Source organism: Triticum dicoccoides, chromosome 5A (assembly GCF_002162155.2).
Source record: "Triticum dicoccoides isolate Atlit2015 ecotype Zavitan chromosome 5A, WEW_v2.0, whole genome shotgun sequence".
Taxonomy (NCBI): Eukaryota; Viridiplantae; Streptophyta; class Magnoliopsida; order Poales; family Poaceae; genus Triticum; species Triticum dicoccoides.
The window spans coordinates 6,538,828-6,609,532 of NC_041388.1; the positions used below are offsets into that span (position 1 = coordinate 6,538,828).

Sequence of the window (70,705 nt, forward strand, 5' to 3'; positions counted from 1 at the left end):
AGGCGGTTCGAAAGTAAAATCAACGTATGAACAAAATATCGGACTAAATGTGAAAGGTCACCTTACATTTTATGACTGAAAGGGGAGAAAAGTATCAGCAAATGATTTTGCAATTCAAAAGAAATCAACACAAAGATTACATAAAAGCTGAAATTGAACCTACTGGTCCACGCCAAGAGTTAACGGCTGGATCGACCTCTCCCAGCCAACAACATTGTGACCGCGCACTTGAACAAGACATGGCATAGCCACCTTACCGACTCGATTGCGTATATCGGCACCATCAGAACGACGCCGACGAGGAACTTCTGCTCCTGGAAAAGAAGAAACGCAGCAGTGGTGAGTCCAAACACGAACACAGCTCCAGCAACAATTTACCCTGCTGTATAGAAAATAAGAAATTCAACACCGACTGATGATAACAAGCAACCGACCTCTGGGTTCTTGTAGGCCGATGGTGGTTGAAGAGCAAGTAGATGGACAGCGAGAGTGATACGGCGACGAAGAGCCCCGAGATTATCATGGCCCAAACTGGCAGCGAGTAGCTCTGGAGCACCAGTAGCAATTTGTTGGCCAATTCCATTGCCATTGCCATCGCGCCTGTCTGTCCCGCCACTTGGCTATACTCAAGCTGATGCCCCCTCCTCTCTTGCGCCGCGGGCACATTCGCGATCAGGATTCACTGTTCCAGGTTGCGGTTCATATAGCATCATGGTCAGGAATTGGACCTTCCAAATGGAAAATTCCCAGTGATGCACAGCCCCCTGGCTGATACTGAAGTCATTTCGGCGAGACCAAAAATGCAGAGTGGCGTGCCCTGTTTCTGTCCCTTCCTCCGCCTAATAATACTCGGCGGGATTCAGTCACCTGCAAGCACAAATTTAAATGGCGTTTACACGAGGCAGCAAGTGCTCCGTCGGATCGGAAGGGAAGGGCCAGCAATGGCGCAATTTCGACTGGAGGGAAATAAATAAATAAACATGCTAGTAAGCGTGCACGTGCAACACACGTTTTGATTAATATCCATAAGTTATAAATGATACAATTGGATATATACAACAAAAGTATCCAAATCAAATCATGTCCATACACACAATCAACACTATTCACCAATACATTTTGCTCTTTTCCTCGTATGTATAATTGTTGTGCAAAGAACATTTGTTATGGATCCGATACATTTTTCTGCCGACTCAACCTTCCAACCTTGGCTCAAAAATTGGAAGAGAATAAACAAAACTACAAAATCAAGAACCGGGGCTTAAAGACCTAAGTGGCCAGAGGATTCGTTCGATTCAACTCACTAACCTGACACGTACGGCAAAGAATCGTCTTGCAAGAACCAGAGATAAAAAAGCACATGATCTTGGTAAGATTACACTGTCAACAAGAAAATCTTGATGAGATTAGTAAAATTCAGAAGGATTCGAACATAACTGTGATGCTATGAAAAATTCCACCCCATAAAAAGCAGGGAAAATATTCTTTCTAAATATGTAACATTCTCCAAAATAACTCATGAGCCTCACCAGAACAAATCTTATAGAATGGATATCACATCTTTGTAGTGAACCGATATAGCAGTTACATTCAGATTCATAACTTAAAAATAAAATATACAATAGAATGTATGAATGGCACATGAACTCCATACGTATTTCTCTTTAATAGAGAATTTGGATGCTATGAAACAGATGTGTGGAAACTTAAATGAAAATAGACAAACTTTACTGATGGATCATAAACCAAAATAAGGATATCTACTGAAATTAATGAGAAACTGCTATTCAGATAGAATAAATTAGTTACGACATTGGTACTGTCCATTGCCAATACTTGTGAAAAAACATTATCACCTGATCGTCTTCAGTCGCATGCTTGCCGCCCCACTGTACAGGCTATAGAAGTGGTACGCAGCAAAGCAGGGGTGTGGGCAGCAATGCCGGATCGTTTACGACAGCGGGAGGGTGATGCTGGGATGGCTGCAGGCGTGGCCAACAGAGTGGTGTGGGACGGAAGCCCCGACTGACATCCATGTGTGAGGCTCTTAGCTACCAAGAGTTCTGGGGCAAGCGTAGGTGTTCAATTGATTTAGAGTCTCCATAGCAAACTCTGTTAATAAGTAAGGGAAAGCATTGAAATGAAAATATAAGGTAATTATGTAAAGAGAACGGAAACGACTAATTGGTTGCTTCCCAATCTTCCGTCATAACACCAAATTGAAAGAAAGAAATACTACTATATTGAGGAAAATTTTATACCTGCATTATCCACACTGCATCCGTTACCTCTTGACATTGCTTCATTGATAGAAGGACCAAGTGATAAAATATATGCCGGTTTCACTGTCAATGCTTTCTTTAGGGCTGAATTCCTCTCTCATTTTGTCGGTGTAGAATTCTCATTGGACTTGTGTCAACTCAAAGAAACAAGCAAGTGTCCATATATTGTTTCCAACAGCATCAACTGCAGTGAATGAAGACATCTAGTGAGCAACCACATAATCCACGCATCTAGTCTAAATGCCTTAGCCTTATGAGGTTCCATAGGTGGGACTTACTCAACATTCAGTAACACCATCATAAGCACTTGGAGATCATTTCTGAAAACTGAATAACATACCAAAGATGAAACAAAATATTTTCAAACTACAAGTATCACAATTATGAAGTAAGCAAGCTATACCAAAGAAATCAAATTAATCTAGTCCAATGTAGGTGCTTCCAATCTAATATTCCTAGTAGCAGCAAGCCATGTTGTAAGAAGGGAATTTTGATACAACTACGTATATCCAAGTGCTGCAAACAGCAGTTTATATGTCAGGAGCAGGAAGTTAGTAGCAAGAAAAATCACGTCAGATAGAACACATGAACAAAACAAAGATTTTGCCACATTATTACATAGAACTTCATTCTCTTTTTGGCTCTGGAATCAAGACTATCAAGTATATCTATGAATGAGGGCATTTCTTTCGTGAGACATATTTCTAGATAAGAGTTACTATAAATACATCTGACAGCCTGATCATAAGGAGTTCAAAGTAAGCTTTTATTGTAAGATGTAAGATGAGTGAATGGCATGGAGAATTGGCAAAGAAGCGAATCTTCCTTCGATCTAGACTGTAGATGTCAAGAAAACAAGATCTGGAGGAAGACAGAGGACAAAGTGTGTGATGCGGAGAGCGACGTCTGTGTCATGGAGGCGACCGTCTTCCTAGCCGCCTCTCCTGACCTCATAGCCAGCTGCACCCCCACGGCACTCCATAGGCTGCCCTCCGTCTCGCACTCCAAGCCTTCCATGCCGCGGCACGCCGGAAGCCGGAGGAACGCGCAGCCTTCACGCACACGCCCTCCGCCGCGCAGCTGCCACGGCACCATCGCGCCCGCGCCACAAGGGCCGCCACGCACAGCTCCTCTGCCGTGGCCTGCATCCACCGCCGCGTCTGTGGCCGCCCGCTGCATCCTGGTCCGCCGCCGCTGGTCGAGGGAGGAGAGGGACCTTGCCGCCACTGACGCAGACCGACCACTCTGGTTCCGCGCCGCCGCTTCTCGAGGGAGGAGATGCAGGCCGAGCGGCGGGCGGCACGAGGCTGGGGGCGCGGCGGCTCCTGTTCCCGTGGTGGCGATGGGAAGGGAGCGTGGGGATCGTGCGTTAGTTTTGTGCGTGATTACAGGAGATGCGTGATTACAGGGGATCGTGCGTTAATTTCTCCTCTCCCTGGCTCCTCGACCAGGTACCTGCACACCCGTGGCCTTCCCTTCCCGGCAGCGAAGTGCAGCGCCACGAGACCTTGATCCTTGGCCGCCTCCACGACCTCCCTGGGACGGCCCCTGCCCTGATCCAGATCTCTCACCAGCCCTGCGACGCGACAAACGGGAGAGTCAGTGCCTCCCAGATCCAAACAAAACCCGCCCGGAATCGCCCACGTACTCTTGAAGAGGCGGAGGTCGCCGCGGCTCGCTGCGTGGAGGAGCGGAAGCGATCCGTCGGCGGGCGGAGGGGGCGGGCTAGGGTTTGGAGGGGCGGCGCGGCGCTTGGCTGAGGTGGCGGCGGGGTGACACCGCGCCATGGCGACCAGTGGTGGCGAGGTGGCGCCGTGGGATCCGCGGCGGCGGCGGCGTCCCTGGCGATCCCAGATCGAGGCCGCTGGTGGGAGGAGAGAGAACTTTTTTCCTTTGCGATTCTGAAAACCGGTGGATGAAGGTGTGGGAGTGGGATGTGACGAAACAAAACCGACGAAAAAAAGCCGACGAAAAAAAACCAATGGAGGTGGGACAAAAAAAATCCGGAACTACCTGGGAGGTGGGAGGGAGTACGAAAATAAACCGTCTCGGTTGAGCGGGGGGTGGGAGCAAGTACCAAAAAAGACCGGGTGAGGTGGGACGAAAATAAAACCCGAAACGCGGCCTATCAACTGAGACATTAGGAGTTTAGAAAATTCAGAAATAACTGCATAAAAATAAAGTATATGACCCCGGCCGGGCCGCTTCGATCAAAACATGCATGACTCGACGCCACCACAATATCAGATCCTCAAAAAAAAAAAAAAATCTTCCTCGCGGCTCTCCCGCACATCCCCGTGTCGACTAACACATCACCAACCACATTCCGCACATGCAACGCTACCGTCGAGGAACAAGGCCGCCTCCGCCCGCCAACTCGTCCCCTATCGAATGGATGGTGCGTCGTCGAGGAACAAGGCCGCATCCCCGCCAGCTTCCGATTCCGCTCTGGTGACCCTTCAAAAGAAATCGATCGGAACGCACATGCGGTACTAGCCGACCCCGGCCGCAATGCATCGGGCTAGGAGGGTGACGACAGGAGGCATGGGAGAGTTATTCCCCAAGGAGGGAGGGAGGCGCCGACCAACCAATGAGTGAGCATCGATCCACTTCCACGATGATGCACACTCAACCATATTTTTTTAAATGTTACGATTTGTGAGTATGAAAATTCTTCCGACTCGCAACTTGTGAGTATAGTAAATTGCATTTTATCTTTACAACAAAAGATTTTCCATCTTTACCCCCTATCACCCCCCCCATACGCAGGTCTCCCAAACGAGCACGCATGCATGCGTCGGGAACACCCGCATTAATGCCCGCGTGCACTCTAATCTAATCTAGGAGTAATTCACATTCATTATTAGCTATGCTAGTAGACGTTCCACCTCCACAAAATTAACATCCTTCTTTGACTTGTTCTCAAATCAAAAGTCCTTCCTCGGGCCGAACTATCAAAATCTTTCCCGCCAGCTGGCCACTTAATTAGACGACCGACCGATAGACTAACTACGAAAATGTTAACACCCACACATGTGGGCGTTTGCACATCGCCCACATGTCTTCATCACCACTCATTTTGCCATATATGAATAGATGACATTAGCATAATTTTTTTTTGTTTTCGGCTTAAAAATGTTGTATCTCCTAAATAATAAAGCGAACTAAAAATCCGTTTTCACCATTAAATCCGTCTCGACGAGATCTTCAAAACTAGACCCCATGTTGATATGTTTCGACGAATTTTTTTTTGCCCAGAAGTTGCCATGATGTTTACACTGCAGTTGCCATAGGGCTTAAATTAAAGTTGCCATGTGGCAATTTTAGTTTGTAGATCATGGCAATTTTAGTATTTTGATGATGGCAACTCCAGTACTTTGATCATGAAAATTATTTTTTGTATGAACCATGGCAATTTTACGTGCATGTTCATGGCAATTTTAGTTTATGGTTCATGGCAAATCTAGTTTCTTAATTCCCCGTTTTATAAATGTCAAAATTTACTTTTAAATGTAGAAGAAAATAGCTGAAATATATCATGGCAACTTCAGTGTAAACATCATGGCAATTCATATACAATAGACATGGCAACTTTTAATCCAAAAAAAAATCATCAAAATATATCAACATGAGATCTAGTTTCGAAGATCTCATCGCGAGGAATTTAATGGTGAAAATGGATCTTCAATCGAATTTTTCATTTAAGAGATAAAACATTTTAAAAACTGAAAATCCAAAAAGATACCTACATGCATGCATGCGATGACGTGGCAATCTGTTTGCATTAGAGACGTGTGGTGCGTCTCCCTTCCTGCCACACGTGTGACAGTTAGCGGCGTCCATTAACTAATAAATCCATAAATAACTGCATAAAAATAAAGAATATGACCCCGGCCGAGCCGCTTCAACCAAAACATGCATGACTCGACGCCACCAAAATATCACATCCTCAAAATAAAAAAATAATATCTTCCTCACGACTCTCCTGCACATCCCCATGTTAACTAACACGTCACCAACCACGTTCCGCGCATGCAACGCTACCGTCGAAGCAGCGCCGCCAACTAGTCCCCTATCGAATGGATGACGCGTCGTCGAGGAACAAGGCCGCCTCCGCCCGCAAACTCGTCCCCTATCGAGTGGATGACGCGTCCAATGAGGAGATCCGTCCGTGGACGGCCGAAAATGGACCAATGAGGAGAAAGGGTTGTACGACCGTGATTCACGAGAGAGATTAATTAGTCCGGCCGACGGATACGTGTAGTGGTCGGAGGAGCAGCACCCCAAAAGAAAAAGAAAAAGAAAACCCAAGCACGGCAACGAGAGTCAAAACCAAACCGTCACATCACATCCACCGCGCCCGCTCTCGCCACGCCGCTGTCTCCTTCTCCCGCCGCGGCCGTCTCCTTTGAGATCGGCCGAAAGCTCCTCGCCGGCGACTACTGAGATGCATGCACACAAACATACTATCAAAGCCCCCTACTTCACCCTCTGTCTCATTGGTATGCACACAAACAACGATCGAACCTGGCGCTCGAGATGTGGCCTTCCTCAGCATGCGCCCACTCTCTTTGGTCGATCGGATGTGGACAAACGGCTAGGATCAACTCCAAACAAGGATTGATCCGTGGGACGTGACGAACAACCAATCAACAAGCAAGCGTTGTTGCATCCACTTGTGGGCCTGTGGTTGAGAGATGAGGCAGCCAACCAAAACGAACGAATCTGTTCCATAGGGCCAGTCTGCATGCACGCCGTTACATGTTTCTTCCAACCACCACATCCAATGTATCACGTTCCGCGCATGCAATGCAACGCTACCGTCGAAGCCGCGCCGCCTCCGCCCGCCAACTCGTCCCCTATCAAATGGATGACGTGTCGTCGAGGAACAAGGCCACATCCCCGCCAACTTCCAATTCCGCTCTGGTGACCCTTCAAAAGAAATCGATTGGAACGCACATGCGGTACTAGCCGACCCCGGTCGCGACGCATCGGGCTAGGATCGGAGGGCGACGACGGGAGGTCCACCAGGCACGGGGCCTGGGAGAGCTATTCCCCAAGGAGGGGGGGAGGCGCCGACCAACCAATGAGTGAGCATCGATTCCACTCCCACGATGATGCACACTCAACCTTTATAAAAAAAATGTTACGACTTGTGAGTATGAAAATAGTTTCTTCCAACTCGCGATTACATTATTGTCTGAGGAGAGAGAGAGAAAAAAAAAAGAACAGGTACCAGTGTTCCTCAACCCTAACCCATCCCTCTTGGGTATTGCTCTCACACCTTGGGGACGGGACGACACCCGCACATGTCCCTTCGCCTCATTGATATGCACACCCAGACGACCGGACGTGGCGCTTGAGATGTTGCCTTCGCTCAGCATGCGCCCTAGCTCTTTCGTCGGTTGAGGGCGAACGGCCAGGATCAACTCGGGAGAAAGGATCGATCCATAGGACGTGGCAACAAGCAAGCGTGAGACCACCGCTTGTGCTTGTTTTGATTTGGCCTCTCCCCTCCCCTCACTCACTCACTCCCTGATGCACGCACGCGACGCAGGTCAGGGGCACCACCTACAAGCAGCAAGGAAGGGAAGACCACCGCTTCTCTCCGGACCGGGTCGCCGCTGCTCCAACACAACACCATGCAAGGTCTCCACGCCCATCCAATTTGCAAGATCATCACTGCAACTTATTCAGATAGGATAGGATAGGATATGATAGCAAAACTGAAACCTTTGTTCCTTCTTCAGACAAGAGAGGACAACTGAAGCCGTCAAGGATAAAAATCCTTCTTCAGAAAACTCAAACTTTTGTCCTGCAAATTACTCTAGCCATGCCAATGCCATGCACGTTTAGCTTTTCTTCATTCTTCTAATAAAAATCAAAAATATTAGGGGCAAAGCTAGCCACTTTGTATGTGTGTGCTTATGCCGCATACAGTATATCAACAAGTTCTCACTCCTTAATTAGTTAGTGGATTTTGCACTCAATTTCTTTTGTTTTTTCGCTTTTGCCGCTCTGCTCTACTTGGGTGCTGTATATATAATGCGTGCCCTTGAGTGTTTCGCTTGTCCATGTTTGTGCTTGTGCTCGGTGCTTCAGCCTCAATCTTTTTCTTCCGTGTCTAAAACACGAATGACTCGGATGACTGTTCTTACAACAACATTAGAGGCTACATAGCCCGTAATACTCACCACTTCCCAATATTCATCTGCGTGATGAGCCCATGAAGAATGAAAACTGCAGAAAACTGAACTTTCCTTCTTCAGAAAACTCAAGGTGTTCACATGCACGCACTGGAAGTTTAGCTTTTCTTCATTCTTCTAAAAATCAAAAATATTAACCACTGTGTGTGCGTGTAACGCCCCAAGACCGGAGATTCATATGCCATCCATGGATTCCGGGTTTCGTCATGTGTTTTGTTTTGCTTGTTGCTTTCCCCTTTGCATCATGTGCCTTGCATCATGTCATCATGCAACCCGTTTTAAAACCCACTAAATAATTTGTGTGGATCTTCGATCCATTTAAATCGAGGGAAGAGTGACTTCTCTTTATAACATTATCCTCCTAATATTTATGGAGCTATTATAAATATTTCATTTATTTGGAATTCACCTTAACACACGTGCATGATAAATCCCTTGGTCTTTTCGTCTTCAATTTTTGACTCTCTAACCTTGCCAATAATTCCTTTTCCTTTTATCGAGGCTCTTCCTAAATTCTTAACATTTTTCGACACACCTAAAGTTTAGACTCCATTCAAACTCCTTCGGGGCAAGTTAAATAATTTTGGATTTAACTTCCCCTATTTTGTTGGAACCATTTTTGTTGGGTTGGAAATATTCCATAAAGCCTTACAAATATGTTCCATCATTTTATTCTTGATCATGGCCTCTTCTCCTAATTCTTTTGAACTCTCTCTATTTTTTTTTCTGCTTAAGAGGGTGAGAGAAGAGAGAGCCCAGCCGCAACCTGCAGCCAGGCCGGCCCATTTCCGTCAAGCCCAGCCCAGCGCTTATCTAACCCTAGCCGCACTGCCCCGATCCCCTCCTCATCTCACGTTCCCTGCTAGCGCCGTCAGGGAGGAGCCCGATCCCATCCCGTGCGCTCGAACCCCCCTCCTTCCCTCGATCCCTCTCCCTTCCCTCGTTCCCTCACGCCGCCACACTGGTCGAGGAGCCCGGATCCCATCCTCGTCATCCCTGCCTTCTCCCTCCTCGTCGCCGGAGTCCAGCCACTGGGCGAGCCGTAGGCCGCCGTCGCCATGAACGCCCGCGCTCATCTCCTCCACCTCGCGCCACCCACCTCCCTCCGCGGTCAAGCACCAGCCCCAGGAGCCGACAGATGCGTCGCCGCCGCCCTGGAGCTCCACCGCCGCCAAGCGCCGCCTCCAGCAGCCTCCTCCCCTCGCGTTCCTGCCTTGCCCCGCCATGGACGCCGCAAGATATCGCCGCTGCCTCCCCGTCTCCGGCCATGGCGCCCGCGCCGGCGACCCGACCTGCCAGGGCCGCTGCCCTCCTTCACCGCGCCCGCGCCACCGCTTCTCCGCCTCGCCCGGAGCTCCAAGTTCGCCAGCCACCGCTGCCGCTGCCGACCTCCGCAGCACCAAGTCCTTCCAGCCGCGAGGCAGTGCCCCCTCGCGCGCCCATGGTCCTCCCTTCTTCGTCGTGAGCGGCAACAGGAGTGTCGCCGAGCCCTCCACGCGACCCTGCGACTGCGTTGACCATCAGCTCCGACCTGCTGTCAGCCATGCCAAGACCCGAGTACCACGATGTCGAGACCCCTCAAGTTCGGCTACGCGAAAACGCCAAGTACCCCTACGAACCGTGTACGACTACCGGCGCCGAAGTCCGCGAGTACCACTACGTTTGCGATGTACATCTACACCAAGATTGGACCGACAAGACCAAACGGATGCTTAAACAAGTACCGAACGAAACGCCAAGTCCTACGAGAATGACTCCGTGGACCGACGAGTACCACGACGACCATTGTTCGCCAAGTACACCTTCAGATGGCCAAGTTCCTCTTCAAATGTACGACTACACGGTGTTGCGCCAAGTACCACGATGCCCGAAGCCCTCGGATTCGTCAAGTCCGAAGGTGCAAGTACCACTCCGAACCATGTACGACGATCGTCGCCGAAGACCCGTGTAACGTGAACGTGAACGACTACCGCCGCGAGTACCTCTACGTCGTCATGTACCCCTACTTCCACTACCGCCACGAGAACAACTACTTCCTCTATGACTCGAACCGCTCGAGAATGCTCCCTTGGAAGTATAACCATCGAGACGACGCCCGTGTGTGGTGTATGAGATGAACCGCGTGTTTGCACCGTGTCCGATTTGTCTCTCGTTTCCATGCCACTAACCCGTGGAACCCGGTATTCGGGAGCACCCCACCATCCTTGCATGACACGCCCCATCACTTTTCCTTTTGCACCGGCATCTCAATCGAGTACCAGAATCGGAACGTTGCCATGGCACCGTTACCGTTATTGTTGCCGTGGCACCCCTTTCCTTCCACCACGGTGACAAATGCTCCATAATGCTCTTATCAACATTTTCATAAAATTGCTTAAAACTTGCATATGCCATCCGCATCATGATAATAACATTTAAAATGTTTAAAATTATTGTTGGCTTTAAATTGCTAAATGCATATGGGGATTTACCGGAATTGTTGTTGGTTATTTCCGGCCTCATTTAAAACTTGCCTAAATGTTTAGTTTACTTATGCTCCACCTCTTGCCATGTTTAAACAACATTTAATATTGTTGGGTACATAAACGAGAGAGAACTAAATAATTATTGTGGTGTCCGTCAGTATGCAACTCGTTGCATATTGAGCTCCACTTAATTTGTAGAATTTGCTTGCATTTTGCCATGCCATGCTTCTTAAACCGGACATGCATCATACTTGATTGTGCATCATGCCATGTTTATTGTGGTGGATGTTTTACTTTGTTGTTTCCTCCTTTCCAGTGTTGCTTCTTCGGGTTGGTTCCGTTAACGTCGCGTTTGTGCGGACCCGTTCGACTACGTTCGTTTGTCTTTTTCATGGACTCGTTCTTCTTCTTTACGGGATTTCAGGCAAGATGATCATACCCTCGAAATCACTACTATCTTTGCTTGCTAGTTGCTAGCTCTTTTGCTATGCCTATCCTGCGATACCTACCACTTGCTTATCGTGCCTCCCATGTTGTTGAACCAAACCTCTAACCCACCTTGTCCTAGCAAACCGTTGATTGGCTATGTTACCGCTTTGTTCAGCCTCTCTTATAGCGTTGTTAGTTGCAGGTGAAGATTGAAGTTTGTTCCTTGTTGGAACATGGAGATGTCGTTCCTTGTTGAAACATTTGTTTACTTGTTAGGATATCACCATATATCTTATTTAATTAATGCATCTATATACTTGGTAAAGGGTGGAAGGCTCGGCCTTATGCCTGGTATTTTGTTCCACTCTTGCCGCCCTAGTTTCCGTCATATCGGTGTTATGTTCCCGGATTTTGCGTCCCTTACGCGGTTGGGCTATAATGGGAACCCCTTGACAGTTCGCCTTAAGTAAAGCTCTTCCAGCAATGCCCAACATTGGTTTTACCATTCGCCACCTAGCCTTTTTCTTCCCTTGAGTCGGCCGGCTCAAGGGTCATCATTATTTTAACCCCCCCGGGCCAGTGCTCCTCTGAGTGTTGGTCCACCTGTCAGCTGCCGGTGGTCACCAGGTGCAACTCTGGGCTGGCCTACCCGTACCTAAGACAATCTGAGTGTGCCCTGAGAAAGAGATATGCAGCTCCTATCGGGATTTGTCAGCACATTCGGGCGGTGTTGCTGTTTAGTTTTACCCTGTTGAAATGTCTTGTTGTACCGGGATACCGAGTCTGATCGGAACGTCTCGGGTGGAGGTCTGTTCCTTCGTTGACCGTGAGAGCTTGTTATGGGCTAAGTTGGGACACCCTGCAGGGATTTGAACTTTCGAAAGCCGTGCCCGCGGTTATGGGCAGATGGGAATTTGTTAACGTCCGGTTGTAGAAAACCTGAAGTTGACCTTAATTAAAATGAATCAACCGCGTGTGTAACCGTGATGGTCTCTTTCTGGTGGGGTCCGGGAAGTGAACACGGTTGTTGGAGTTATGCTTGGCGTAGGTTGTTTTATGATCACTTCTTGATCATACTTTTATCGACCGTGCTTTGCCTTCTCTTATCGCTCTCTTTTGCGAATAGGTTAGACACCATATATGCTAGTCGCTTGCTGCAGCTCCACCTCATACCTTTTACCTTACCCATAAGCTTAAATAGTCTTGATCGCGAGGGTGCGAGATTGCTGAGTCCCCGTGGCTCACAGATACTTCCAAAACCAGCTTGCAGGTGCCGATGAGTCCGTGCAGATGACGCAACCAAGCTCAGGAGGAGCTCGATGAAGATCTTGTCCTTTGTCTTGCTTCGTTCTAGTTGATCAGTAGTGGAGCCCAGTTGGCGTCGATCGGAGACCTTTGTCGCATTTGGGGTTCTTTTTTTATTTTGGTTCCGTAGTCGGACCTTGATTGTATCTGGTTGATGTAATGCTTTATTCATGTAATTGTGTGAAGTGGCGATTGTAAGCCGACTATGTATTTTTTTTCTTATTATATTACATGGGTTGTGTGAAGATTACCTCACTTGCGACATATGCCTTAAATGCGATTATGCCTCTAAGTCGTGCCTCGACACGTGGGAGATATAGTCGCATCGAGGGCGTTACAAGTTGGTAATCAGAGCCTTCCCCGACCTTAGGAGCCCCACTGATTGATCGTTTTTAGCGGCCGAGTTGTGTCTAGAAAAATGTTTTGAGTCATTTAGGAATTATATATCGGAGAGTTTAGGAATTCTTTTTACTTCCCAGTCTCCTCATCGCTCTGGTAAGGCATCCTGACGTAGATTTTTGACTCTTCTCTTCTCAAATTTCACTAATTTTTTTAGGATCACGCGGGTATCTTGGAATCGTTCCGATGGTTTTATGATGAGAACATTGTCTTGGTGCCTCCTGTCAGGGGTTTTGTGGAAGTGTCTCGGGGAGTTGAGCTCTGAGGTGTTGTCGTCATAATTTTATCGTTGCAGTTCTGAAATACCTGAGTTTAGTTCGCCGACATCAAAAATCTCTTTTATGCAGTTCGTTGGTGAGATAACATCGACGCCACCCAGTACCGGGGCGGGAGTTCGGGAGTATCGCCATAACTTGTATAACGGATGCTTTTCGAAGGTTGAGGTAGATGGTTTCCGAAGGTTTCTTGGTTATGTGTTGAAGGATGGATACAACTGGATGTAGGTATTGCTAGTTTGGGTGAGATATTATGCTTCCCCTGTATCCCCAACACCTGATTGCATAACCGGAAAGTTTCGGGAGTTTCATAGGTGGGAATTCAAGTAGCTCTTAGGATATCCTTTCCGACAGATGTATGATATGAAATTGGGGTTCGACGTCTAGTGGTCCGCCTATTCACGGTCGATTTTACAGTGGTCTCGTTGTGTCTTAAAGAGTCCTTGGCTATGCCGACTCGGGGACGCTTCGTATGTCATGTGCACTGCCTTGTACATGATGGTGCTGTACGATCGAGCCCGTGTAGGCCCCACCACAAAAACTTCGGACGAAATCTCTACCATATGTTTGTTCCGGCTTATTCTGCAAGCCAATCCTTTGTTTTGTTTTCAGTTGTGGTATTCGAGTTGCTTCGAAGTCAAATGTTGATTCCATACCTTTTCCTAAGCGGTATTCTCATACTCCTATGCGAATACTTATCCCTCATGATAATCGAGATTGTCATGTCAATCCTTTTCATCCGGTGTGTTTCTCTTCAAGTGGATCCGAACATTTCAACATCCGCAAGATCCAATCTCAGCTTTCTCAACGGTGTTCGTTCATCCATCCCAAGTTGTCTTTGTTTTCCCACCCTCCCACCCTTGTTTTTCGTCAAGGACTCAGATTTCTTACTCAAGTATCCATCTTATTAATGGGAAGCTTCTCCATTCCTTTTCTGTCAATATTCGTATCCGCTGATTTTCAAGAAGATGCTAACGAAGTTTCAAGTTCGTCTCTCATCACTCATTTTCTTCGCCGGTGGATTCAATCAAGCTTTTGGTGTTTGATCATGTCCTTTCCTTGTTTCAATGCTTTCTCAAGCAGGTGCAATTCTTAATCTTTCACTTCTCACTATTCATTTGTTCAGGCGTGCTCAAGCTATGTCAAAAGGCCCGTCTTGTCATTCAAGATCCGTTCAACCTATTTCGAGGTTGTTTATCTCATTCAAGCCATTTAATTCAACCGGTGCTTTCTCTCTTTTAAATCATTCAACGGTGTATCTTTTGAGTGGGCCCTAACCCACAGGTCTTTTCCCAGGATCTTACCTGAATCTTCTTATTTTTCCGAAGTTATAATCAAATACTTTTGAAAGTTTGACGTAAGAATGATTCATCATCTGTCATATGTTTTTTCTCCAAGATCTGTTAAAACCTTTTCATCGTTGGCTCAACCTTCCCATTCTTCATTCCGGAGTGTCTAAATAATTCATGGTGGTGTTTCTCGTCGTCATTCTCTGCTTTTGAAGACCGAAAAAGAGTTTCTCTTTAATCTTTCTCCATTCTCTTCAAGATTCGTGATTCTAGCTTGTTGCCATCCTTTCGTAATTGTTTTGATCGTGAGAATTCTTTTCACCCTTCCGGAGCAATTTAAGAGTCTTTTCAGTTTGATTATCCGGAGTCCATCAATTCAGATGTATTCATTCTCAGCTTTCAGTTGTCATTCTCCAATCTTACTGGTGCTTTGTTCAAGTGATATCTAATCAGTTCGTGATCCCTTCGTTCTCATGTATCTAGTTTCTTTCAAGTATCCTCGTTCATTTCATAATTCTTCCCGGTGTCTTCCTTAGCTTTTCTTTGTTCATTTTTAATTCTTACGGTGGTTCGCTCAAGTGTTCTCTTCTTTCTTCATCATATCAATTCATTCGTTGTTTCAATCCTACCGGTGGTCCATTAAGTTTATGTTATATCTCTCTTAATCCTTGATACGAGAATGATTAGTATGCCAAATCCATTATTTGTCATCAATTTAATTGGTGAAGGATAAGCATAACGTAATTCTTAGTCGTGTTTCATCCAAGCGATTAATTCCTTATTCCGGAGGCTTATCAAATTCTCAGTTTCATTTGTTTCATCTTTTCTTTCCCGGAGTTCCAAGTTCTCTCAATTATATCATCACGGAGATTCATCTAAATCATTGCAAGGCTTCGCTTGTGTTTTCAACTTCTCTTTCCGTTTTGATCATTCTTTTATTACCGGAGTTCTTCATGAAGGTTCTACATGATGGTTCTTCAAGGATTTAATTCCTTCTCGAAGTGTTCATCAAGATTCTTTTCTAAGAAACTCAAGCTTTCTTCATATTGTAATCCGGAGTGCATTCTTTCTATCATATTATTGGAGGTGGTATTATGCCATTCTTGATAATTTGAGTTCATGTTTCATGATTCACTTGTTATTAAGAATGAGGTATTTTAAATCCATCAAACTCGTCATTGGATTTATCTTGGGTTATATTTCACCTAAAGCTTTCCTTTAAGGATTGTTGCTTTATGGTGCTTATAAAGGACCCAAGTCCTTCTTTTATCCTCTCGGTGAAATAAGCTTCTCCTATCCTTGTTCTTATCAATCCATTTCTTTTCCCATGAGTGGCAGGCTGTCACCTCATAATTTGAGATGTATTCCATAAGACCATACCAAACTTATTCTTTTCGTTGTTGATTTTTCAACAACTCCGTTCCAACATTTGTTGTAACCGTGCTCTCTCAAGATCTTGTTTCCCTTCGTTCCGGAGGCATCGTGATGTTGCTCTTCTCTCTCATCATCTTGGATCGTGCTCTTCTCTGGCTTATCCATTTAACCGGAGTGTTGCGCCCTTTTGCTCAAGTTCTTTTTATTTTATCAAGTTTTTGACTTCCGTTTCAACCGGAGTGCTGGCCGGATTTGTTCTTCCTTGTTCCTCTTTCCTAATGGGGTGTTTTCAACTTCGTTCATCTCCGTTGTATTCTTTTCTCGAAATGGCTTAACCTTTGCAAGGTTCTTTGGTTTCACTTGTTTGTCAAAAGAAGCAACTTAGTTTACCTCTTCTCTTTCTCCTCCGTTTTTCCCTCCGGTGCCATTCTAGATCTCGGGACGAGATCCTCTCGTAGTGGTGGAGTGTTGTAACGCCCCAAGACCGGAGATTCATATGCCATCCATGGATTCCGGGTTTCGTCATGTGTTTTGTTTTGCTTGTTGCTTTCCCCTTTGCATCATGTGCCTTGCATCATGTCATCATGTCATCATGCAACCCATTTTAAAACCCACTAAATAATTTGTGTGGATCTTCGATCCATTTAAATCGAGGGAAGAGTGACTTCTCTTTATAACATTATCCTCCTAATATTTATGGAGCTATTATAAATATTTCATTTATTTGGAATTCACCTTAACACACGTGCCTGATAAATCCCTTGGTCTTTTCGTCTTCAATTTTTGACTCTCTAACCTTGCCAATAATTCCTTTTCCTTTTATCGAGGCTCTTCCTAAATTCTTAACATTTTTCGACACACCTAAAGTTTAGACTCCATTCAAACTCCTTCGGGGCAAGTTAAATAATTTTGTATTTAACTTCCCCTATTTTTTGGAACCATTTTTGTTGGGTTGGAAATATTCCATAAAGCCTTACAAATATGTTCCATCATTTTATTCTTGATCATGGCCTCTTCTCCTAATTCTTTTGAACTCTCTCTATTTTTTTCCTGCTTAAGAGGGTGAGAGAAGAGAGAACCCAGCCGCAACCTGCAGCCAGGCCGGCCCATTTGCGTCAAGCCCAGCCCAACGCTTATCTAACCCTAGCCGCCCTGCCCCGATCCCCTCCTCATCTCATGTTCCCTGCTAGCGCCGTCAGGGAGGAGCCCGATCCCATCCCGTGCGCTCGAACCCCCCTCCTTCCCTCGATCCCTCTCCCTTCCCTCGTTCCCTCACGCCGCCACACTAGTTGAGGAGCCCGGATCCCATCCTCGTCATCCCTGCCTTCTCCCTCCTCGTCGCCGGAGTCCAGCCACTGGGCGAGCCGCAGGCCGCCGTCGCCATGAACGCCCGCGCTCATCTCCTCCACCTCGCGCCACCCACCTCCCTCCGCAGTCAAGCACCAGCCCCAGGAGCCGACAGATGCGTCGCCGCCGCCCTGGAGCTCCACCGCCGCCAAGCGCCACCTCCAGCAGCCTCCTCCTCTCGCGTTCCTGCCTTGCCCCGCCATGGACGCCGCAAGACATCGCCGCTGCCTCCCCGTCTCCGGCCATGGCGCTCGCGCCGGCGACCCGACCTGCCAGGGCCGCTGCCCTCCTTCACCGCGCCCGCGCCACCGCTTCTCCGCCTCGCCCGGAGCTCCAAGTTCGCCAGCCACCGCTGCCGCTGCCGACCTCCGCAGCACCAAGTCCTTCCAGCCGCGAGCAGTGCCCCCTCGCGCGCCCATGGTCCTCCCTTCTTCGTCGTGAGCGGCAACAGGAGCGTCGCCGAGCCCTCCCCGCGACCCTGCGACTGCGTTGACCATCAGCTCCGACCTGCTGTCAACCATGCTAAGACCCGAGTACCACGATGTCGAGACCCCTCAAGTTCGGCTACACGAAAACGCCAAGTACCCCTACGAACCGTGTACGACTACCGGCGCCGAAGTCCGCGAGTACCACTACGTTTGCGATGTACATCTACACCAAGATTGGACCGACAAGACCAAACGGATGCTTAAACAAGTACCGAACGAAACGCCAAGTCCTACGAGAATGACTCCGTGGACCGACGAGTACCGCGACGACCATTGTTTGCCAAGTACACCTTCGGATGGCCAAGTTCCTCTTCAAATGTACGACTACACGGTGTTGCGCCAAGTACCACGATGCCCGAAGCCCTCGGATTCGTCAAGTCCGAAGGTGCAAGTACCACTCCGAACCATGTACGACGATCGTCGCCGAAGACCCGTGTAACGTGAACGTGAACGACTACCGCCGCGAGTACCTCTACGTCGTCATGTACCCCTACTTCCACTACCGCCACGAGAACAACTACTTCCTCTCTGACTCGAACCGCTCGAGAATGCTCCCTTGGAAGTATAACCACCGAGACGACGCCCGTGTGTGGTGTATGAGATGAACCGCGTGTTTGCACCGTGTCCGATTTGTCTCTCGTTTCCATGCCACTAACCCGTGGGAACCCGGTATCCGGGAGCACCCCACCATCCTTGCATGACACGCCCCGTCACTTTTCCTTTTGCACCGGCATCTCAATCGAGTACCGGAATCGGAACGTTGCCATGGCACCGTTACCGTTATTGTTGCCGTGGCACCCCTTTCCTTCCACCACGGTGACAAATGCTTCATAATGCTCTTATCAACATTTTCATAAAATTGCTTAAAACTTGCATATGCCATCCGCATCATGATAATAACATTTAAAATGTTTAAAATTATTGTTGGCTTTAAATTGCTAAATGCATATGGGGATTTACCGGAATTGTTGTTGGTTATTTCCGGCCTCATTTAAAACTTGCCTAAATGTTTAATTTACTTATGCTCCACCTCTTGCCATGTTTAAACAACATTTAATATTGTTGGGTACATAAACGAGAGAGAACTAAATAATTATTGTGGTGTCCGTCAATATGCAACTCGTTGCATATTGAGCTCCACTTAATTTGTAGAATTTGCTTGTGCATTTTGCCACGCCATGCTTCTTAAACCAGACATGCATCATACTTGATTGTGCATCATGCCATGTTTATTGTGGTGGATGGTTTACTTTGTTGTTTGCTCCTTTCCGGTGTTGCTTCTTCGGGTTGGTTCCGTTAACGTCGCGTTTGTGCGGACCCGTTCGACTACGTCCGTTTGTCTTCTTCATGGACTCGTTCTTCTTCCTTACGGGATTTCAGGCAAGATGATCATACCCTCGAAATCACTACTATCTTTGCTTGCTAGTTGCTAGCTCTTTTGCTATGCCTATCCTGCGATACCTACCACTTGCTTATCGTGCCTCCCATGTTGTTGAACCAAGCCTCTAACCCACCTTGTCATAGCAAACCGTTGATTGGCTATGTTACCGCTTTGCTCAGCCCCTCTTATAGCGTTGTTAGTTGCAGGTGAAGATTGAAGTTTGTTCCTTGTTGGAACATGGAGATGTCGTTCCTTGTTGAAACATTTGTTTACTTGTTGGGATATCACCATATATCTTATTTAATTAATGCATCTATATACTTGGTAAAGGGTGGAAGGCTCGGCCTTATGCCTGGTGTTTTGTTCCACTCTTGCCGCCCTAGTTTCCGTCATATCGGTGTTATGTTCCCGGATTTTGCGTCCCTTACGCGGTTGGGCTATAATGGGAACCCTTTGACAGTTCGCCTTAAGTAAAGCTCTTCCAGCAATGCCCAATATTGGTTTTACCATTCGCCACCTAGCCTTTTTCATCCCTTGAGTCGGCCGGCTCAAGGGTCATCATTATTTTAACCCCCCCGGGCCAGTGCTCATCTGAGTGTTGGTCCACCTGTCAGCTGCCGGTGGCCACCAGGGGCAACTCTGGGCTGGCCTACCCGTACCTAAGACAATCTGAGTGTGTCCTGAGAAAGAGATATGTGCAGCTCCTATCGGGATTTGTCGGCACATTCGGTTTGTGTTGCTGGTTTAGTTTTACCTTGTCGAAATGTCTTGTTGTACCGGGATACCGAGTCTGATCGAAACGTCTCGGGTGGAGGTCTATTCCTTCGTTGACCGTGAGAGCTTGTTATGGGCTAAGTTGGGACACCCTGCAGGGATTTGAACTTTCGAAAGTCGTGCCCGCGGTTAAGGGCAGATGTGAATTTGTTAACGTCCGGTTGTAGAAAACCTGAAGTTGACCTTAATTAAAATGAATCAACCGCGTGTGTAACTGTGATGGTCTCTTTCCGATGGGGTCCGGGAAGTGAACACGGTTGTTGGAGTTATGCTTGACGTAGGTTGTTTTAGGATCACTTCTTGATCATACTTTTATCGACCGTGCTTTGCCTTCTCTCTCGCTCTCTTTTGCGAATAGGTTAGGCACCATATATGCTAGTCGCTTGCTGCAGCTCTACCTCATACCTTTTACCTTACCCATAAGCTTAAATAGTCTTGATCGCGAGGGTGCGAGATTGCTGAGTCCCCGTGGCTCACAGATACTTCCAAAACCAGCTTGCAGGTGCCGATGAGTCCGTGCAGATGACGCAACCAAGCTCAAGAGGAGCTCGATGAAGATCTTGTCCTTTGTCTTACTTCGTTCTAGTTGATCAGTAGTGGAGCCCAGTTGGGGTCGATCGGGGACCTTTGTCGCATTTGGGGTTCTTCTTTTATTTTGGTTCCGTAGTCGAACCTTGATTGTATCTGGTTGATGTAATGCTTTATTCATGTAATTGTGTGAAGTGGCGATTGTAAGCCAACTATGTATTTTTTTTCTTATTATATTACATGGGTTGTGTGAAGATTACCTCACTTGCGACATATGCCTTAAATGCGATTATGCCTCTAAGTCGTGTCTCGACACGTGTGAGATATAGTCGCATCGAGGGCGTTACAGTGCGTGTGTGTGCTGCTGCTACATATATGATGAACAAGTTCTCAGTCCTTAGGGGGGAACAGTATATATAATCTTGTGCTGACTGTGTGTGTTGCAAACACTTGTGCTTTTCGTCATGTTCCCGGTATGTGCTTTTGCTGCTCTGCTTTAGTTGCGCGTCGTGCTGCGTGCACCCGAGTGTTTCCATGTTTGTGTGGCGCCGCCTGCGGTTGGTGCTTTAGCCTCAAACTTTTCTTCTGTGTCTAAAACACGAATGACTTTTATTGGCTAAAATGCGACATTGTGCAAGCACCAAGAGCAGCAGAAAAGAATACCTCCAGCATATTCGATGGCTTTTCTTACATCAACATTAGAGGCTCTCTAGCCTGTGCTACTCGGCACTTGCCCATATTCATCTCCATGATGCATATATAGTTCCCGAATACATCATTTCTGAAAACTCGTGCTGTCAAGTTAACTCTTGCTTATTCTATAATTTCAGAGAGGCATTTGGAAATGGCGTTTTGATGTCGCTAGCAGATGTGCAACAGAGACGGCCCAAGTGAGGTGGGCTGTGGGATTATGTAAGATGTTTAAGTCAGGTGATGAATGAATCTGTGATGAATTTTTGGTGCTCTGTTTAGAGCACTCACTTGGGTTTGTTCACTCAAAATGTGTGTCTTTTCTTACATCAACATTAGAGGCTCCATAGCACGTACTACTCGACACTTGCCCATATTCATCTGCATGATGCATACTTCCGGAGTACAACATTTCTGAAAACACTTGCTGTCAAGTTAGCTCTTGCTTATGTATAATTTCAGAGAAAACTCTTGCTTATCCAGTCCGCAGTGTTACTGCAACTTATTGAGAAAGAACTGTATATGTTTCATAGAACTAAGGCTACAAGGTTTATGATTCCAGAAAACGCTTTCAAGGTGAATGAGAAATTGTATCAGACTATCGTCATATATTGACCGTGCCCTCAAGAATGAAAACTGCATAAGCCTGAAGCTTTTCTTCTTCAGAAAACTGAAAGTGTTAACACACATTCACTGAAAGTTTAGCTTTTCTTCATTCTTCTGAAAAATCAAAATTATTAGTGGCAGAGCTAAGCCTTCTCTATTAACCACTCCGTGTGTGCTGCTGCTACAGATACGCACAAGTTCTCAGTACTTAGGGGGATACAGTATGTATAATCTGGTGCGTCTCATGATGATTCGGCTATATATGGTAGTTAGTGGATTTTGCTTTGTTTCTCTCTTTTGCCGCTCTGCTCTAGTTTTCTTACATCAAGCTCCATAGTCCGTACTACTCGGCAACTCCATTCTTGCCAATATGCTTTTATCCAAGAATAGTCGTGGATATGTGATACTCCATTGTAGATCCGCAGTTCTACGAAGACCTGGTTGACGGGGACGTATTAATTTGATGAGAAGTCCAATAGCATCCCTGACAAGCCGTCGAACAAAAAATAAAGCTTGATGTCTCTGATTCCTCTTCCCCATATTCATCTGCATGAAGCATAGTTCCTGACTACATCATTTCTGAAAACACATGCTGTCAAGTTAACTCTTGCTTATTTATAAGCTGCTGTTCATTGCAGAAAACTGAAACTTTTCTTCTTCAGAAAACTCAAGTGTTCACACGCACCATGCCATGCATGCACTGCAAGTTTAGCTTTTCGTCATTCTTCTGAAAGTCAAAAATATTAGTGGCAAAGCTAGCCACTATGTGCGTGCGTGCTGCTGCTACATATATGAACAAGTTTCCAGTCCTTATTGTTGAAACGGTATATATAATCTTGTGCTGATGGTTTGTGATGATTCCGGTATATATAGTAGTTACTGGATTTTGCCCTCAAGTTTGTTTCTCAATTTTGCCGCTCTGCTCTAGTTGGGCGCTGTAAATGCGTGCGCTCGAGTGTTTCCCTAATCCATGTTTGTGTGGCGCCACTTGTGGTTGGTGCTTCAGCCTCAATCTTTTTCTTTTGTGTCTAAAATAAGAATGACTTTTATCGGCTAAAATGCCACATTGTGCAAGATGTACTACTCGGATAGCTTTTCTTACATCAACACCACAGGCTCCATAGCCCGTACTAGTTGGTACTTCCCCGTATTCATCTGCATGATGCATACTTCCTGACTGCATCATTTACATGTGCTGTCAAGTTAATCCTGCTTATTTTTAATTTCAGAGAGGCATTTGGAAATGGCGTTTTGATGCCACCGGAAGATGATCCACCTCGGCCATCTTCACAGGACATGGGAACTCCGACACCACAGAATGCAAGGCATGGTCCCTCTTCTACTCCCCTTCCTTCTTGTTTTTGATTCGGTCGCTCCCCTCCCTCACTCCCTGATGCTCGCAGGTCAGGGACACCACCTACAAGGAAGGGAAAGCCACCGCTTCGCTCCGATGGGTCTGCTTCTTCCCTCTCATGCTCTCTCCGCTCTCTCTCCCTCTCATGCTCTCTCTGGTTCTCCACGCCCATCCAACTTGCAGGCTCACTGCAACTTATTAACTGCAGAAAACTAAAATTTTGGTTCCCTCTTAGGCCATGAAGAATGAAACTGCAGAAAACAGAAACTTTCCTTCAGAAAACTCAAAGTGTTCACACGCACCTGCAAAGCACTCTAGCCATGCCATGCACGCACTGAAAGTTTAGCTCTTCTCCATTCTTCTGAAAATCAATAATATTACTGGTATAGCTAGCCACTCTCTGTGTGCTGCTGCTACATGTATGAACAAGTTTGAGAAGATCTCAGGTGAACTCAGGTGAACTCCCGTATCGAGCTTGAGAAGATGGCGCACCGCGCGTCGTGCTCACGCGACACACAGGGCGACACACCTGACGAGAGATGGCGCGTATTGTACGCTGCCAATCTGCAGCTGCGCTCGCTCACGTTCTATGACGGCGAGCTGGTGCTCCGGCGGGATGCTCTCCGTATTATTCTGATCGATGACCGCGGAGTCACGGTGGATGCACGTTTTCTCCGGGCGGGGGAGTTCATCGACGTCGGCGACATCGTCTCGCTACCGTGTCACTTTGCGAGAATTCAGGCGCGGTCTCTGGAGACGTGCACGGTCCATGGCGCGGTGCACGGGGGGCTCACGAAGATTCAGGCGGGCGTGGACCGGCCCGGGGTGGCCCCGCACCTCACCAACCATCCGCTAATGGCGGCAGGACGCGTGGGAACATCTCCATGGCCACCTGACCGCCAGGCGGGACCCAGCACCGGATCTGGCGTGGAGCCTTCTAGTGCGGAGGAGGCGAGGGGAGATGCTTCACTTTCCCCACCTACCCCAACTACACGAGACGCACACCTCGCTCCTCTCTTCAAGCACCTATGGGAGCGTCCTAGGGTTTGCATTCCCAATTCATCCCCTCCTGATTCCTTTGGCTGGTGGAGGGGCAAGGCCGGCGGCGACGTTCGATCCTTCGCCCAAGTTGCTGGAGCTGAGCGGGCAGGGAGCGTGCCGCGCACCGTGATGGGTGACCGTGGCGGGGGGAGATCTGGCGGATGGCGCGACAACACTGCGCGGGGTGGATTCGATGGCGGTCGCAAGGCTCCGCCGCCAAACCAATCTCGTCATATGGTATGGCAGCGGCCAGATCCGCCACCGGCGACGTCGGGAGATTCGAGATCTGGTGGTGGCGAAGTTGCGGACAGATGGGAAGCTGCTGCTCGGGCCATGAGTGATGCGAGCAAGGAGAAGATGGCGGGCGCCAAGGAACCGCCTCCACCACCAACATCTGGGCATGTGGCGACCAAGGGCAACACCGAGCTCTGCATCAATTGCTCCCTCCCAGGTCATTTCGCTCCTCGTTGCCCTACCATTCGCTGCGATAAGTGTAACAAACTAGGTCATATGGCTCAACTTTGCCAAGTTCTGAGGCCTTGGGAGTGTACCCCCTTCATGTGTGGTTTTCAATCTCCTGGTCAGGGTTTCTTTTATATACCTGATATGTGTGCAGCTAAGCATAGTGTGGAAAACCCAATAATGTGGTGATTACTGTAGTTGAAGGGGATGCTACTGTTAAGGATATTGAGCAGGAATTTAATGCTATATTTGCCAAAAAACCTGGGAAAAGGAAATGGCGTTGTACAGCCCGTTCTATTGGCCCTGCTCAATATGTGATGCGATTTCCTAATGCTAGTGAAGTTGAGAGAGCATGCTGTTATGGGAAACGCTTGCCGCTGAAAGAGGGGAATATTGTGGTATGCATTACTCCTTGGACCGCTTCGATTGGAGCTAAAGGCATGCTGGAAAAAGCGTGGGTTAGGGTTCGCAACATTCCCATAGAGAAAAGGTGCACTGAACATGTGGCTTATGCCGGGGCTCTAGTGGGGATTACATTAGAGGTGGATGAATCGACTGTGCATAAACCAGAGTATGCTAGAATTCTTCTTGGCTGCATAGATGTTGAGAAAATCCCTCCTTCAGCTGAAGGAGTGCTGGGAGAGCAAATATATGATTTCTTTTATGAAGTTGAAAAAGTTGTGACTATGGGTGCTGGGAAAAGTCAAGCCTATACTGCTGTGGACAGCAGTGCATCACCTTCTGTCCCCAAGAAAGCAAGGATGGATTCATATCCTGCTTCTTCAACGGGGCAGGGGGAGACTAGTGCTTCCATGACTGGTAATTCCCCCCCCCAGAACTATGATAAGGGAATACAGAGGCTTCCTGCAGTAGTTGAGAGTGAAGAAGAGGAGGATAGTGAGGAAGGTAACACCACAGAGCTTCTGATTGAGACGATGGCCAGAGAACATGCAGCTGAAAAAATATCTTATTGTGGCTCTCAATCTGATAAAAGTTCCTGTGACAAAATGACTGAAGATCTGGATAGAGATGAAAGAAATGAATATCACAGCAATGTGAACAGCATACATAAAGGTGCTTGGGGGATGATTACTCCTATTCCTCCCTCACCTTTGTTTATGTATCGTGATGGATGTACTTATGGAAATGCTTTCCCTCCTTTGTCAGATTATGTGGTTTGGCCTTCTCTTCCACATATTGTACCTCTTGAGGAGGGAACTGTGGAAGGGGGAGAAAACTGTAGTGTTTATACAGTTGAATCTCCTTCTGGATCACCAATCCATGACTGCATGAGTGGTGAAAAGAAAGTTTCACACAGACAGAAGCAGAAGCTGGAGAGGGTGGAGAATGTGGCGGCAAACAGAATGAGGAAACGTAATTTGGAAGGTATGGATATATCCGAGTCAAAAAATCAATTCTCTGCCTTATCTGATTCTGCTATTATATTGCGTGCTGCTCTGATGGGAGTGCAAATCCCCGATGATGACTTTGTTACTGTTGATATCCTGCGTGAATTAGAAATCTCTAGAAATTCGTTGCATGAAAAAATTGATGCTAATTCACAGAAAATAACTGTCAATGATGGATTGGGTAATGATGTGCCCCTCTCTTTAACATGGGATGATGATAGTGGAAATATGGACGAACCATTTATCCTGGTTCAGTCTAAAAACAAAAGAAAGAAAAATCATCGCAGGAAAACGGTGATAGTTATATCCCCTAACAAGTCCAGTAGACCCGTGACTAGAAGTCAGCACAATAACGAGATGGGTAGGGCTGCTATGGATCCTGGCAGACCTACCAGAGCGAGAGGAAAACCTGAAAGATACAAATGAAAGGGGTTTTTTGGAATTGTAGAGGAGTGGGAAAAAAAGGTATGTCCACCTGCCTAATTGACATGATCAATGTCAATGCTTTAGATTTCATTGGTCTTCAAGAGACTATGAAGAAGGTCTATAATCCTGCATTTTTCAGACAGATTGATCCGAATCATAAATTTCGTTGGGAGTGGAATCCCTCTAGGGGGAAATCAGGTGGCATCCTGTGTGGTATTAGCAAGGATAAGTTTGATATCCTTATGACCAAATGTGGTAAATACATCCTATAGTTGACCCTGTTCGATAAGAGCAGGAACTGTAGCTGGGCTTTGATGATTGTTTATGGTGCGGCACATGATGAACAGAAGCCTGAATTCATTGCGGAACTGTCATCTATGTGTCACAGTACAAACATTCCGTATCTAGTTGGGGGAGATTTTAATATCATTAGACATTGTGGGGAAAAAAACAAAAAAACATCTATGTCCCATTTCTTGGATGTGTTCAACTCCGTTATACACTTGCTTGGGTTGAGAGAGATCTATATGACTGGTGGTTGTTACACCTGGTCCAATAAACAAAAAAACCCGACTCCAGAAAAACTTGATAGAGTTCTCATGTCTCCTGACTGGGAAGATTTATATCCTCTCGCTTCTGTTTATAAGTTGACAAAAGAAATATCAGACCACAATCCTTTGTTGGTTGATGGTGGGAATGCCTCATCTAGATCGCCGGGTAGCAGATGCTTTAAGTTTGATAACGCCTGGCTCAGTAATCCAGACTTTCTCCCTCTGGTTGCTGAGATTTGGACTAAGCCAGTGTATACTTTAAACCCCATCGATTCCTTGAATATTAAGCTTAAGAGAATTAAGAAATTCTTTAAGGGCTGGGGCTCCAATTTGTTTGGTCATAACAAGATTAGGAAGAACATTATTAAGCTTGATTTGCAGGAGCTTGAAAAACTGGAAGAAACTGATGGTTTATGTGGGGACGCTTATACTAGGAAGTTGGATATTCTAGTTGAGCTGAATAATATGTATGTGGAAGAAGAGCTCCACTGGCATCAACTCTCTAATGAGAGGTGGTTATTGAAAGGGGACAACAACACTGATTTTTTTCATAAAGTGGCGAATGGTCGTCGTAGAAAAAATTCCATGATTTCCCTGGAGTGTGGGTCCACTCTTATTGAAGGTACTAAAAATTTACTTGCCCATGCCACTGAGTATTATAAAACCCTGTTTGGTCCGGCTCCTGGCAACATGTGTCAGATTGATGCCTCTTTGTGGTCTCAGGACGAGTTGATTACTCCAGCGGACAATGAGGACTTGACCCGTCCTTTCTCGTTGGAGGAAATAAAAAATGCTCTGTTCGACATGAAATCTAACCGTGCCCCTGGTCCAGACGATATTCCTGCTGAATTTTATCAACACTGCTGGGAGGTGGTGGCCAGTGATCTCCTATGCTTGTTCGATTGGTTTCATGCAGGCAAGCTAGATGTTCGAAGACTTAACTATGGCATCATTACTTTGTTGCCTAAGTCGTCAGATGCTAAAAGTATTCGGCAGTATAGACCTATTTGTCTTCTCCGTTGCCCTTACAAACTGCTCACCAAAGTTATGGATATTAGGGCTAGCAAATATGCGCATAAACTGTTTAGTATCCAGCAAAATGCTTTTATTAAGGGGAGACACATAGTGGATGGAATCCTATCCCTCCACGAAATTCTGCACTATACCCATGTCAAAAAACAGTGTGGAGTGGTCCTTAAACTTGACTTCGAGAAAGCTTACGATAAAGTCAATTGGGAGTTCTTGCTTGATTGTCATAAGAAGCATGGATTTAACTCTAAGTGGTGTGGATGGGTCTCTCAAATCCTAAAAGATGGCACGATTAGTGTCAAGATTAACGACGAGGTGGGACCATACATCCAAAGTGCCAAGGGGGTGAGGCAGGGGGATCCTCACTCTCCTTTCTTGTTCAATATTGCGGCTGATTGCTTGACCAAAATGGTTCTCGCTGCTCAAAAGAATGGTCTCATTAAAGGATTAGCTGCTGATCTTATTGATAATGGTGTTAGTATCCTGCAGTATGCAGATGACACGGTTCTTTGTTTTGAGCATGATATTGGCAAAGCTGTTAATATCAAACTCTTGCTATATCTTTTTGAACTTATGTCAGGGCTTAAGATTAACTTTGAAAAAAGTGAGATTTTCAGTATCGGGGGAGATAATGATACTGACTTAGTTTATGCTGACATGTTTGGTTGTCAAGCGGGCACTCTGCCTATGAAATATCTGGGAGTCCCCGTTACATATTCTGCTCTCAGGAATGCGGATCTGGACTTCCTTGATGGGAAAATTATCAAAAAGCTTGATGCCTGGGTAGCTTATGCGGCATCTTCTGGAGCCAGATTGACGCTGTTAGGATCTAGTTTGGATGGAATTCCCTCCTTCCTCATGTCAATGTTCCTTTTCAATAGGACTTTCATTGAGAAGCTTGATAAACATCGTAGACGTTTCTTTTGGAGGAGAAAAAATAAGAAACGTGGTTACCATATGGTTAAATGGTCAAGAGTTTGCCGATCGAAAAAAATAGGAGGGCTAGGTATTAAAGATCTCCATAAGCAAAATGTTGCTTTATTAGCTAAGTGGTGGTGGAAATTAGATACGAGAGATGGGCTTTGGCAACGTATAGTCAAAGCTCGCTACCTCAGGAACAAAACTGTGGCTAACGTACAGAGTCGCTTTTCAGATTCTCCCTGTTGGAAAGCGATTATGAAAGGACTCATATATGGCGGGTAGAAAAATTGTGATCGAGAGTGGAAACCTTGCTAGAGTCTGGCATGACCAGTGGATCGAGAATATTGTGTTAAAGAATCACTTTCCTGATTTGTTTGGTATATGCCAGGAGCAGGATTGCACTGTTGCATCCTGGGTGGCAAACAATTATGTCCTTGGCTTTAGGCGTAGATTGGTTGGGGTGTTGGGAGAACAGTGGTACTGGATGGTTACGGAAGCTAGAAAACTCTCGTTGAGCACCTCCCCAGATAAAGTTATGTGGGCCTGGGGCAACAAAGGGAAATTTAATACTAAATCATTATATGAATGGTTGGAAAAAGATCTATCAGGCCCTAATTATAAGATGGTGTGGAAAGCACCTATTCCTCTGAAAATTAAGATCTTTCTTTGGCAGTTGTTCCAGAATGCAGTTCTTACTCGTGACAATATGCGTGCGAGGAACTGGCCTGGGAATCCCATGTGCTCCTTTTGCACTAATATGGAAACAGCGAATCATCTGTTTTTCACATGCTCGCTTGCCCGTTCAGTTTGGGGGGTGCTGGGCATGATGGCTGGGGCGTCATGTTGCCCCCGCTCGCTTTGGCAAAGTTTCGCTTGGCTCTATAAGTTCTTTCCAGGCGGAAATCATTTTTATATGATGATTATTGTTGCGATATGCTGGGGGATTTGAATACTCCGCAATAAAGTTACCTTTGATAATCATACTGTTCGTTCGCCTTTAGAGGCTGTCTTCACTGCCTGTTCGTTTTTGTTGTACTGGGCAGGTCTGCTTAAGGGAGAAGATAGGGAGAAGCTTCAGGCCGGAGTGAAGAGGCTAGCGCATGCGGCTGCTGCTCTGGCGGACAGATCGTTTCCTCGAGGCAGGCTCCTCTTAGGAGACAATGAGGGGATCCAGATTGGATGATGAAGTTCTGCGTCTTTTGCTTAGTCATCTCCCACTGGGGGTGGATGCCCGCTGGGTCTTTTGTCTCCTAGTTATTCTCCGTTTAGTTACAGTAATGTTCCAGCTTGAATTATCCTGGGACTTTTTGGGTTCATAGTTGAGCTGTGGATGTTTGTGTCGTCAGGTTTTCGTCCCATGGCGGATGGTTCGTTCCAGAATCATCTTGCGGTGGGTTTCCTGACGATGCGCCAACTCGCTCTCCCCTTTCGGTTTCATCTGCGCTCTGGGCGTTTTGCTTCGTTATGTTAGGTGTGGTGGTTGTACTGCTAGACATATTTGGCTACAAAAACTGCTGTATTTTCGTTGATTGAAAAATTAATGGAAAGGGGTGAGAGCCCGGTTGGAAAAATGAACAAGTTCTTAGTCCTTAGGGGGAAACAGTATATACAATCTTGTGCTTCTCGTGATGATTCCGGTATATATAATAGTTAGTGGATTTTTCACTCAAGCTTGTTTCTCTCTTTTGCCACTTTGGTCTAGTTGGGCGCTGTAAATGCATGCGCTCGAGTGTTAGCAACATTAGGATGGCTTTTCTTACATCAACATTAGAGGCTCCATAGCCCGTACTAGTTGGCACTTGGCCATATTCATCTGCATGATGCATACTTCCTGAGTACAACTTTTCTGAAAACACTTGCTGTCAAGTTAACTCTTGCTTATTCATAATTTCAGAGAGGCATTTGGAAATTGCATGGGAACTCCGACACCACAAGATGCAAGGTCCCTCTTCTACTCCCCTTCCTTCTGCTAGTTTTTGACTCGGCCACTCCCCTCCCTCACTCCCTGATGCTCGCATGTCAGGGGCACCACCTACAAGGAAGGGAAGGCTACCGCTTCTTTTCTGATGGGTCTGCTTCTTCCTGGGTTGGCGCTGCTCCAACGCCATGGAAGGTCTCTCTCTCCGCTCTCATGCTCTCTCTGGTTGTCTATGCCCAACCAATTTGCAAGCTTACTGCAACTTATACAGAGAGGAGAAAACTGAAACTTCTGTTCCTTCCTCAGAGAAGAGTGGACAACTGAGCCGTGAAGAATAAAAACTGCAGAAAACTGAAACTTTCCTTCTTCAGAAATCTCAAAGTGCACACACGTACCTGAAAATTACTTTACCCATACCATGACATGCACGCACTGAAAGTTTAGCTTTTCTTCATTCTTATGAAAAATCTAAAATATTAACCACTCTATGTGTGTGCACGCGCGGCTACTACATGTACGAACAGGTTCTCTGTCCTCAGTGGGAAACAGTATATATAACGTTGTGCTTCTCGTGATGATTCTGGTATATATAATAATGGTTATTGATTTTGCCCTCTCTTTTGCCGCTCTGCTCTAGTGTGTACTTTTCTTAATCAACATTAGAGGCTCCGTAGCCCGTAACTACTCAGCACTTGCCCAATTCATCTGTATGATGCATAGTTCCCGAGTACATCATTTCTGTAAACACGTGCCGTCAAGTTAACTCTTGCTTATTTATAATTTCAGAGAGGCATTTCAAAATGGCGCTTTGATGCCACGAGCAGATGTGCAACAGAGACGACCCAAGTGAGGTGGGCTGTGAGATTATGTAAGATGCTTAAGTCAGGTGACGAATGAATCTGTGATGAATTTTGGTGCTCTGTTTAGAGCACTCACTTGGGATTGTTCACTCAAAATGGCATCAAATTCTTGCAATCTACAACCTCCGTCACAAATTAGCTGACTTAGATGATACATCGGTATGTAGACAAATTTGAGTCAATTAATTCAGCACGGGGGGAGTAGTTCTTAGTCCTGAGTGGCAATGTGTGGCTTAACTGAATCTTTGGTGTACTTTTTCCTGTACCTGTGTTGTATGACCGTAGTGCCATGGGAGGTATCTCTCTGCTCCCTCTCATTCTCATGCTATGCTCTGGTTGGGTGAAATCCAATTTGCTTACTGCACATGGCGTACATGTAAACTGAAACTTTCTTTAAACTGAAACTTTCTTTCTTCAGTTCAGAGAGGAGAGGTCCTATCCTAGCTAGCTCATATCCATCTGCAAAGTACTCTAGCCATGTATGCATGTGACAAACACGGATGACTTGTCCATGTTTGTGTGGCGCCACTTGTGGTTCGTGCTTCGGCCTCAATCTTTTGTGTCTAAAACATGGTTGACTTTATCGGCTAAAATGCCACATTGTGCAAGCACCACGACCACAAGAAAAACAGATCTTCGGCATACTCGGGTGGCTTTTCTTACATCAACATTAGAAACCATAGCCTGTACTACTCGACACTTGCCCGTATTCATCTGCATCATGCATAGTTCCTGACTACATTATTTCTCAAAACACGTGCTGTAAAGTTAACTCTTGCCTATTTATAATTTCAGAGGGGCATTTGGAAATGGTGTTTTGGTGCCAGTGATGTTACCAGCAGATGTTCCAGGTTTGTGTTTACATGTGTTAGCAAGTTCATTCATTCATCTCCCACTTTGACAGGACCATTCATGTGTGGTATACAATGTTATGGATGCTTGTAGGTACCTCAGAACCAAACGGAAGCGCGCAAGACCTCATGCTTCATCAGTCAATTGGAACCTCTTCACATTTGAATCAGAATTCAGAACAGGTTTTTCTTCATTGCGACTCATGTTTCTTGTTGCACCATTATTTGTTGAGCTGTTGACAGTAATGGCCTGATAGTCGCATTTTGGGACATCCCAGGAGTTGGCAAATATGCGGAGAAAGAGGAGACCTGATGCCAAGAGGAATCTTGTGTAGGTATGCTGGCAGTAACATAAGCGCACCTCAACAATCTAAGCCGTGGACTCCATGCTGTCCTGCTTGTTTGAACTGCTTGCAAATCAAACTGAATGAATTCCCGAGTCTAAAAGCAACATATTTCTTCTCTTTGCTTGCCCCAGTCTATGTAGAGTTGTCTAAGAACAGACTAGGTACTGTACTTGATCGTGGTGTTTCCACTCCTCTGTTCATCTAATCTTGTCATATGTACCTTGTATAATGATGAAATTGTCTAGGATGAAAGCCTAAGTATATATGCTGATGTGTTAGTGCTGCTGCTTGCTCTAATATTTTATCATTACCATGAATAAGTGATCATGGTTAAACTTTGACTAAAACTGGAGCACGCGTCCCTTTCCGATGTTCAATTTCTATGAATACGCATCAGCATCTTTTGGTTAAGGAAAATGAAGAATTTTTCTCCCTGTTTGTTTGTGTATGATGAACACTTATGTCTCTCACGTGTGATGAAGTATGTTCCTGTTATATGTAGTTGCACTGGCTAGTGAGATGAGGATATAATTACATTATTGATGGATGATATGATGTCCAATGAATCATGCATTAGCTCTATCTGATCATATCCCATACTGGTTTTTATTTTGTGTCTTGAATAAAAGAAAACTTTGCAATTTGTCTAATTTTTCTTATTTAATTTGTTGTCAGTTTCTTTATTTTTGTTGTTGAAAGAGTGTTGTCGATGCAGATGAGGAGACACAAGTATATGGGTAATTTACGTCTTGAGGCAGTTGTGTGATGCCACACTGTTTTTGACCTTGGAGATGTGATGCATCCCCGACACGCGTTTTTTGTGTTCTTGGTGCTTATCTTTTTAAAAAAAATGGGTTTTAAGTGGTGAGAGATGAGATGACGAATGGGATTAATTTCCCTATTGGTTTGATTGGGCGATATGATGGCCTCAATACTGAACCGAATATGATCATCTTCTTGTTTACCCGAAAAACAATGTGTTTCTGCTTGCCCTCATCATGTTCCTTAACCATGTTATTTGTAAAGCAATTTCGTTTGTTCAGTAGACTTATTTCATAGTTCAATAAACGGAGATGAGATAATGAATGATTAATTTACCTACTGGTTTGATTGGTAACATGATGGCCTAAATACTGAACCGAATCTGATCATCCTCTATGGTTTGATATGAAAAGAAATGAATTTCTTTTAAGCTTTTCCAGCTTCAAAGATATGGTGTTTTTTGTTCCAGGATGGTACCAAAAATTATTTTAGTGCTGTTGTAAAACTAACTAGCAATGTATGATATTTGAAATTAGAAACCTTGTTTTCTAATTGAATTTGATAGTTTTTTGGTTGAAATGGGCGTAGCTGACACGGATGAGGAGACACGTGTTTTTATGGGTAATTTGCTTCTAAGGCATTTATGTGATGTCCCACTCTTTTCACCTTGGAGATCTGATGTCGGTGCCCTCACTGTTTTATTTTTTCCCTCCTAGTAATTTCTATTAAATAATAATAATTTTTCGTTTAATTGGTGAGAGATGAGATGATGAATGAGATTAATTTCCCTATTGGTTTGATTGGCCGATATGATGGCCTCAAATACTGAACCGAATCTGATCATCCTCTTTTCCGCAAAAAAGAAAACCAATGTGTGTTTCCTAAATCCGATGTTTTTGGTAGAGTAATTTCATTTATTCTATAGATGGTTATTTTCTAAGTTAATAGCCAGATAGATAATGAATGATTAGTTTCTCTACTGGTTTTATTAGCATGCTTGATGGTCTGAATTTTGAACCAAATCTGATCATAGTCCCTGGGTTGATACTGAAAGAAATTATTTCAGTGTAATAATCTAAAAATAAACCATAAAGGTTGTATCTTTGAATTTAGAAATGAGCTTAGTAGCGAGCCTCAACGAAAACCTTTGCTGTGCTGCAAGACTTGTCATTCTTTGCATGCCTGTTATTCCTTTCTTCTGGTTGTAGTTTCTCTTGGTATTTCTAGTTTTTTTTCTTTTTCTTGTTCTTGCTGCTATTTCTTGGAGGAGCATTGTTTTTGCAGATGACGAGACACAAGTTTTATGGGTAATTTGCATCTGAGGCGTCCCTGTGATGTCACTCTTTTCACCTTGGAGATATGATGCATCCTTGATAATATTCTCTTCCTATGTGATTTTTCCCTAATTTGTTTCTTTTTGGGTGAAATGAGGATTGAATTATTTCGTTGATGGACCATATGATGTCCATGGAATCACGTATTAGCTCTACCTAATCATATGATCTACCGAGTTTTGTTCTCTCATATCGGAGAATTTCAATTTTTGTTGTTGTTGAAATAGGCTCTCTTGACGCAGGTGAGGAGACATGAGTTTATGGGTAATTTGCGCCTGAGGCATTTCTGTGATGTCACTTTTTTCACCTTGGAGATCTCATCCATCTTGCATCATTTATTTCTTTTGCGCTCTTGGTATCTTTCTTTAAAAAAAAGATTTGGATTTTAGATTAATTGTCCAAGAATGAGACGTTTACTGAACCGAATCCGATCATCCTCTTTCCATGAAAAAGCCAAACTGTTTTTGCTTGGCTTGCCTTGTTCAATGTAGAGTAATTTCATCTCTTCATTTCCTAATTTAATCGGTGGAGGCGAGATGATAAATGATTAATTCCCACATTGGTTTGATTTGCCAACATGATGGCCACAGTACTGAATTGAACCTGATCATCATCCCTTTTTCGTTATGAGAAAGTAACGGGTTTGTTTTTAGCTATTTCTTGTTGAAAATGTCGCAGTTTTTCTTTGTAAGTTGGTACCAGAAATCATTCTTTTCATGATGTAGTTTCTTTCGAAATCTATTGTTTTTCTTGTTCCCGCTGCTCTTTCTAGGAGGAGCATTGTTGACGCAGATGAGACACAAGTTTTATGGGTAATTTGTGTCTGAGGTGTCTCTGTGATGTCACGCCCTTTTTGCAACGGAGAAGTATTAGCTCCATCTCAGGCCTAGGAGTTTATATCACGATTCTCACTCCAAATATCGTTAGATGGGTCTGAATATGTTGGATTAGGTCGCTACCGAGTAAGGTGGTCTTAATATACATGTGTAAACTAGGCATAGAATGTTTGCTTCCAAACCGATGAATCTTTTAACCTGACTGAACATGATAGATCAAAGACGGAATGTTACAAGAAGAATGAGCTTATTTCTGGTGTTTTTGTATTCAGATATTTCTTAGAGCACAAATCCGTCTACATGGATCTTGTGTTACACACGCGCCAAATTCTAGTTTAATCTCTGTGCTTCTATCATTTGCGTTCTTATGGTACTTCTGATTTGCCCTTTGGTGGTGCAGTGATTATGAAACATTCCTCGTACTTACCGGAGATCCCCATGAATGACTCCTATACACCCATAGAATCTGATCACCACTGAACAGTACTTCTGGTTTCACTGGATTCTTGTTTTTTGTGTTTATTTGCCCCGAGAATGTTTTGCTTTTGGAGTCTGAATCTGAAGGTAAATTATTCTGGTTTCATGTTTTTGCTTGGTTGTTCCTGGTTTCATCTTTTCTAGTTTCATCTTCTTTTGCAAGATAGGCTCTGTGTATGATTAACTACTTATGCTATGGTTGCTTGTATCAGCTATGATCTTCTATTTGTATGGAGAGACTATGTTTATATTGTCTTCTGCATGTACATTTGATAGGCTAGAGCTAATGTGAATGGTGTCAATAATTCGCTGGCAAGAGCAGCTAGCGAAGGCTAAACTGAAGCTGCCAAATGCTTGCCATAGATTGCTGCAAACCCAAACCGTCCAGATGAGGTGACCTTGTCTCTTTTTTATATGTGTTTTTACTTGCTTGGAATCTACTTTGGTGGCATGTGAAAGTGAATTTGATGCAACACAACCTTACATAGTTCTAGAAATCAATTTGATTTGTTCAACCTGTAGTAACTCATTCAATACAACCATGTTAGGAACTCTTGCTCCCTTGGTGGCAGCATCACTGGTTCTAGAAGAAGAGTACAATTGTGTAGGTGCAGTCGCTTTTTTTTGTTTGTTGAAGACACTCACTGTTTCATTATAATTTATTCTGGCCCAGAGACATGCTGGCCTTCTTCTTTCAAGACCATGTGTTCCTATGATCCTGTACCCACCCCAATCAATCTATTTTTCACGTCTTAATTGCAGTTTCATCCCATTGTCTTGGTGATTCCGATGATGTGAACTTGTGTGGATCCAGTATTTTTAGGTAAATTTATTTGTCAGAGCATTATGTTTTGTCTCGTTACACACACATATACGTCCTGCTTGATTATATGCCATCTATACATTTTCCAAACGGGGTTCTCTAGGCTTGAGTGGAGCAATACTGGTCGAAGTACTTGTTCCTGGCAGTTTCATACTTACGCTGGCAATGCTACCCTCAGCCATTGCGTTGCTACTTCATGTACACAATGACGTCAAAGTTTTGATAGTCCAGAACATAGTTTTTGCTTTCAAATTTTAGTTTGGTCAACATTGTGATAGCTCAAACTATATGTACTGTTTTGGAGTACCTCCAGGTTATTTCGCGGCTATTTCTTTGACGTTATGTAAACCTTGGATAAGCTTTTGGCTGCCGCTGAAACTATTGAGTTTCAATAGTATGTGTTGTTTTCTCCAGTCTGAAGTTTTAGTGCTCTCGCTTCACATCTTTGATAGATTTTGTGACAATTTTATCATGCCTCTTCTCTTCTGTGTATGGATGCTGGATGTTGTGCTCTGATTTGTGAGTTTTGGCATGGTCCAGTTCGTACCTTTGCCTCAACTACAACCTGCGTCGCACCTTCCTGATTCCTCTTGTTTGTGTTTGTTCCCAGGATTCAAGTCTATACTTGCACCCTCTTACTGGCCTTTGCTGTGGTGCGTCGGCCTCCGACGAAAGACCGGAAGTTTGCAGTAGGAGCAGCATCTTTGACCCCTTCCTGACGAGCTGCAGGTCGTAGACGAGGTCCCAGTCAAGGTATTTTCTCCTCCCCTTCCTTCCCTTTCCTGTCAATTGCTTGTGTGAAAAGCAATTTTGATCAAAAATAAATCTGCTTATTTAACGGACTGCCACTTCACATTGATTTCAACATGGCTTGTTTGTTGTATCATTAGTGTTCCATATCATGTCAGTTTATCTCCCACCTGCTGGTTGTTCACTGTCTCGTTTGTCTCTGGCTATGGAAGGCCTCATTTGTAGTATGTTTTTGGTTTACGAAAGGATCCTGTCCTAGCAATTATTGGGAAACAGACTTGTGCTTATCAAGTAAGTTGCTTGGCATGTTATGTTCCGGTGAGTTTCTCTTTTCTGCTGTAGTTGGGTAGTGCTGTGTTGCGTGCACCCAGTTTTTCCTTGTCCATCTAGCTAGAAGAGCTAGACTGGATTAATTAATCAGCCCCCAACTAATTCTCAACAGTGAAAGGATGATTGATGTATGCTGCCACTACCAATAGTGAAATGATGATTTTAGACTGAAACGCTATGATGGTGCCCTGGTTCAAATGGAGTGCCCATGTTTAGGTCATTTTTATCCTCTTGTCATTGAGTGTCACCAATGATAATCCATGTAGAATGGGACTTAGTGTCGCCAGTATTTTTCTGTTTGCTGAGATGCATCAAGTGGCGAATCGGCTTTCTGCTCGCTATAGTATGCGAAAGTTTATTTTGTAGTCGATGCCTTAGTCTTCAGGTTGCATCCTCTAGTTCTTGTTCCCTAGCTCAATGTCGTTGATTATTTTGCTGAATCAGCCAGTGTTTCTGTTGTTGCTTTTGGACTAGGCGCTCTCCTATTTATGTTTTTATGGCCGACTTTGGGAGTGTAGACAAAGGTCTCATTGTTTTCTTTTATTGTGACACATAGGGAAGTTTTGGATGGGCTGGTATAATAATCTCACTTTCTTTCTCTCTCTGCCCAGGTAGGGGGAGACTGTTCTTGCGGAGGGCAAGAAGATGGATGGATGGTGTAAAACTGAGCTTGTGCATTTTGGGTTGCTGCTGAATGTTCTGGTGGTGTTCCCGACTCGGGCCTGATTGATGGGTTGGTGTTTTGTATTCAAGTGATGCTGTCTGGCTCTCCTTAGCTTGTGGTGTGAGTGAAGAAGGACAGATGAACGTCGTCATGGTGAAGCCCGAGGCCATGATGATGGATGGAGCATTGTCGCCGTCAAGTAAGTTAGTTTGTCTTGTTCTTTTCTGAATTGTGAACGCTTTCGTAGGAAAATGAGATCGGAGTCGTAGTATCTCTTAAGAAATCATCCATCTCGGTACTGGTATTGATTGTATAGGTCGGGAAACGAAAAATTCACCTGTTGTACCACCATTGTTATGCTCGTCACTTATGCCATGCATAGATGGATCATATATACCTTTATTTCGTGTTATCAACTAACAGATTTATGATAAAATCTGGACAATAATGAATTTGATAGCAATGAAATGAAATGAATCTGTGTGTGTTTGGCGGCTCGGGTCGCGGTTTATGGGTGTAGTGGAATAGGGAGGGGTGGGGAGTGGAAGGCAGCTGGGAGCCAATGTACGCACGGCTTGTTAAAATTTTTTGCCCGGTGACTGGGATCTATTTTTCGAGGCCATGGTTGACCGTTTCATTCTCTAGAGAAGATAGATTGCTTTTCTGCTGATTCTTTTGATTTTGTTGGTTCATATGTTTAGATAGATGGTGCGTTCTTGCTGTTGCTATCGACCACTGGAGCTGCTTGCTTTTCTTTTTAGCTTTTTGTTTTGTTTGACACTTGATATGGTCTTAGGCTCCGCTTCTTGAGATGGAACGTTGCTGTTTTGTTCAATTGTGAGATTACAAGTTGGTGCACCCTAGGCCTACACAAAGACATATGCCAGTTTGAGTGCCAAAAGTGCTGCTCTGATATTCAACTATGTTTTGAAATTACGAATTGCTTCTCTTTGTGTGCCGTGATGTTGCATATAACGAATTCATGATGTCCTTGTTAGATTCTAGAGTAGTTTGCTAACATTGGCCACAAGAGTAATTTTCACAGTTTTTTAGGGGAGATCCTCACTGTTTTAAGAATGGCTATTTCTGCAGATAATTTACTTGCATTTTGTATAGCTTGACTGCTTCTTAGCTGGCAGCGGCATCTCAACTAGATAGATACTGCCCTTCCTTTATGCCTATGTCATGTGATTCCTCTTGTTTGTGTTTGTCGCCAGGATTCAGGCCTATACATGCACCCTCTTGCTGGCCTTCGACGTGGTGCCTCGGCCTCCCATAGAAGACCGGAAGTTTACAACAGCAGCATCTCCGACCCCTTCCCGACGAGCTGCATGTCGTAGACAAGGTCCCAGCGGAGGTATGTCCTCCTCTCCTTCCTTCCCTTTCTTGCAAGTGCTTGTGTGAAAAGCAATTTTGATCAAAAATAAATCTGCTTATGTAACGGGCTACCACTTCACATTGATTTCAATGTGGCTTGTTTGTCGTATCTTTAGTGTTTAGCAGTTCACTACTGGAGTGCAATCTATGCTTTATTTTGTCAGTACAAGGGCCTCAGTTTTCTCCCGTGAAAGGGATGCTTGTTGTTCACTGTCTCGTTTGTCTCTGGCTACGGAAGGCCTCATTTCTAGTATGTTTTAGTTTTACAAAGGGCCTTGTTCTAGCATTATTGGTAAACAGACTTGTCCTTATCAAGTACTCCCTCCGTTCGGAATTACTTGTCGCAGAAATGGATGTATCTATATGTATTTTAGTTCTAGATACATCCATATCCAAGACAAATAATTCCGAACGGAGGGAGTAAGTTACTTGGCATGTTATGTTCCTGTGAGCTTCTCTTTTGCTGCTGTAGTTGGGTGTTGTGCTGCATGCACTCCAGCTAGAAGAGCTAGACTGGATTAATCAATCAGCCCCCAACTAAATCTCCACAGTGAAAGGATGATTGATGTATGCTGCCACTACCAACGTAGTATATACATGTCTTGCCTGAATATATAGGAAAATTTACTTACTGATTTAAGGAAGGAGCTAAACTAAACTCAACTGGTACGTACAGGTTGTGGTCTGGTTGTGCGACTGTCATCTAGTAAAATGTAGCTTGCTGGGTAATATGACATCTGCTGCTGATGTTGTCCTGTCGATGCTATAATATCATATATGTTGCAAACCGGTAGGTACTAATGTTTACCGGACCGGACTGGTGTGCAGGTGCCTGTGCAATGATGCGTCGAAAGCTTTGTTGGCGTCGCCCAGTTGCTGTTGGGCTCTTGTTATCTTGTGGTGCGACCGAATAAGGATGGACCGACGGAGGTCGTGGTGGTGAAGCCCGAGGACATGATGGATGGAACCGTTTGTTGCTGTTCGTCGAGATTAGTTGTTTCAAGAATTGTTGTGCTGTGTTGGTAGGATGGATGCATTGGAGTAGATAGGTAGGTAGGTAGGTACTTGGATATCATCCATCCTGGTAGTGGTATTGATGGATGGTATAGGATGAGGCAAAGCACTCGAGTTGTTGTATTTCTACTCGCAAACACTATGTGATATATAGTTCCATTGTTTCGATACTTCTCAAATTTCCACCACATGTGTTATGCTGCCGAAATTTCTGGCCGAAATTTTGTCCTTGTTTGTGAGGTAAAATAAGTTTTAGGGTGTTGAATGCAAAATGTTAGGGTCTTGGCAGCAAGTTTCTGTTTTTGGTGGGGATGGAAATATAAAAAATATAAAAAAATGTTTTCCGTTTTTTTGTTGTGTTATATTTTCGTTTTCTTGATATTTCTTTTCTGTTTTTCTTCAATTTTACTTTGGTTTTCTTTGTTTCCTAAATGGATTTCCTACTTTTCTCATTATATTTGGTTTTATTTGTTTCTGTGTTTTCTTCAGTGTTTTGCTTTTTTGTTTGTTATTTTTTTGGTTTAGTCAGCTTTGTTTTTTATAAAAAAATTTATATTTTTCTTAATATATAATGTACATTTTTAGGGCACAAACCAAACGTTTTTCTTGTACACATGGACATTTTTGATTATTTGAAAATATGTTCATGAAATTATAAAAAGTTCATGTATTTTGGTAATTTCACAGGTTCATAAAAAGTTCATTGTGTTTTCAAAGTTCACAAATTTTAAAATAGTTCATGGATTTGAGAAATATTCATAAATTTGAAAATGTATACATGGATTTGAAAAACAAATCATGAAATTGAAAAATGTCCATATGTTTGAGAATTGTTTGTGATTTTTATGTTCAAAAATTAAAATCATCATGACAATTGTATTTTGAGAAAACAGGGAGACCAGCCTAAAAAATCCGAAGGGAACCTTAAAAGGTTCCTTAAACTGGTGATGTGAGAAATCTTGATTGGGACACTATGTTGCCATAGGTGCTTCTGTGTTCGCTAATTGTCGGTGCCGAAGGAAGGGACGCCTTCAACGCTAAATAGGATGCGGCAAATAGAGTTTTCCGTAAAGAGCTATCACCCATGTAAGCGAAGGTCTTCCACCCGAGTGGACTGGCCAATTTGTATGTCTACACAACGTTTCGTTGCTTTGACCATGCGACAGCTATGTGTCGCCCGTACCGCGTTCGAATAGGAATCGCCTATGTTTAACACAATAGTGGGTTAGCCCATTTAGCGCAGTAGTTGCTGCGACTCGTACCATTGCCGTACGTTCGATCGGTCCGGTTTTCGTCAATTTTTCATTCTTTGCTTCCTTTTTGCATTTTTATTTTTTTTCATGTTTTTTAATCTTTTGTTCCTTATTTTTTTACTTTGGTTTTCTTTGTTTTTTGAATGTTTTTCTCTCAGTTTTACTTTCTTTCTTCATTATATTTGGTTTTCTTTGTTTCTTTCTTTTTTTTAGGTCTGGTTAAGTATTTTGCTTTTTTGTTTGTGGGTTTATCGGTTTCCTTTTTTTAACGCATGCGCCAATGCATAACGGCTGCTTAAAATGGGTTGATAATGCCAAGAGAGATCAAGGTAGAATAAACATGGCAAGAGAGGAGTTCATAAAGAGGGATATAAAGGACTAAAATATCACCAAAAAACTAGTCATGGATAAGGGTACGTGAAAGTTAGCTCTCCACTTGCGGCGCCGGAGGACGTGACGGTGGTGGTGATGACGTCTCCCTCGAAGTCCACGTCGCCGACCAAAGTCTCGGTGGCCATTGGGATTTATGCTCACGGCGGCTAGGTAGCACAAACACACAGGAAGAGATCTAAAGGAGAGCCCAAGCTCTAAACAAGGCGAAAACCCGGCGAACGGCGTCGCGAGAAGCGTGGCGGCGGGCAGGGTAATTATTGTTACGGAACAGGAGAAGTAGCCGGAGACATCTCAATTCTCAAACAACCCCTCAAACTATTGGAAACTACTCCGTATTTGGTATTACCTATCGACTCGAGATGGGACGAGTTACCTGGCCGGAGACCAAGTCTAATTCAAATGAGCCCGCAAAAAAAAAGTCTAATCCAAATGCAAACTCCTGCAGAACAAGTTTAAATTTATGAAGGGGTGGCTACCAGAGAGGGATTTTTGAAAGAGAGCACTGGGATGCTTTTTGGTTGGTAGTACTGGAGTTCTGCTTATGTGGCAGTGGCAGAAAATTGAGATGATCTGACTATCATTTTATCCTAAATCGGCCTTTTAGAAACTCTCGATATTAGATATATAGACTCTGAGTTTGAAAACCTAAGTGAGGGACAACTTCTCACCCTTCGCTCGCGTCACCTCAGGGGGGCGGCTCGGGCGAACCCTAGCCGCCGCCACCGCCCCCGATCCCCCTTCCCCGCTGCTGCCGGAGGAGGCAAGTGAGCAAAGCTCGCCCGGCGAACAGCGGACGCCGGGCTCTCCTCCCACTCTCGTGTGGGGGCCGCTGGCCAAGGCATGGTGGCGCCCATGGGCGCCCGGCATGACGGCGGAGATGGAGCGCTGGGGCGACGGACCCGTGGGATCCGGCGGCGGCTGTGCCACCACGGCTGCGAGGGCAGCGTGGGGGCCGACCATGGTTGCTGGTTGGCGGCGGATCTAGACTTCCTGACCCAGATCTGTTCCCCTCCCGTGCTGGTCCTAGGGTTCTTCTAGCGCCAAGACGGTGTTCTGTTTGATGTCGTTCCTCATTGATCTGGCCATTGAAGAGTCATGGAAGGCTCCACCGGAGATCTCCATTGGGTGCTTGCCGCGTGTAGATTGCTGGATCAGATGATATTCGGTCGTGTGCGCCCCGATCAAACACCTATGTCCAGTCAACGTCCTCTTCGGCCATCGTGCTGCAGGGAAAATACTCGAATTGGGATCAACGGGTGATGAATAACCAGCGAATACTGGAAAGCAGGAGGGAATTGAGGGAAAGGACGAGGTGGATGTAGTGATGGACCTAGGAGTTTATTGTTCACTAGATGCATTGTCGAAAATACTATTTTAACAGAAGAAAAAAGCATCATATGACATTTGTGAATGTTTAAGAATATCAAAAGACAGTGCAGCAAACATTACTAAATATGATGCAGTGATGGACCTAGGAACTTATTTTTCACTAGATTCATTGTCGAATGTACTATTTTAACAGAAGAAAAAAGCATCATATGACATTTGTGAACGTTTAAGAACATCAAAAGGCAGTGCAGCAAACATTACTAAATATGATGCAGTGATGGACCTAGGAACTTATTTTTCACTAGATTCATTGTCGAAGATACTATTCTCACAGAAGAAAAAAGCACCATATGACATTTGTGAATGTTTAAGAACATCAAAAGGCAGTGCAGCAAACATTACTAAACATTACTAAACATTTGTGATAGGCTCAGACTGATAAGCATTCATGGCGCACGCAGCACCAACAGCCACGAGCGCACTTTATCTCTGTTGCCGTTTTTTTTATTTTATATAGTGAAAACAATCAAACACACCTTACACATGTGGGAATAGAGAGAGAGAGAGAGAGAGAGAGAGAGTAGTACTAATTTTAGTCCTGTCATCCTACTTTCAAAAAACAAAAAGAAAAAGAAAAAAGAAAACTAAATATGATGTACTAGTATTAAGCAATTCATTGCCTATTTACTTATTGGCGATTAATTGTTCGCTTGTTTGTTGCTGATTTAGTGGCTAGGCAAGCAGGGGCGGATCCAGGATGAAAACTGAGAGGGGGCAAAGATGTGTAGTGAACTTTGTTTTACGGAGAGATGTGTACAAACTAATGGTTAGATCAGTTTAAAAAGTAACCACACAACCACACAAGCATGTATAGTGACTAAGAATAATAAGCAAAAATATATATTTCCTTACAATATAATTTCTGCACACACATAACTACGACAAGTTTGTTGCAAAGTCAAAGTAAACTAACCATTTAAGACACAGTGACTTGAAAAATAGCAATATGTTGTTCCTAATCTTCTTGAACAAAATTTCTAGCCTTCAATCCGTAAGAGAAAAGGTACATGTTCAAAACAAGGGAGAATTCACAGGCAAAAAGGTAGAATTTAAACATGAATAAATAAATACATTTAAGCCCATTACCTCCCCTCCATTTCATCGCACAACAATTTTTTCCATGGAAGCTTTAACTATCATTCATTAGGGATGGTATCCAAGATTTCACTTCTGCAAAGCAAATGAGGCTATGACTCAGAAAAGAATCATCACTCACATCTTCTTACGTAAAGCAATATTCCTGAACTTCAGAGCGAGAACAATCTCAATGGATGGGGGAGGTTTTTTCAATCATTCTAGGTTGAAATTTGGATGCATGAGGCTCATAAGTTCCCCATGCAAAGTACTATCTCCTAATTTGTTATGATGATTGCGATTGAAATCTGTATATTCTCTTACTTTTAGATGGATTCGGAGGAACCTAAGAGAAACCTCCATTAGCTCCCTTGCCAATCACAAAGTTGAGGCATTAAATAAAATATCATACATGAAGGCAGATAGTCCCTATAGATTTATTCCACTCTCGCATACTCAAACTTATTTTGTAAAAAAATATTCCATGATGCTAGAATCAATCAACCTGATTATCAATTGGTATGCTGTACAGAGTATATATCCTAAATAAAACTCATTCAATTACTAACATGGAAATCGAAAAAGACAACAATTTATAAATTTGAACTGAATCTAGAAAAGATGAACATGCCCTAGGACTTACCTCGATCGCGCAGAAACAGCGTCCCAGATACAAATTGCAAGGGCCATAGATCCGCAAGCCGGCCGGCCGGCCAGCCTGCACAACGCAGATCCAAGGCGATTGCCGGAGAAGGGAGATGCGCTTGGAAGGGCGCATCGCGTTTTGTCTGGGCGGCAGGCGGCGAGTTTCATTTAGCTAGGGCTCAGGTCTTTTTTTTTTTTTTTGAGGGGTAGGGCTCAGGTCTTAGTTCGTGTGATTCACGAAACTGTCAAAGACGCCGCTTCGTGCAAAGTAATACGTTCGTGTATACATGCGTGATGGTTGATGGATGTTCGTATGTGACAAGGCCATTGCCTAGGTGGGCTGGTTGTCTCTGAGAGTATGGGCTTTCGAAGGAGAACCAGAAAAAACAAACAAGTGGGGGCAAAGACAGCGGGCTGAGAGGGGGCAAAGCTCTAGAGTAGAGGCCCAGTATGAGAGGGCCAAAAATTCGAGTGGGGGCATTTGCCCCCACAACCCTGTACTTGCGTTCGCCCCTGTAGGCTGTGTTCGGCTGGGAGGGATTTGGAGGGGGTTTGGCAGGGATTGAAATGGATTTAATCCCCTACAAGTCAAAACCTTCTCAAATCCCCTCCAATCCTCTTGTGAAGGGGTGTAACCGAACAAGGCTGTAGGCAAGCGGCAGAATAAGGCCCTGCTTGACGCCCTCGACAGGGTGAAAAGTGAGCTCATGACCGTGGGTTTTATGTCGTTGATTCTAACACTTGCTGGGGACTATATGTCCATGATCTGCATCCCTCGAGGAGCTGCCGGGACAATGCTACCCTGCAACTTGCATGGTGATGGTCGTCGCCGTCTTTCGGGTCTACCTGACCTGCGCTACTCCCACATAGTGAGATTACTCATTACTCATTTGAGTATAAACCAACTGCAGCAATTAATGGCGTTTCTTTATTTGCAATGCAAAAAATGCAGGGTATGGTGCCGCTGATACCAGCAAATGCCATGCATCAACTACACATCTTCGTCTTCTTCTTAGCGATTTTCCATGTCGCGTTCAGCGCCGCCACACTGTACATGGGTAGATCAAAGGTCCCCCCTCCTGACCCTACCTGTTGATTAAGGTTTTGTTGTTGTTGAGAAAACCTGTTAATTAAATGATTTCTTCGTTTGACAAACATTTACAAGTTCTTTTATTGGTAGGCGTTTAGATCAATTTACAATTTATAAGTAGTAGTACCACTTATTTTTTTATTTTAGTGAAAAAGTTAAAAGTTTGTTTTTTTTCTTCAGAAAATTGAAAAAAGAGTACTGGTAGGACTTGAAAACAATATTGAGCGAAAACTGGTAGGACTTAATCCTTTATCTTTATCTTTACCTATGCCTATACCTAATATCTAATCTATATCTATATCTATATCTATACTCTATATCTATATCTATATCTATACCTCTATACCTACTAATAAAGCAAGGTGATATTCTTAGTTTCGTCCCGCTTAGATGATTTTATCCAAGAAGCAGCTAACGAGGTGGTACTAAAATTAACGTACATATCCGATTTATTAGTCTGCAGTGTGTCAACAGAGAAACATGCCTCATGGGCCAGAATTTGCAGTGGGCCGGCGATCCATCGGCTTCCGAATAAAAAATAATAGCCTGTGGAGGGATTTGATCTCACGACCTGTACTCTCACACTTCCCGCCGCCACACTTCTGAAAAAGAAGAACAAGGAATTAACGGAGAGAAAAGATGGAAAATCCACGAGATATGCATGGTTCAGTTAATCGGACGCCTCGGGTTTTTTTTTTGAGAACTCGCCAAACTTTATTAATTATCAGCAAATGTCATAGATACACGGTTTGGGTCGTGAGGAATGCCCAACCAAACATGCATGTGGGCGTTGCTAATTAGCGCTCGCGCGTCGGAGCGCTCGCTTTCCGACCAGCCTTGTGTTCCAGATTGAAGCGGTTCCATGTGTTGTTTCCTTTTCCTTTATTTCCTTTTTTTAATTTGCATGCAAACCGTAAACATAAGTAAGGCCCATGAAACAAAAGCAGGATGCATGCACCCACCCACCGCCTTAAAATCAGGGGGGGAGAGAGATTAGAGGGAGGAGAGAGAGAGAGATTGGAGGGAGATCTCAGGGGAAGAAAGAGAGATTTATTTGAGGAAAGACCCCACGGTTAGATTAGGGGGAGATTTATTAGGAAAGAAAAAGGGGCCCACGGTTCCAACAATTCCCGCATGGGAATCGAGCGTCGCAGCGCTCGCTCGCCAAGGAGTAAATCCGCATGTCTACCTACATCTAGATTACAAGCAAACTTGGCGAGATTATGAGACGCCTCGGTTGGTGTAGTTAATGGGGGAAAGAGAGGCCCGACCAAAAATAGGTGATTGCCGGGGCCTTTGAAAGGAAGAAATTAAAAGGAAAGATGAGATCCGAAATTTCAAAAGAGAAGCCTGAAAAAATTGGTGATTATTCGGGCCTTAATAAAGAAGGAATTTGGAAAGAAGAAACTCGGACATGCATGGTGACATTAATGGAATTCCTGGATTGGTGGGAATTTAACACGCATCCAACGCATGGATTGATGGAGTTAATGGAAAAAAGCGAAACCGAATTAAATAGGGGATTGGGCTTGGATTGGTGGATTTGTGATGGAAAAAAGTGTGCAGGATGAAATGGGATTTTTGTAGAATCACATGCAACGATTGCGTATTTTTATTTGCTGCTGCCCCACGCTAATCTCGCAAGCATGCATAACTTTTCAGTTTTTTTAATGCACACACCACTTTTCAGTTAATTAGTCAGACTTTTTTTTGTCAGATGGAATGCTTTAAAAAGTATGGGACACATCTCCCTTGCTCAAGGTTCCAACAAGTGTTGGCCTACCGTGCACATCTCCTTTTTTTGCGGGGTGCACCTCTCCCTTGCTCACGGTTTCAACAAATCTGGACTGAGGGCAGTTAATTAAACCTGGACCGACGGTGTAAGATATAGTACATGCCAATTTTTTCTTCCGTTGTAACTAAAATCCCCTCGATCAATTGAAATACAGAAAGATACGGATGCGGACACGTCTATATCACTATATGGACTCTTACACATCAATTTTTTCTCCTCTGGCAAACATGTTCTACAAGTTGAAAGAAGTTTCCTTCATACCTGAATCGTTTCTTCTATATATATCTTCAGATTAAAAGAGCCGTAGTTTTCAGATTATCTACACACCTTACACAACTAACATGAACTTGCTAAAAGCAACAAAACGTAACCACTTTTGCAAGTTTCAAAGTTTTTCACATTTTTTATTCTAGATATTTGTATTTTTTCCCTTTTAGTAAAATAACTTTACTTCCATAATGTTCTTAGAGATGATAGTAATCTTATTAAAACTGAAATTTGATGGGAGAGGGAGATCCAGTTGTAGGGCGTGTTAGATTCAATTCGTGGTGCACTCTAATTGTATGCATCTCTTTTGGCCAGCGCCCAAAGATTAAAATTTCAGGAAAATCACGTGTTAAAAAATGTAAGTCTTATAAAAATGTTCCAACTCAATAAAATGGATTAGTTTTGTCGACATTTTTATTTTTTAAAAATAAATACCAAATAATCATGTTTTATTGAAAAGGAAAAAAATAAAAATATATTTCTTTGAGCAATGCCAACAGTCCATCAACCTTACATAAGTTATTCAATTCAACTTAGCTCTTGGAAAGAAGAAGAGAAAAACTTCCCCTCTTAAACTCGACAGCTTCATGTTGGATAGAATCTCATATCATTTTATACCGTCCTTTTGTTTAATTCCAAATTTAGATTTGTGTCATATGTTGCATGCCTACTGGTCTTATTTTATTAGATAGACATATTTTGTTTACCATAATTAGATCACAAGAAATTAACGTTTTAGTACATCAAGTTACTTTTCTTATGTAACCTGTGTAGAGTAATATGCATTTCTATAACTACCAGGCATGACTTCATTAGATTACAGTGCATACCAATAGTAACTACATATAAATACCTATCATGCCCAAGATAAGCTAGACAAGTAAAATTGATGGGGGCGTTTATGTCATTGGTAGCCGTGCATTTACAGTTTCATGATTGTCGGTGAGAATTTGTCTCTCCCGTTGCAACGCACGGGCATATTTTCTAATATTTTTTTTAATAATAAAGAGAATTGGGTTTCTGTCGTCCGTCATATAAATTGCCCCTGAAGTTGTCCCTATTTACCCACCATGCCACCGGTAAGTAAAGAAAACGATTATTTTTTTATTTAAAATCACCGTCAAATTTGGTTCTTATAGGACCGTCAATACAAATATATAACAGTTGTAGGAAGCCAGTGCAGTGGCTAAGGCCAAAGCTGTCCGCACGGGACACCAGGGTTCGATCCCCTGGTAGTACCCTTTTTCTTCCCTTTTCTGCAATATACAGGCGGTAATGGGCCGGCCCGTACTGACGCCCCTGTTTTTCTTTTGCTTTTTTCCTTTCTTTTTTTTCTGTTTTTCTTTCTTTAAATTACTATGGGATTGCCAAAAACACAAATTTCTAGAAAGTTATGCGTACTGAAAAAATATATAGATACATCATAAAATGTTTGTGAATTCAGAAAACATTTGAGAAATCATAAAAAGTTCGTGATTTAAAAACAAAACTGTTTGCATATTTAAAAAATTCACGATTTAAAAAATAATAAAATAAAAATTCTTGATTTTTAAAATATGATCGTGTATTCAAAACATATTTGGGAATTTGAAAACAATGTCCATGAAATTTTAGAAAATGTACACAAAAATTAAAACTGATTCTTATGTAACGAACAAAATAAACCATCGCTTAGGCAGAGGTTTTATTAGGTGATCTGTAAAGTTTATTAGGGGATCGTAAAATGTTCACGATTAAAAAAATTGTTCGCATATTATAGAAAAACATGATTTAAAAAGTTCAGAAAACATTTGAGAAATCATAAAAAGTTCGTGATTTAAAAACAAAACTGTTTGCATATTTAAAAAATTCACGATTTAAAAAATAATAAAATAAAAATTCTTGATTTTTAAAATGTGATCGTGTATTCAAAACATATTTGGGAATTTGAAAACAATGTCCATGAAATTTTAGAAAATGTACACAAAAATTAAAACTGATTCTTATGTAACGAATAAAATAAACCATCGCTTAGGCAGAGGTTTTATTAGGTGATCTGTAAAGTTTATTAGGGGATCATAAAATGTTCACGATTAAAAAAATTGTTCGCATATTATAGAAAAACATGATTTAAAAAGTTCAGAAAACATTTGAGAAATCATAAAAAGTTCGTGATTTAAAAACAAAACTGTTTGCATATTTAAAAAATTCACGATTTAAATAATAATAAAATAAAAATTCTTGATTTTTAAAATATGATCGTGTATTCAAAACATATTTGGGAATTTGAAAACAATGTCCATGAAATTTTAGAAAATGTACACAAAAATTAAAACTGATTTTTATGTAACGAACAAAATAAACCATCGCTTAGGCAGAGGTTTTATTAGGTGATCTGTAAAGTTTATTAGGGGATCATAAAATGTTCATGATTAAAAAAATTGTTCGCATATTATAGAAAAACATGATTTAAAAAACATATAGATACATCATAAAATGTTTGTGAATTCAGAAAACATTTGAGAAATCATAAAAAGTTCGTGATTTAAAAACAAAACTGTTTGCATATTTAAAAAATTCACGATTTAAAAAATAATAAAATAAAAATTCTTGATTTTTAAAATATGATCGTGTATTCAAAACATATTTGGGAATTTGAAAACAATGTCCATGAAATTTTAGAAAATGTACACAAAAATTAAAACTGATTCTTATGTAACGAACAAAATAAACCAGTGTTCCAGGCTGTATTAGTTGTGAAACAATTTCCACAATGTCTTAATTATGTGCCAAACTCGTAATTCAGATATTCATCTCTATGATCATATCATAGATCTTTTATCCTCTTGTCACGACGATCTTTCAACTTCACCCTGAAATTACTTGAACCTTTCAATAATTCAGACTCGTGATTCATCAAGTAAATATACTCAACATCTACTCAAATCATCTGTGAAGTAAGAACATAACGATATCCACTACACGCCTCAGCACTCATTGGACTGCACACATCAAAATGTATTACTTCCAACAAGTTGCTTTCTAGTTCCATTTTACTGAAAATGAGGCTTTCAGTCATCTTGCCCATGTGGTATGATTTGCATGTCTCAAGTGATTCAAAATTAAGTGAGTCCAAACGATCCATCTGTATAGAGTTTCTTCATGCATATCTACCAATAAACATGGTTCCCATGTCTCAATCCTTTCAAAAATGAGTGAGTCCAAAGATCCATCAACATGGAGCTTCTTCATGTGTTTTATACCGATATGACTTAAGTGGCAGTGCCACAAGTAGGTGGTACTATCATTACTATCTTATATCTTTTGGCATGAACATGTGTATCACTATGATCGAGATTCAATGAACCATTCATTTTAGGTACAAGACCATTGAAGGTATTATTCAAATAAACAGAGTAACCGTTATTCTCCTTAAATGAATAACCGTATTGCGATAGACATAATCCAATCATGTCTATGCTCAACACAAACACCAATCTCGATGGTAGAGGGAGCGTGCGATGCTTGATCATATCAACATTGGAAACACTTCCAACACATATCATCAGCTCACCTTTAGCTAGTCTCCGTTTATTCCGTAGCTTTTATTTCGAGTTACTAACACTTAGCAACCGAACCGGTATCTAATACCCTGGTGCTACTAGGAGTACTAGTAAAGTACACATCAACATAATGTATATCCAATATACTTCTATCGACCTTGCCAGCCTTCTCATCTACCAAGTATCTAGGGTAATTCTGCTCCAGTGGCTGTTCCCCTTATTACAGAAGCACTTAGTCTCGGGTTTGGGTTCAACCTTGGGTTTCTTCACTAGAGCAGCAGCTGATTTGCTGTTTCATGAAGCATCCCTTTTTGCCCTTGCCCTTCTTGAAACTAGTGGTTTCACCAACCATCAACAATTGATGCTCCTTCTTGATTTCTACTTTTGTGGTGTCAAACATCGCGAATATCTCAAGGAACATCATATATGTCCCCGATACATTATAGTTCATCACAAAGCTCTAGCAGCTTGGTGGTAATGACTTCGAAGAAACATCACTATCTCATCTGGAAGATCAACTCCCACTCGATTCAAATGATTGTTGTACTTAGACAATCTGAGCACAAGCTCAACAATTGAGCTTTTCTCCCTTAGTTGCAGGCTAAGAAAATCGTCGGAGGTCTTATACCTCTTGACGTGGGCACGAGCCTGAAATCCCAATTTCAGTCCTTGTAACATCTCATATGTTCTGCGATGTTTCAAAAACGTCTTTGGTGCCTCAATTCTAAACCATTTAGCATTATGCACTGAACTATCATGTAGTCATCAAAACGTGTATGTCAGATGTTCGTAACATCCACAGACGACGTTCGAGGTTCAATACACTGAGCGGTGCATTAAGGACATAAGCCTTCTATGAAGCAATGAGGACAATCCTCAGTTTACGGACCTAGTCCGCATAATTGCTACTATCAACTTTCAACTAAATTTTCTCTAGGAACATATCTAAACAGTAGAACAGAAACGTGAGCCACGGCATAATTTGCGAAGACCTTTTGACTATGTTCAGGATAATTAAGTTCATCTTATGAACTCCCACTCAGATAGACATCCCTCTAGTCATCTAAGTGATTACATGATCCGAGTCAACTAGGCCGTGTCCGATCATCACGTGAGACGGACTAGTCATCATCGGTGAACATCTTCATGTTGATCGTATCTACCATACGACTCATGCTCGACCTTTCGGTCTCTTGTGTTCCGAGGCCATGTCTGTACATGCTAGGCTCGTCAACACCCGTTGTATTCGAACGTAAGAATCTATCACACCCGATCATCACGTGGTGCTTCGAAACGATGAACTTTCGCAACGGTGCACAGTTAGGGGGAACACTTTCTTGAAATTTTAATGAGGGATCATCTTATTTACTACCGTCGTTCTAAGCAAATAAGATGTATAAACATGATAAACATCACATGCAATCAAATAGTGACATGATATGGCCAATATCGTATTGCTCCTTTTGATCTCCATCTTCGGGGCTCCATGATCATCATCGTCACCGGCATGACACCATGATCTCCATCATCATGATCTCCATCATCGTGTCTTCATGAAGTTGTCTCGCCAACTATTACTTCTACTACTATGGCTAACGGTTAGCAATAAAGTAAAGTAATTACATGACGTTTATGTTGACACGCAGGTCATAAATAAATTAAGACAACTCCTATGGCTCCTGCCGGTTGTCATACTCATCAACATGCAAGTCGTGATTCCTATTACAAGAACATGATCATCTCATACATCACATATATCATTCATCACATCCTTTGGCCATATCACATCACATAGCATACCCTGCAAAAACAAGTTAGACGTCCTCTAATTGTTGTTTGCATGTTTTACGTGGCTGCTATGGGTTTCTAGCAAGAACGTTTCTTACCTACGCAAAAACCACAACGTGATATGCCAATTGCTATTTACCCTTCATAAGGACCCTTTTCATCAAATCCGATCCAACTAAAGTGGGAGAGACAGACACCCGCTAGCCACCTTATGCAACTAGTGCATGTCAGTCGGTGGAACCAGTCTCACGTAAGAGTACGTGTAAGGTCGGTCCGGGCCGCTTCATCCCACAATGCCACCGAATCAAGATTGGACTAGTAACGGTAAGCATATTGAACAAAATCAACGCCCACAACTACTTTGTGTTCTACTCGTGCATAGAAACTACGCATAGACCTAGCTCATGATGCCACTGTTGGGGAACGTAGCATAAATTCAAAATTTTCCTACGTGTCACCAAGATCTATCTATGGAGAAACCAGCAACGAGGGGAAGGAGAGTGCATCTACATACCCTTGTAGATCGCTAAGCGGAAGCGTTCAAGTGAACGGGGTTGATGGAGTCGTACTCGTCGTGATCCAAATCACCGATGATCCTAGTGCCGAACGGACGGCACCTCCGCGTTCAACACACGTACGAAGCAGCGACGTCTCCTCCTTCTTGATCCAGCAAGGGGGAAGGAGAGGTTGATGGAGATCCAGCAGCACGACGGCGTGGTGGTGGAAGTAGCGGGATTCCAACAGGGCTTCGCCAAGCGCTGCGGGAGGAGGGAGATGTGTCATAGGAGGGAGAGGGAGGCGCCAGGGCTTAGGTGCAGTTGCCCTCCCTTCCCCCCACTATATATAGGGCCAAGGGAGAGGGGGAGGGCGCAGCCTTGCCCCTTCCTCCAAGGAAGGGTGTGGCCAAGGGGGGGAGGAGTCCATCCTCCCCAAGGCACCTCGGAGGTGCCTTCCCCCTTTAGGACTCTCCCCTCCTCTTGTCCCTTTGGCGCATGGGCCTCTAGGGGCTGGTGCCCTTGGCCCATATAGGCCAAGGCGCACCCCCTACAGCCCATGTGCCCCCCCGGGGCAGGTGGCCCCACCCGGTGGACCCCCGGGACCCTTCCGGTGGTCCCGGTACAATACCGGTGACCCCGAAACTTGTCCCGATGGCCGAAATAGCACTTCCTATATATACTTCTTTACCTCCGGACCATTCCGGAACTCCTCATGACGTCCGGGATCTCATCCGGGACTCCGAACAACTTTCGGGTTATCGCATACTAATATCTCTATAACCCTAGCGTCACCGAACCTTAAGTGTGTAGACCCTACGGGTTCGGGAGACATGCAGACATGACCGAGATGACTCTCCGGTCAATAACCAACAGCGGGATCTGGATACCCATGTCGGCTCCCACATGTTCCACGATGATCTCATCGGATGAACCACGATGTCAAGGACTTAATCAATCCCGTATACAATTCCCTTTGTCTATCGGTACGATACTTGCCCGAGATTCGATCGTCGGTATCCCGATACCTTGTTCAATCTCGTTACCGGCAAGTCTCTTTACTCGTTTCGTAACACATCATCCCGTGATCAACTCCTTGGTCACATTGTGCACATTATGATGATGTCCTACCAAGTGGGCCCAGAGATACCTCTCCGTTTACACGGAGTGACAAATCCCAGTCTTGATTCATGCCAACCCAACAGACACTTTCGGAGATACCTGTAGTGTACCTTTATAGCCACCCAGTTACGTTGTGACGTTTGGCACACCCAAAGCACTCCTACGGTATCCGGGAGTTGCACAATCTCATGGTCTAAGGAAATGATACTTGACATTAGAAAAGCTTTAGCATACAAACTACATGATCTTGTGCTAGGCTTAGGATTGGGTCTTGTCCATCACATCATTCTCCTAATGATGTGATCATGTTATCAACGACATCCAATGTCCATGGTCAGGAAACCGTGACCATCTATTGATCAACGAGCTAGTCAACTAGAGGCTTACTAGGGACATGGTGTTGTCTATGTATCCACACATGTATTTGAGTTTCCTATCAATACAATTCTAGCATGGATAATAAACAATTATCATGAACAAGGAAATATAATAATAATCAATTTATTATTGCCTCTAGGCATATTTCTAACACAGGTATATCCGAAAGTGTCTGTTGGGTTGGCACGAATCGAGACTGGGATTTGTCACTTCGTATGACGGAGAGGTATCTCTGGGCCCACTCGGTAATGCATCATCATAATGAGCTCAATGTGACCAAGTGGTTGATCACGGGATCATGCATTACAGCACGAGTAAAGTGACTTGCCGGTAACGAGATTGAACGAGATTGTTCGGAGTCCGGGATGAGTCAATAACCAATAACTAATGGAATGGGTCATGTCAATCACATCATTCTCCTAATGATGTGATCCCATTAATGAAATGACAACACATGTCTATGGTTAGGAAACATAACCATCTTCGATTAACGAGCTAGTCAAGTAGAGGCATACTAGTGACGTTTGGTTTGTCTATGTATTCACACAAGTATTATGTTTCCGGATAATACAATTCTAGCATGAATAATAAACATTTATCATGATATAAGGAAATAAAAAAATAACATTATTATTGCCTCTAGGGCATATTTCCTTCATAATGGTGTGTCCGGACGTCGTAATCGAACCCTATGAGATATTGTGCGATCTATGATGTCTCTTACCAATCTACCGTTTTCATTTTGAGGTTATGCGTTAGAGACAGCTGCATTCACTTTAGATAGGACACCATCTAAGTCCGTTGAGACAACATCATATGAACATTGGTTTGGCAAGAAACCAAAGTTGTCGTTTCTTAAATGTTTGGGGTTGCGATGCTTAAGGCTTCAGCCGGATAAGTTTGAACCCAAAAGCGGACAAACACATCTTCATAGAATACCCAAAGGTGACAGTTGGGTATACCTTCTATCTCAGATCCGAGGGCAAATTGTTTGTCGCTAAGAACGGGTCCTTTCTCGAGAAGGAGTTTCTCTCGAAAGAATTGAGTGGGAGGAAGATAGAACTTGATGAGGTTGTCGAACCTTTATTTCAACCAGAGAATGATGCAACACAGAAAGATGTTTATTGTGGCACCTACGTCTGTTGAATAGGAAGTTAATGATAGTGATCATGAAAGCTTCGGATCAAGTTGCTATCAAACCTCATAGGTCGACAAGGATATGTACTACTCCTAAGTGGTACGATAATCCTGTGTTAGATATCATGTTGTTAGACAACAGTGAACCTACGAACTATGGAGAAGCGATGGTGGGCCCGTATTCCGACAAATGGTTAGAAGCCATGAAATCCAAAATAGGATCCATGTGTCAGAACAAAGTATGGACTTTGGTGGACTTGCCCGATGATCGGCAGGCCATTGAGATAAATGGATCTTTAAGAAGAAGACGGACGTGGGCGGTAATGTTACCGTCTATGAAGCTCGACTTGTGGGAAAGAGTCTTTTCACAAGTTCAAGGAGTTGACTACGATGAGAATTTATCACCTGTAGCGATGCTTACGTCCGTCGGAATCATGTTAGCATTAGCTGTATTTTTCGATTATGAAATCTAACAGATGGATGTCAAAGCAAGTTTTCTTACCAGTTTTCGTAAGAAAAAGTTGTATGTGATACAATAAAAGGTTTTGTCGATCCTAAGGATGCTAAAAGGTATGCTGGCTCCAGCAATCCTTCTATGGACTAGAGCAAGCATCTCGGAATCGTAATATATGCTTTGATGGAGTGATCAAAGCTTTTAGGTTTATACAATGTTTGCTAGAAACTTGTATTTACAAGAAAGTGAGTGGGAGCACTACAACATTTCTGATAAGTATATGTGGATGACATATTGTTGATCCTAAATGATGTAGAATTTCTGGAAAGCATAAACGGTTGTTTGAAGAGTGATTTTCAAAGGAATACCTGGATAAAGCTGCTTATTGGGCATCAGGATCTATAGAAATAGATCAAGACGCCTGATGATACTTTCAAAGAACGCACACCTTGACATGTTTTTGAAGGAGTTCAAAATAGATCAGTCAAAGAAGGGGTTCTTACCTGAGTTGTAAGGTCTGAAGTTGAGTAAGACTCAAAGCTTGACCACGGCAGAAGAAAGAGGAAGGACGATGGTCGTCCCCTATGCTCTTGTCATAGGCTCTATACGGTATGCCATGCTGAGTACCGCACCTGATATGTGCCTTGCCACATGTCTGGCAAGAGGGTACAAAGGTGATCTAGGACTGGATCACCAGATAGCGGTCAAAATTGTCCTTAGAGGAATAAGGAAATGTTTCTCTATTATGGAGGTGATAAAGAGTTCGACGTAAAGAGTTACGTCGATGCAAGCTTAACACCTATCCGGATAGCTCTGAGTGGAGATACCGGATACATACAATGGAGCAATAATTTGGAATAGCTCCAAGTGGAACATGGTAGCAGCATCTACGATATGACATAAAGTTTTGCAAAATACATAGGGATCTGAATATGGCAAGACCCGTTGACTACAACCTCTCTCACAAGCATAACATGATCAAACCTAGAACTCTTTGAGTGTTAATCACATAGTGATGTGAACTAGATCATTGAGTCTAGTAAACTCTTTGGATGTTGGTCACATGGCGATGTGACTTGTGAGTGTTAATCACATGGCGATGTGAACTAGATTATTGACTCTAGTGCAAGTGGGAGACTGTTGGAAATATGCCCTAGAGGCAATAATAAATTGGTTATTATTATATTTCCTTGTTCATGATAATCGTTTATTATCCATGCTAGAATTGTATTGATAGGAAACTCAGATACATGTGTGGATACATAGACAACACCATGTCCCTAGTAAGCCTCTAGTTGACTAGCTCGTTGATCAATAGATGGTTACGGTTTCCTGACCATGGACATTGGATGTCGTTGATAACGGGATCACATCATTAGGAGAATGATGTGATGGACAAGACCCAATCCTAAGCCTAGCACAAAGATCGTGTAGTTCGTTTGCTAAAGATTTTCTAATGTCAAGTATCATTTCCTTAGACCATGAGATTGTGCAACTCCCAGATACCGTAAGAGTGCTTTGGGTGTGCCAAACGTCACAACATAACTGGGTGGCTATAAAGATACACTACAGGTATCTCCGAAAGTGTCTGTTGGGTTGGCACGAATCGAGACTGGGATTTGTCACTCCGTGTAAACGGAGAGGTATCTCTGGGCCCACTCGGTAGGACATCATCATAATGTGCACAATGTGACCAAGGAGTTGATCACGGGATGATGTGTTACGGAACGAGTAAAGAGACTTGCCAGTAACGAGATTGAACAAGGTGTCGGGATACCAACGATCGAATCTCGGGCAAGTATCGTACCGCTAGACAAAGGGAATTGTATGCGGGATTGATTAAGTCCTTGACATCGTGGTTCATCCGATGAGATCATCGTGGAGCATGTGGGAGCCAACATGGGTATCCAGATCCCACTGTTGGTTATTGACCGGAGAGTTGTCTCGGCCATGTCTGCATGACTCACGAACTCGTAGGGTCTACACACTTAAGGTTCGATGACGCTCGGGTTATAGGGAAAGTATGTACGCGGTTACCGAATATTGTTCGGAGTCCCGGATGAGATCTCGGACATCACGAGGAGTTCCAGAATGGTCCGGACGTAAAGATTAATATATAGGAAGTATGGTTTTGGCCACCGGAAGTGTTCCGGGCATCACCGGTAGTGTACCGGGACCACCGGAGGGGTCCGGGGGTCCACTAGGTGGGGCCACAAGCTCCGAAGGCCTACATGGGCGAATAGTGGGAAGGGACCAGCCCCTAGGTGGGCTGGGGCGCCTCCCACCAAGGCCCAAGGCGTCCTCAAGAAGAGAGGGGGCAAACCCTAGGCGCAGATGGGCCCTAAGGCCCACCCTAGGTGCCCCCCCTCTCTCTCCCCCTTGGCTGCCTCCCAGATAGGATCTGGGGGCTGCCGCCACCCCTAGGGAGGGAACCCTAGGTGGGGGCGCAGCCCCTCCCCTCCCCCTATATATACTTGAGGTTTGGGGCTGCCCAACACATGTGATTTGCTCTCCCTGTTGGCGCAGCCCTACCCCTCTTCCTCCTCGTCTCTCATAGTGCTTGGCGAAGCCTTGCTGGAGTCCCGCGCTCCTCCACCACCACCACGCCGTCGTGCTGCTGCTGGATGGAGTCTTCCCCAACCTCTCCTTCTCCCCTTGCTGGATCAAGGCGTAGGAGACGTCACCGGGCTGTATGTGTGTTGAACACGGAGGTGCCGTCCATTCGGCACTAGGATCATCGGTGATTTGAATCACGACGAGTACGACTCCATCAACCCCGTTCACTTGAACGCTTCCGCTTAGCGATCTACAAGGGTATGTAGATGCACTCTCCTTCCCCTCGTTGCTAGATTACTCCATAGATTGATCTTGGTGATGCGTTTTGAATTTCTGCTACGTTCCCCAACAGAAATGATTGCGCACATTTACGAATATCTGGATGTCTTAATTTTTTTAAAAAGTATCTATTAAATTTACAAAAATGTTCCTAATAGAAACGCTCTTACAAAAATTTGTGAATATAAAAATGTCTGTAAAATTAAAAAAATGTTCGTAATAGAAATGTTTTCACAATTTTTTGAAAGTTTGGAAGTTGGTTTCTGATTTATTTTTTCAAAACTTTGAGCTCCATGGAGATCGGGATCCAAAAATCCACTCTCTACCAACTATATGCATGTATCTTGTAGCAAGCCACAAGCAGGGTTGCTACATGATCAATTGCTCACTGGGTAGTGTGTTCTCTTCATTTTGGGCAGATCATGAGTGTTTGACATCTCTCTCTACATTAGTTATCCTTTTCAACTTGAATTTTAAGATGTGCAGAATGTGCTTTCCTTGTTGTTCCCTCGTCATTCTAGCATGGATCCAAAGCAGAACTAAAATTACTAGCCTTAAAAAATGTCTCGCTATCTATGTTCATAACATGCCCATTGGACTGCATGGTGAAAGTGAAGGTGTGCGCCCTGGCTGGCGGAGCTGCCAAACTCGTCTGTGACCTCCGATCTAAGGATGGCATTTACTCTGTAGCAAGCCCATGATGCATGTGGGTTGGAACCCTGCTTAGGAAATCTAGACTTAATTTGCAGGCAAGCCAAGATGAGATCTTTAGGCCCATGTGAATTCCATCACAATCACTAACAGTTCAACACTGGTTCAAATCCTAATAAAAAATTGGATCAGTGGTCCTGGATGGATATCTCAATCGCTGAAAATCGCAGTTGTTGAGAGAGTCAGTACGACCTGGAGCTAGAGGATGCCGACACCCCTCACTTCCTCTACCCACACTAAACAAACCCTAGCTTATCCAACTCAAATTTGTTTAAGATTTGTGTGCAAAAGAAGTAGTGTTAAAACCAAACACCATGCTCTTGAACGTGAGAAGTCAATACTCAATTTACCTATGGATATTAAATCTATCTACACCATGCTTGATCTATAAAGTTGATAATACTTACTAAACATATTTTAAATTACAATGTTTGGTGCTTGACAGTCTGTTACAAAATTGTTGTTCACCCATCCATTGCAACAAAAAGTATGTGAATCATGTTAATGCAATAACGAGAGAGAGAGAGAGAGGGAGGGAGAGAGAGAGATTAAAGTCCATTTTTTTCCGCATGACCATCATAGGTCCACGATCAGTAACGAAGAGACAATGAAAATATGGATAGAAATAAGTATTTACTCTGTAAATGGTAGGTGACAAATCTAGCCACAAAATTGTGCAAGCAACCCACTAGTTTTATTGAATATTAAAATAACACCGCTGATTTATAAAACATAAAAAATATGATCTCATCCACACATCATTATTTTGAGAACCATAAAGTTGATATTTGTCCACCCAAAATAGGGGAGATAACAGAACTATTGTGTTGTTGTTGCTGCTGGTGTGCAATTAATCTTGCAGGGACAGCTGATGAAGCATTCTCCAAGATTTTGCCAGCACAAGTTATCTATTTTACAGCAGAGTTCCCGTCCTGGGAGCTGGTGCCCATCTTTATAACAAGGGGGTCTGGTTACATGGCTTACTTTGCTCATCATATTGCTCCCCTTGTCGTTTATGATTCCACCTAATTAACATAAAATAAAGAATAGACTTATCATCTCATCATATAAACAATAAAAGTCCACAATCTATATCCTCCCAAAAATTGAGTTGTTAATTACCATATGTGCCTCCAAGACAAGTCAAACACACCACAAGAAGAGAAAAAAGTAGCACAACTCCTTGCACATTGTTCCTCATGTACTTGGTCATCATCACCGAGGAACAGAGGCTATTAATGGTTCGTACTCTTGTAAGTGGGGTTGATGAGTGTTATGACCGTGAAGTGCTTGTTCCATGAATGGTTCATATATATAGGAAAAGCTTCTTCGTGTTGATGTGTGAAGTTACTGAAAATATTAATGCTTGGAGTTATGACTAGTCTGAATATCCAATTTTAGTTTGACTTCTAAAGATGCATGGTTCCTTCCTATTTTTTTTAAAAAAATTGATGCTTTTGTCATATGGCGTAAGTTACATTAGTGCCCTTCTAGAATTGACCGCTTGTTTTTAGGGGTATAATTGACAGCTTATAATGGGTATCTAAAAACTGGTGCATGGCAATATTATGCTTAAGGCATTGATAATAATTGGTATAATATCAATAATTCCTATATATATGATGCCTTATCTGTATAATTATTAATTCTCCCTTGGTATAAGAGAACAAAAGTTAAAATCCACTAAGAATGGTCCTCTTAACATTGGACTTGTTTTTTTTATGTAAGCAACTGTTCTCAAGTATATCAGCAATTTCCAAATACATTTTTTTATTTTTTATCGCATGAACACGCATTAATTATGGGATGGCCATTTTATAAATATAAGATGATGATTTATTGTCATATACATGAATAGTTTATATCGAGGTACTTGAGCATTTTTTTAGTTTTTTATACACAGTTTTTTTCTCTCCAATATTAAGTTGGTTTTGATTTTTAAAATAGATTAGTTTCCCTGAAATTTTCTTTTATTAGAATAGTGAAAATGCCGCGCTGGCCCGGCTAGGGTAAATTTCATTAGGCGGAGCTTCCCGATTCTTGGGACTCCCTATAAGCTGCTCCTTGCGGCTGAGTGCTGACAACCTCCCTTCGCGCAATGCGCGCCCGACTGGGCTGGCACATCGACACCACGAGTGGACACCAGGGAGCGGGAGAGTAGGCGCTGGCTTGATCCACTTTGGCGACAGTTTTTAAATTTTGAAACATTTTTTTGAAAATGAATAAGCAGTGAAAAATGCAATGATATTTTGCAATTTTTTTCTAAATTTTGTTTTTTTCTAAAAGCCATTTTTGGAATTTAATACATTTGTCGAAAATTCTGAACATTATTTGCAAACTATGACCTTTTCCTGGAAAACCAACAATTTATGAAAAATGCGATAGTTTATAATTTGTAGAACGTTTAAAAAAATCTGATTTCTTTGATAACACAAACACCTTTTGAAATTCCGAACAAAATATGAGAATGGGAATATTTTGTGAAAACTTGACATTTCTTAAATTTAAATTTGAAGTTAAATTTCCAAAAATATATTAAAAAGGAGACTTTTTGAAAAAGTAAATAAGAAAAATAAAACAAGAAAAGAAACAAAGATAAAAATAAAAAGAACCCAAAGAAAACCGGTAAAAGAAACATAAGGAAAAAAGAACAAATGAAAACACTAGTAAAAATCGGATTAAAACCTTCTGGAAGGTTCCCAAAGTCGACAAAAGCCCGAAGGAACATTGTGGAACGTTCATACAACCAGAGTGGCGTGGCTAAAATGGGTCGGCTCTCCCTAAGTGCTAGCGTTAGTTCTCTATACAAGCCCCGACATTTTACGTCGAATGCTAAAATAGGGTTTACGCCATTCTCCAAAAAATGTGCACTTTTTTGAATATTTTGAACAATTTTTAAAATTTATTTTTTTTGTAAAAATACGAACAAGAATTTTGTACATTCTTTCAAAAAACAAACACTTTTTAAAAATCTAATCATTTTTTGAAAATTATAACAATGTTTTGGTAAACCGACAATTTGTGAAATGTGCAAATAGTTTTTAAATGTGCAAATACCCTCTCCAAAGTATGATGGCTCCTTCTCCATGTGATCTGTACCGATGGACTTGGTTTGCAAAGGAAATTCTTCTTCGTCATCAGCACATAGTGAAAGATAAAAGTCTACTCTCGAGTCCAGAAGGGACGCTTCACCAAAGATGGGTCTGTGACGGAACTCTGAGAACTCCTTGGAGTTCATATCAGGAATAGACTTGGGCTTCTCCTTTTCCTTTCTGGTAACTGACTGCGTGCTTGTTGATGGAGAGCCTCCCGGTAATGGCTTCCCCTCCAACAGAACTTTGGAACAGGGCTTAGAAGTGATCTCTTTGGAACAGAGGCTTGCAGCGGTGACAAAATTCTTCTAGAGGTACGACAGATGGTTTCTAATGAAGAAGCTCCATTTATTGGGCTGGACCACTTATGACAGTGATGAAGCGGCACGTAGACGCGCCCTAGACAACGCACCCTTTTCCCTTGGGTAGACTTTCTATGTGGCGGGACCCTTCAAGCTCTCGAGCGAAAACTCCCTCCCGGTTTTGAGAAGCTTGTAGAAGTTATAGGCATGCTTTTTTCTGTCATTTATTACTCGGTGTGTGTTTTCTCACTCGGTTTTAATTTTATTTTTACAAAAATAATGAACATTTTCAAATTTATTATTTAAAAATTATAATTTTCAAAATTTATGAACATCTTACAAATTTTTGTTTTTAAAAATATCATGAACTTTACCCACATTTTATTTACTTTTTTTAAATTCATAAGCTTTCCTAAATTCTTCAAATTTTTAGAAATTCATAAAATTTTAAAGTTCTTGAACATTTAGAAAGTTCATGGTCATCTTTAAAATTCTAGGATTTCTTTCATTTCATTGATCTTTTAAAATTTGTCAGAAACCTGATAGTTGATTCTTAAAATGAGTTGTTGTCGTTTTTATAGAAGAACCAGAAAAAAAGGCGAGCATATAGTAGCCAGACAAGAAACCGAGCGTGTGTAAAGCGCTAAACTACGCTGCCCCAACAGAATGTGCTTGTGAGCGTTGATGCGCCAACCAGCGCCATAAGCATGGTAGAGGAGAGCTCCTGCAATTTGTTGCACCAAATAGGTGGGAATACACACATAGGGACAGGCGCTGGTCGGCCCATTCATGTCATACTGTACAAACCCGGTAGCGAGCAATATTTTTTTCGATGTTGTACACTTTCAAACGGTTTTTTCATTTCAATTGGGGGTTTTCGTTGTCGTATTTTGAAAAACATTAGAAAATCTTATTTATTAAAAGTTAAGCATTGAATTTTGCATATAATTTTAAAAAATCTGAACACTTTTTAAACATGAATGTTTTTCATAATTCTGACCATTTCAATTTTCAAACTTTTTTTCAAAATACGAATATATTTTAACAACACAAAAAATTATGAAAAACATTAACAGATTTTTTTTTAAAATTACCCATTTTTTGTAAAAAAATTCAAATATTTAACGAACGTGAATTGTTTTGAACATTTTGTGAAAACTCCTGAAAAGGAAAAAAGAAAACAAACAAGTAAAGCCAGCAAAAAGACTAAAGAATATGAATCCTTAATGCCTCATAATAATGCACGCCTATTTTTTATGTATTAGTCATCAAATCAAAATGCCTTTCATGCATGTGTGCCCCTGTATTGTGGCCTAGGGATCCCTCATCATGCAGGAAGCTGGCCTGGTAGGCCGGCCAGGGCTTCCTATGGTCGGCTTCTCCAGGGCCATCACCCCGGCCCATGGATCCATTTAGAGAAAGGCCTAGAGTATTTGGAGCGGGTGACAGGGCGACCGGCGTCCAGGAGGACTCCTCCAACAATCAACTACGATAGTTTAATCCTAGACCCCGATCCCTATATATGTTGCGACTAGATTAGTAAATAGACGCAGAACCTTAAAGCTATTGCTCAATCCATCAATCATTGTAACGCCTATACATAAGCAACATACATGAGTAGGCGGTAGGATTTTACCTCATCCGTGAGGGTCTGAAACTTAATAAACCCCTTCTTATTTCCCATTTGGTTTAATCGTCCGGTCAGAATACCTTATCAAGCGATCTGCCGAAAATAACTCCACCACTTCATAAATGGGCTAGGGCCAGGTAACACTTTTTTCTCCCGTTTTATTATTTTGTTTCTACTTCCATCTATATTTAAAAATATTGTAAATACATATATCTTGAAATATTCTTCATCAATTATTAATAACATTCACCGTGCTTGGAAAAATGGTCATGAAATTTAATTATTTGTCCGCACAATTTGTGAAATTCTTCATATCATACAAAATAATATTTGTATCATTTTCAAAATGTTCACATGTTTCAAAAAATGTGTTACTTCTTAAAAGTGTTTATTAAAAATATAAAAAATGTCAGTGTAATATATAAAAAATATACCATTCAAAAACAATGTTGGCTCTTTAAAAATGTTCAAACATTTGAATTTTATGTTAGTGGTATTTTTACTATTGAAATAGAAAAAAAATGACAATTGTTTTAAAATTTTATAACATATAAAATGTTTGGAAAATTTCCAAATATGTTCATAAACACTTACAAAATATTTTGCACTTTTAAGAATATGTTGATGTCTTAATTTTATTGAAAACTATCTATGAAATTTACAAAAATGTTGCTAATAGAAATGCTATTACAAAACTTTATGAATAGGAAATGTGTATAAAATTTACAAAATGTTCCTAATAGAAATGTTTTCACAACTTCTTGAAACTTCAGAAGTTGGTTCCTATTTTTTCCAAAATTTTGAGCTCCATGGAGCTCGGGATCCAAAAATCCACTCTCTACCAACTATATGCATGTGTCTTGTAGCAAGCCATGAGCCGAGGGTTGCTACATGATTAATTGCTGACTGGGTAGCTCACGAATGTTTGACATCTCTCTCTCTCTCTCTCTCTCTCTCTCTCTCTCTCTCTCTCTCTCTCTCTCTCTTTCTACATTGGGTATCCTTTCACACTTGAATTTTAAGATGCACGGAATGTGCTTTCCTTGTTGTTGCCTCATCATTACAACGTGGAATCAAAGCAAAACTGATATTACTAAAAATAACAATACTAAACTAAAAACAAAGAAAACTTTTTTGCATGATTCAAATGAAAAATCTTTCTCAACGATTCCTATTCTACTAACAAGAGTAGACATGCAAAACGTATTTGTTACTGAAGAGAAAACCGTTCCATCTATGTATGTTCTTAACATGCCCGTTGGACTGCATGGCGAAAGTGAAGGAGCGCGCCTAGCTGGCGGAGCAGACACACTCATCTGTGACCTCTGATCTACATATGACATTTACTCTGTAGCGAGTCCACGGCGCATGTGGGTTAGAATGCTGCTTAGCAAATGTAGACTTAATTTGCAGGCAAGCCAAGATGAAATCTGCAGGCCCATGTGAATTCCATCATAATCACTATCAGTTCAACTCTGATTCGAATCCTAATAAAAAATTGGATCAGCGGTCCTAGATGGATATGTCCATCGCTAAACATCGCAGTAGTTGATAGAATCGATATGCCCTGTAGCTAGAGGATGCCGACACCCCTCACTTCCTCTGCATGCACTAAACAAACCCTAGCTTATCCAACTCAATTTGCTTTATGGTTTATGTGCAAAACAAGAAGTGTTAAAACCAAACACCATGCTCTTGAACCTGGGAAACCAATAGTCAATTTACCTAGTGATATTAATCTATATATATACCATGCTTGATCTGTCTACCTGATAATACTTAGTAAACATATTTTAAATTACAATGTTTGGTGCTTCATAGCCTGTTATGAAACTATTGTTCACCCCGCCAATGTAACACAAAGTATGTGAATTATAATAACACAATAACGAGTAGAGAGAGAGAGAGAGAGATTAAAGTGTATTTTTCCTGATGTCCAACATAGGTCCACGATCAGTACACCTAGGAGGAGACAATCAAAATATGGACAGAAAATAAATATTTAATATGTAAATGGTAGGTGACAAATCTAGCCACACAATTGTGCAAACAACCCATCGGCTAGTTTTATTGAATATTAAAGTAACATATTTCATTTCTAAAACATACAAAATTTATGATCTCATCAGCACATAATTATTTTGAGAACCATAAGGTTGGGATTTATCCACCCAAAATAGGGGTGATAACAAAACTATTGCGTTGCTGCTGCTGCTGGTGTGCAATTAATCTTGCATGGATAGTTGATGAAGCATTCTCCGAGATTTGGCCAGCACAAGTTATCTATTTTACAGCAAAATTCCCGTCCTGGGAGTTGGTGCCCATCTTTATAACAAGGGGGTCTCGTTACATGGCTTACTTTCCTCATCATGTTGCTCGGCTTGTCATTTATGATTTTGCCTAATTAACATAAAATAAAGAATACACTTATCATCTCATCATATAAACAATAAAAGTCCACAATCTCAATCGCCCCATAAAAATCGAGTTGTTAATTACCATATGTGCCTCCAAGACAAGTCAAACACACCACAAGAAGAAAAGAAAGTAGCACAAGTCCTTGCACATTGTTCCTCATGTACTTGGTCATCATCACCGGGGAACAGAGGCTATTAATGGGTGGTACTCTTGTATGTGGAGTTGATGAGTGTATGACCGTGAAATGCTTGCTCCATGAATGCTTCATATATATATAGTGAAAGCTTCTCCACGTTGATGTGTGAAGTTGAAGAAAATATTAATGCTTAGAGTTATGGCTTGTCGGAATGTCCAATTTTAGTTTCACTTCTAAAGATTCATGGTTCCTTCTAAAGTTTTTTTTTCAAATTGATGCTTTGTCATATCTTGTAAGTTACTTTAATGCCCCATCTAGAATTGATCGCTTATTGTTTCCGAGGGGTAGAATTGACCTATTATAATGGGTAGCAAAAATCCGGTGCATGTTAATATTATATTCAAGGCATTGATAATAATTGGTATAGTATCAATAATTCCTATATATATGATGCCTTATCTATATAATTATTAATTTCTCTCTTGGTACAAGAGAACAAAATTTAAAATTCACCAAGACTCATCCACTTAACATTGGACTTGCTTTTTTAATGTATATAAGAAACTGTTCTTAAGTATATGAACAATTTACATGTACATTTTTTTTTCTTTTTTGTATGAACATAGATTAATTATGGGATGACCATTTTTGAAATAAAAGTTGACGATATATTGTCATATACATGAACATTTTATATCGAGGTACTTGGGCATTTTTTTCATTTTTCTATACACAAATATTTCTCCAATATTAAGTCGATTTTGATTTTGTAAGTAGATTAGATTCCCCGAAACTGTCTTTATTAGAATAGTAAAAAAAATCGCGTTGGCCCGGCTAGGGCAAATTTCGTTAGGCGGAGCTTCCCAATTCCTAGGACTCCCTATACGCTCCTCCTTGCGGCTAACAACCTCCCCTTCGCACAACGCGCGCCTGACTGGCACGGCCCATTGACGATACGACTGGACATCAACGAGCGGGAGAGTAGGCACTAACCCGGCCCGCTTTAGCATCATTTTTTATTTTTAAAACATTTCTTTGGAAAATGAACAAGCATTGATTAATGTAAACATATTTTAAAAACTTTTGAACATTTTAGAAAATTTAAAATATCTTAAAACCCCAATTATTTTTGAAATTTCGTACATTTTTTGTAAAAAATGAACACTTTTGAAAATTTTGAACATTATTTGCAAACTATGACCTTTTCTTGGAAAACCAACAAATAATGAAAAACGTGATAGTTTTATAATTTGTACAACATTTTTAGAAATTATGAATTTTTAGAAAAACAATTTTTGAAATTCCGAACAAAACATGAGAATGGGAACATTTTTTGAAAACTAGAACATTTTGAAAATTTCATTTTTTTTTAAATGTCCAAACATT

General features: G+C 42.6%; 2 protein-coding genes, 4 long non-coding RNA genes, 8 other non-coding genes and 1 pseudogene across 14 annotated transcripts in view; 11 read left to right on the plus strand and 4 right to left on the minus strand.

Moving 5' to 3' along the window:
• Positions 1 to 3,371, minus strand: part of LOC119298755 — an 8,175-nt gene extending 4,804 nt beyond the window's left edge. The window contains exons 1-6 of the long non-coding RNA XR_005145951.1: positions 2,561 to 3,371; positions 2,262 to 2,466; positions 1,857 to 2,112; positions 1,309 to 1,380; positions 435 to 867; positions 164 to 314 (exon numbers count right to left, since the gene is read on the minus strand). This is a non-coding gene — a long non-coding RNA (uncharacterized LOC119298755). The remainder of the gene's footprint in view (positions 1 to 163; positions 315 to 434; positions 868 to 1,308; positions 1,381 to 1,856; positions 2,113 to 2,261; positions 2,467 to 2,560) is intronic.
• Positions 3,372 to 3,642: 271 nt separating this feature from the next.
• LOC119296782 lies at positions 3,643 to 4,252 on the minus strand. Its single transcript, XM_037574853.1, has 2 exons — positions 3,931 to 4,252; positions 3,643 to 3,858 (listed from the first exon to the last, which is right to left on the minus strand). The coding sequence occupies exons 1-2, from the start codon at positions 4,067 to 4,069 to the stop codon at positions 3,668 to 3,670; spliced, it is 330 nt and encodes a 109-aa protein (XP_037430750.1). The 5' UTR covers positions 4,070 to 4,252; the 3' UTR covers positions 3,643 to 3,667.
• A 20,143-nt stretch (positions 4,253 to 24,395) lies between these two features.
• LOC119296783 lies at positions 24,396 to 32,843 on the plus strand. The gene is made up of 6 exons (XM_037574854.1): positions 24,396 to 26,081; positions 30,075 to 30,973; positions 31,055 to 31,144; positions 31,736 to 31,817; positions 32,605 to 32,660; positions 32,755 to 32,843. Exons 1-2 carry the CDS (start codon positions 25,013 to 25,015, stop codon positions 30,212 to 30,214), a joined length of 1,209 nt encoding a protein of 402 aa, XP_037430751.1. The 5' UTR covers positions 24,396 to 25,012; the 3' UTR covers positions 30,215 to 30,973; positions 31,055 to 31,144; positions 31,736 to 31,817; positions 32,605 to 32,660; positions 32,755 to 32,843.
• An 870-nt stretch (positions 32,844 to 33,713) lies between these two features.
• LOC119304670 lies at positions 33,714 to 33,812 on the plus strand. Its single transcript, XR_005148397.1, has one exon. It is a non-coding gene; the product is annotated as a small nucleolar RNA Z101 (small nucleolar RNA).
• A 64-nt stretch (positions 33,813 to 33,876) lies between these two features.
• On the plus strand, positions 33,877 to 33,962 carry LOC119304676. Its single transcript, XR_005148403.1, has one exon. It is a non-coding gene; the product is annotated as a small nucleolar RNA Z102/R77 (small nucleolar RNA).
• Positions 33,963 to 34,078: 116 nt separating this feature from the next.
• Positions 34,079 to 34,161, plus strand: LOC119304680. Its single transcript, XR_005148405.1, has one exon. It is a non-coding gene; the product is annotated as a small nucleolar RNA Z102/R77 (small nucleolar RNA).
• Positions 34,162 to 34,355: 194 nt separating this feature from the next.
• On the plus strand, positions 34,356 to 34,456 carry LOC119304669. Its single transcript, XR_005148396.1, has one exon. It is a non-coding gene; the product is annotated as a small nucleolar RNA Z101 (small nucleolar RNA).
• A 72-nt stretch (positions 34,457 to 34,528) lies between these two features.
• Positions 34,529 to 34,615, plus strand: LOC119304672. Its single transcript, XR_005148399.1, has one exon. It is a non-coding gene; the product is annotated as a small nucleolar RNA Z102/R77 (small nucleolar RNA).
• Positions 34,616 to 35,044: 429 nt separating this feature from the next.
• On the plus strand, positions 35,045 to 35,140 carry LOC119304666. The gene has a single exon (XR_005148394.1). It is a non-coding gene; the product is annotated as a small nucleolar RNA Z101 (small nucleolar RNA).
• A 196-nt stretch (positions 35,141 to 35,336) lies between these two features.
• LOC119304668 lies at positions 35,337 to 35,431 on the plus strand. Its single transcript, XR_005148395.1, has one exon. It is a non-coding gene; the product is annotated as a small nucleolar RNA Z101 (small nucleolar RNA).
• Positions 35,432 to 35,637: 206 nt separating this feature from the next.
• Positions 35,638 to 35,716, plus strand: LOC119304681 (annotated as a pseudogene).
• A 613-nt stretch (positions 35,717 to 36,329) lies between these two features.
• On the plus strand, positions 36,330 to 36,415 carry LOC119304720. Its single transcript, XR_005148436.1, has one exon. It is a non-coding gene; the product is annotated as a small nucleolar RNA snoR8a (small nucleolar RNA).
• Positions 36,416 to 36,630: 215 nt separating this feature from the next.
• On the plus strand, positions 36,631 to 41,471 carry LOC119296784. Its single transcript, XR_005145381.1, has 5 exons — positions 36,631 to 36,809; positions 37,850 to 37,992; positions 38,931 to 39,182; positions 40,201 to 40,340; positions 41,189 to 41,471. It is a non-coding gene; the product is annotated as an uncharacterized LOC119296784 (long non-coding RNA).
• Positions 41,472 to 62,402: 20,931 nt separating this feature from the next.
• Positions 62,403 to 63,014, minus strand: LOC119296785. The gene is made up of 2 exons (XR_005145382.1): positions 62,864 to 63,014; positions 62,403 to 62,766 (listed from the first exon to the last, which is right to left on the minus strand). It is a non-coding gene; the product is annotated as an uncharacterized LOC119296785 (long non-coding RNA).
• A 5,792-nt stretch (positions 63,015 to 68,806) lies between these two features.
• Positions 68,807 to 69,412, minus strand: LOC119296786. The gene is made up of 2 exons (XR_005145383.1): positions 69,265 to 69,412; positions 68,807 to 69,165 (listed from the first exon to the last, which is right to left on the minus strand). It is a non-coding gene; the product is annotated as an uncharacterized LOC119296786 (long non-coding RNA).
• Between the last annotated feature and the right edge of the window lie 1,293 nt (positions 69,413 to 70,705).

What these genes read in the sequence shown, in the direction of transcription:
- LOC119296782 (XM_037574853.1), bottom strand. Translation starts at nt 4,069, where the DNA reads ATGGCGCGGTGTCACCCCGCCGCCACCTCAGCCAAGCGCCGCGCCGCC. An exon ending in CGACCTCCGCCTCTTCAAGA is followed by an intron (nt 3,859 to 3,930) that starts GTACGTGGGCGA and finishes GTCGCGTCGCAG; the next exon opens with GGCTGGTGAGAGATCTGGAT.
- LOC119296783 (XM_037574854.1), top strand. Translation starts at nt 25,013, where the DNA reads ATGCGATTTCCTAATGCTAGTGAAGTTGAGAGAGCATGCTGTTATGGG. An exon ending in GAGGAAACGTAATTTGGAAG is followed by an intron (nt 26,082 to 30,074) that starts GTATGGATATAT and finishes TGTACTGGGCAG; the next exon opens with GTCTGCTTAAGGGAGAAGAT.